The sequence below is a fragment of the Ricinus communis genome, chromosome 10 (genome assembly GCF_019578655.1).
Source record: "Ricinus communis isolate WT05 ecotype wild-type chromosome 10, ASM1957865v1, whole genome shotgun sequence".
Classification (NCBI taxonomy): Eukaryota; Viridiplantae; Streptophyta; class Magnoliopsida; order Malpighiales; family Euphorbiaceae; genus Ricinus; species Ricinus communis.
In genome coordinates this window covers 1,466,760-1,538,665 of record NC_063265.1, presented here as the reverse complement: position 1 = coordinate 1,538,665, position 71,906 = coordinate 1,466,760, and the positions used below count along the sequence as shown (strand labels likewise).

The 71,906-nt window shown below is 30.6% G+C and overlaps 3 protein-coding genes across 3 annotated transcripts; all 3 read left to right on the top strand.

Annotated features, from left to right (window-relative positions):
* The first annotated feature begins 14,047 nt into the window (after positions 1 to 14,047).
* On the top strand, positions 14,048 to 18,172 carry LOC8270527 (14 kDa zinc-binding protein). Its single transcript, XM_002520540.4, has 5 exons — positions 14,048 to 14,203; positions 14,453 to 14,510; positions 15,412 to 15,501; positions 17,444 to 17,561; positions 17,690 to 18,172. Exons 1-5 carry the CDS (start codon positions 14,079 to 14,081, stop codon positions 17,755 to 17,757), a joined length of 459 nt encoding a protein of 152 aa, XP_002520586.2. The 5' UTR covers positions 14,048 to 14,078; the 3' UTR covers positions 17,758 to 18,172.
* Positions 18,173 to 37,625: 19,453 nt separating this feature from the next.
* Positions 37,626 to 43,325, top strand: LOC8270525 (DEAD-box ATP-dependent RNA helicase 53, mitochondrial-like). The gene is made up of 8 exons (XM_048369632.1): positions 37,626 to 38,175; positions 38,255 to 38,382; positions 38,633 to 39,044; positions 39,300 to 39,398; positions 39,554 to 39,778; positions 40,738 to 40,899; positions 41,675 to 42,136; positions 42,947 to 43,325. The coding sequence occupies exons 1-7, from the start codon at positions 37,738 to 37,740 to the stop codon at positions 42,122 to 42,124; spliced, it is 1,914 nt and encodes a 637-aa protein (XP_048225589.1). The 5' UTR covers positions 37,626 to 37,737; the 3' UTR covers positions 42,125 to 42,136; positions 42,947 to 43,325.
* A 7,954-nt stretch (positions 43,326 to 51,279) lies between these two features.
* Positions 51,280 to 71,211, top strand: LOC8270524 (cytochrome P450 97B2, chloroplastic). The gene is made up of 14 exons (XM_002520537.3): positions 51,280 to 51,583; positions 52,028 to 52,205; positions 52,418 to 52,525; positions 53,011 to 53,095; positions 63,645 to 63,883; positions 65,442 to 65,615; positions 67,238 to 67,285; positions 68,314 to 68,373; positions 68,565 to 68,651; positions 68,802 to 68,890; positions 69,352 to 69,443; positions 70,124 to 70,185; positions 70,385 to 70,534; positions 70,639 to 71,211. The coding sequence occupies exons 1-14, from the start codon at positions 51,426 to 51,428 to the stop codon at positions 70,861 to 70,863; spliced, it is 1,755 nt and encodes a 584-aa protein (XP_002520583.2). The 5' UTR covers positions 51,280 to 51,425; the 3' UTR covers positions 70,864 to 71,211.
* The last annotated feature ends 695 nt before the right edge of the window (positions 71,212 to 71,906 follow it).

Below are 71,906 nucleotides of genomic sequence, written 5' to 3'. Positions count from 1 at the left end.
AAATACTTCCATTGCAAACCAATATTGACAATCAATACATTCAATTCAAAATCAAGTAAAAACCTGATAAAGAACCCCGAATGGGTTAATAAGCTTAGCTAATCATGTTCATAATCACAACCAATAAGAATTCAATTATAAAAATGAGTAAAGGTAGAGGAACCCGAATACACCCTTGGATGAGAGTGAATACCCAATTCCTCGTGCCCAATTTTGGATCGATTCTTGTTCCTCTTACTCGGATTGAAACCAATCGACAATCCCTCGCCAATCTTTGATCTTCAAGAGAATCTAAGTGAAACCTTGATCCAAGTCTCCTTTTCTCTTAGTTTCAACTCAAAAACCCTTAGACAAGGAAAAGATGAGTTTTGGACGTTCTAACCCCTACCGCCTTCTTTCCTTTTTCCCTTCTAATACACGTTCAAAGCCGCTCAAACACCCGTGTGCTCGTCAGGCACAGGACAATGTCATTCGTGCCGTTACACTGGGTCGTGCTTCATAATATCTACTTCTTCTTTGATGTCCAACACGGCCGTGTTTGGTCCCGTGTTGGTAACACGGCCTGTGTTTTTGACCGTGTTGAGAACACGGCCATGTTCAGCTTCCTCATGCTCGTACTTAGCTCGTTTCGACAGCTTTGACGTCCAATTATGCTCCAATTCTTTGCTTTTTCATTCTTTGACTTCTTTTGGACCTAATGCACACAAACATACGCATAGGGTGAGTGTTGGTACCAATTCACATCCAAATATCCATAAAATCGATCTTAAAAACCCCATTTAGATGTGTGTATTTTACGCACATCACTTTTCCCCAAAAATTCTTTTATAAAAAATATCCTTTACAAATTCTTCCATAACTCTCAAATATAATTTAATTTATATATATTCATTTGGAGGAAAATTTGAATAACCAAAAATATAATTTATTTCTCAAATAATTTACTTTATTAATTTCTTAAAAATCAAACTAATTGGATATAGAAAATAACTCCTTTATTTGTCTAGCATTAAAATTTCTATTTAAATCATTCTAATTTAAACCAAATAAAAATAAAGTAAAATTTATTTAGATAAAAACTCATTTATTAATTATTACTAATATTATCATTATTAAGGGAAAATCTCGGGTATTACAGCAAATTTATATGTCTTCAAATTAAAAATTAGTGTGATGCATGATACACGTGAAATGCACGGTACACAGTTAGCAAACAATCAAATGAAATTTACACAAGGTTATAATTAGTCCTTCCAAACTTATTCCTTCCGCACACGGTTTATGGTGAATCTCTTTTGGTCTAGGCATTAGTATCAACAAGGGATAGTAAAAATCTATTGAGAAGTAAACAAACAATAATATGACCCTAGACAATATATTGGATAGAACGAGTATCAATCTGTTTTAAGGATCTATCAAGAATAAGATAAAGGATACGCAACTAAGAACTCACAATAATATATTAAAGGAACCATTTATTATCAATGAATAATCAACAAAGTTACAATGTTCAAAATAATAAACCCTCTCAAGAACTTAGAAAGAGAATACTCTCAAACATCAAATTATAATCAAAGTTAAAGTCTTACAAGATGATACTTTAGGGTTTAAAATAACTAAGGAGTATGGCGCTGTATGCAAGGTCAGCCCACTCTAAGCAAAACCTAATAAACTTAATTAAGGCCCAAACTAAACAAGTAATATATAAGGCCCAAAGAATTAAAATTTAAGTTATAAAGGATAATATGGCTGAACTAAATAAAGATAAGGAACTAGTTTTGTTTCGGCCCAAAAGAAGAAAGCAAGTGGTTAAGCTTATTGAAGCCTATTCCAATTAACTTGAAGCAATAAGAAGCAATCTGAATCGTTGGACTTGTTTGAAGATTATTCTTCAACAATATGAGTTGTCACCAAAGTTTCAACAAACAAGGCCATTGCATCCTTAAGCTTCTTGGCTCTTGCTCTTATGATTGGTCCACTTCCATACATAGAGGATCTTGCTTGGATTGGTTTGTAAGAGTAATAGAACTTCCATCATTCCCTCATTCCTCAAGCAAATTCGCCCTCGAATTAGCACCTTAATCTTGTTCATGGCGTGATAGTCAATGCACATCCTCGAAGATCCATCTTTCTCGGGCACCAAAAGAACAGGTACAATACATGGGCTTATACTCTCTCTAATCAAACATTTGGAAAGCAACTCTTCGACTTGTCATTACAATTCCTTAGTTTATCTGGGTTACTTCGATATGCAGGGTGATTAGGTATTTGCATGCTAGGTATGAAATCAATCGATGCTCAGTTCCTCTAATGGGCAAAAATCCATGTGGAATCTCTTATGGAAAAACATCATCAAAATCCTATAAAAGAGTCTTAATGCTTTGAGGTAGATGCTCAAGCTTAGAGTTAGAAAAAGATAACATGGCACCTTTAACAACAAGCATAAGCATGATTTTCTTAGCCAAGTAGGCTTTTCGTACATCATCCTCTTTGGTATAGAAATTGCCTTTGCCTCTTTTTTATTTACTTTTGCATTAGACTCTCATTTTTCTTGCGCCTCACTTTTTAATCACTACTCTAACACTCAAACTCTCCTTTTTTCTCCCTTTTCGCACACCTCTCATTATTTTTCTCACAAATCTCCTTTTGCTCGTGCGCCTTTTCTTTTTCACATGCACTCTCACATCTCTGTAATTGAATTTGGTCTTCATAGACCTGTTTAGGAGTTAAAGTACAAGAGTAATAGGTTTGTTATGAAAAGTAAAAGTATGACGATTAGTAAAACAATAATGAACAACTTTTCTATTAAACTGCCAAGGACGTCCTAACAAGATATAACTAGCTTGCATAGAAATCATGATGTGTTATCCGCATACGGCAAAGTGCATCAACCGTATCAAGTAATACAATGATGAATAAGAGTATCGTTCCACTAGGGACCTAATTATGAGTACTACCTTCAATCATATATTAATTTTTAGCAATTAAAATGTTGTTTGGATGTAATAATCTTGAAAATAAAGATTAAAATAATTGATAAACTTATTAAAGCCTATTTAGGTAGTAAATTCCCCTAATAAGTCAAGTATTTTCATGAAATAAATTACAATTAATTCAAATCAAGAGTTGAGTTGGCATTCCATAAATTTAGGTTCAAACCTTTCTCAAGTGATTAAACCCTCAATTCCTAAGAGGAGGGAGAGGAATCCCTTCTCAAACCCACTCGCTTAGGTCATGCATTAAGATTAAGGAACTATTGAATCAAAGGATCTTGTAGATCTATCTCTAGTATCTCAAATAATCCTAAATCCTTAAGATGTAATCAATTCATAAAAAGTTATCTCTAATCAGTTTATGAAAACAAATCCTAATCAATATGTCGAATTATCAATTGAAATAGAAAATTAAGCAACAAAAAGGACAAAACAACTCATAGAAAATATTAATTACATTAACTTTGAATCAGTCCATACATAACAAATTAGGGTTCATCAAAATCCAAATAGCAAGAAAATTAGTTCCTAAACATCATAATAAAGAAATAAAGATTAGGAAAAGAAGATCTCAAACTATTCATGGAAGAGTAAAGATGAAAATCTTCAATTTTGGATAATAGTTAAGGAATTAATATTCCTTCTTGAGAAATGACCAATCAAAACCCTAAAAATGAAAGGAAAATGAAGTTTCTAAGTGTTTCTCTCTCTAGAAAATGAGAATATGATTTAAAATTTCCTTTAAATAGTGTTTTTTTATGTTTCACATAGGGACCACAATAGGCATCACACGGGCGTGTCACATCCTTAGCTTTTCGTAGCTTGAAAATATATCACTTTCTGTTCTTTATTTTCCAGGCTATTTTAGGGTATTGTCAAAATCGAATTGAGGCTTACGTTCTTCATCAAAGTTGTGTCTCTTAAAGAGTAGTTTATTTTAGAATTTGGATCACCTCAATTAGACCTTTATAATTATAGATAAGGCCTAAACACTCAGAATGATCCAAACAAAAACGGATTACACAAATTATAAGATGGATATTGGGCCATATAGCTTTATAGACCTTGGGATCCATCCAGTATCGTTTAATTGGTAAAAATATTTATTTTAGTGTCTGACATGTGCATCAGAAACTGACGCGCATCAAACGCTGACATGTGCATCAGACGCTGACGCATTTTTTTTTTTGAAAAAATAATTTATGTTCATTAACTTATGTTCATTAAACATGTGTTGAATGTTCATTGTTTAAACATAAAATGCTCATTGTCTGTTAACTTAATTTTGTTAAAAAAATTATATGTACTACAATATAACTATCTATAGTATAACTTTAGCTTGATTTTTTTTTATTTATCAACCGTGTAAGGACAATTTATGTTATGTCTATATCATATAACTTCATTTGAATGAATTAGTAGTATGATATTCATTAATAACAAATATCTATTAATAAACTAATGAATATTATGCCTATAAATTATAAATATTTATATCAATCATAAAAAAAATTCAACATTCATCACAAATACAATAAAAGCTTTTAGAAATAAATAATTTTTATTTGAGAATATTGATGAAGATTATATATACCGAAAATGAATATTGCCGTACTAAATAATAAAAATTTAATATTAATGTTGATGAATAATACATCAAAGAAAATGAACATGAACATCAATCATAATGAATATTTCAATACAAAAAAAATTAATTATTATAGAATATTACATCTAATGGACATTATACATATAGAAAATGAACATTTTAATACATGTAAATGAACAAAAAATATTAATATGTATATGGTCTAATAAAAACTTTTTGACATGTGTTACTATATTCTAACATATATGATTTTTAATTTTGACACATGTACTCATTATTAACACATAGGATTCAAGTTTATATATACTTTTTAATATAATACTAATTTTTATAAATTCTTTTATTATAATTTAAAAAGACTTAAAAAATAATGAAAAAGCAGAGATAAAAGTTCCTGCATTGTAAACTTTATAAGTAGAATGCACCACACATTTTAGAAAGAAAATGCACCACACATTTTAGAAAGAAAATGCACCACACATATGTTATGGACTCGGGTCCATATAGAATCATGGAATGTGGTCCATATTATAACAATTGAGATTTGTATGCAAATTACAATATGGACCTCTGTTCATGTAGCTTTGTGGACCGAGGTGTGCATATGATATCATTTTACTTGTACAAATATTTATATTTTAAGTTTTACACTTGCGTCTAATGTTGATGTGATTTTTTTTAAAAAATAAACGTATATTGAATGTTCATTATTTAAACGTTAAATATTTATTACTTTTTAACTTTATTTTGTTGAAAAGATGTGTATACCATAATATAAATATTTGTAGTATAATTTTAGCTTGATGTTTCTTTTTGTTTACCAACTGTATAAGGATGATTTATGTTATGTCTATATTATATATGTTCATTTGAATGAATTACTGGGTATGATTTCATCAATGACGAATATACATTGACAAATTAATGAATGTTATGCCTATAAATGATGAATGTTTATATCAATCACAAAAAAATTTCAATATGTATTACAAAAACAATAAAAGCTTTCATAAACAATCAATATTTTTATTTGAGAATATTGATGAACATTATATATACAAACAATAAACATTGCAATACTAGATAATGAACAATAATATTAACATTGATGAATAGTACATTAAAATAAATAGACATGATCATTAGCCGTAATGAATATTAACTTCATAGATAATCAATATTTAAATACAAAAAAAATTAATTATTATAGAATATTACATTTAATGAATATTATACATATAGAAAATGAATATTTTAGTACATATAAATGAACAAAATATATGTATCTTGTCTAATAAAGACTTTTTGACACATGTTACTATATTCTAATACACATGATTCTTAATTTTGACACATGTATTTATTATTGACACGTAAAAGTTTAGATTTATGCATAATTTTATAGTTTTTCTATTGTTTTATTTATAATTTTTATATTTTATATTAATAAAATTTTAAAATATAAAAACTAACAAACACATTAAAAATATTTAACTTATTATTATTTTTAAATATTTTAATTAATTATAAAATATTAAATATATATTTAATTTTATATATAAATTTAGTTTATATTATTATTTATAATTAAAAAATTACGTATACCATACAACAAGTAGGTAAACGAGTAGCTTTCATAAATATATAAAATGACATTATTCAAAATATTATTTTTAATATAATATTAATTTTAAATTAATTGATTACAATTTAAAAAAAATAAAAATCTCATGTGTTAAAAATAAATACACACGTCAGAATAAAAATCTTTAAAATAGTTAAAGTGAAATAATTATAACAATTGTATTACACGTAAATAAACGATTAGTTTTTATAAATATATAAAAATTTATTCAATATATATTTTTAATGTAATATTAATTTTATAAATTTTTTATTATAATTTAAAAAAAATTAAAAATGATACTATTTAAAAAAAAAAAGTTGAAGAAGCCAATATTTTTTTGGACATATGAGATGTGATTGTTTTCTTGGCTGAAAATGTGGCACTTTCAATTTTAAATGGGCAACATTACATATTTTACAATGCGTCTGTCTATACGTGTTTATGGACTCCGGTCTATATAGAATCCTGGGTGGGGTCTATATTATAATAATTGAACAGAATGCACAACATCTAATTTCGACCAAAGTTTTTTCATTTTTAGCAACCTAATATGGAGTTAAGTCATTCATAAGAATTATAGCTTAGGAAATCTTTTACAAAGCTGATGAAGGCCACTTTTCAATTATGGACTTGTAAGATCACGAAAAACTGCACTGAAACTAATGCGATCAAATTTGTATAATGCTGAAATTCGCTTATTTCTTTCACACGGGGAGCACTCGGCCGTGTAGGCTTCTCTTGTGGACCCTTCATGCAATCTGCCATTTTTCACAACTCACACAGAAAAGCCATATGCCTATATGGTTTTCCGTATTAGACTGAACTTTGATAAATATGCTTTTCGTTTGCCCGATTCTCATACTTTTCAATTCCATTTAAGTCCTTGACATGTGTTATCCTTAAAGTGCCTAAAAGAACTGAATATCAAATTTGAATAAACAAATCAAACTCAATTGAAGATAAAATTAATATAAAATAAAGTTTAAAAGTAAGTGCCTTTAGCACTTATCAAATTCCCCTACACTTGAGCAATTGCTTGTCCTTAAGCAAATTGAATAGAATCAAAAATAAAGAAATGACAAACTCTCTTTTAAACAAATAGATATCAAATAATATCAAGGCTAATCATTCATATCATCACAATCTAGATTCACTAGCAATAATCGATTCTTAAATAAAATACCAATATCTACGGCAATCTCATAATAGGAAGCCAAGAAAAATAAAACTTGACATCTAAAGTTAGGGGAATGAGCATTCCTTCCAAATAATCCAAAATTTTGAAAAAAATATGGATAAACTTTTTTTTCTTAAGTACAAAATAAATTTTCATGAAGCGCAATTACTTATGTCTCTTTTTTCAAAGATCTACGCATATTCAAGATTGTCATTCTAGCCTTTTCGACGCGAGTGTAGATATTAGTAATGCCAATCCCCAGTTACTCAACTAGAGTCACAAATTGAAATAAATACTTATATTCTCAAGTTTCCTTCAATTTAACATTGCATTTTTTTTACATTCATTTATTTAACATCTCAAAAGAATAACAGAGTACAAAGAGGTATTGAATGTGTCTACTTGAAAAAAATTAAGAGAAATTTAAAAACTTAATGCTCATAAACATAACTAAGTTTCAAGATATAAAAATAATGCGATACTATGAATCAAAAATTCTTAGTATAGATACCATGTTCAATTCACAATTCAATGCTAAATCAACTAAATCGCAATTCGATAAACAACTAACCAAATCCATTATTTTGAATCTATAAATTCGAGAGAAAGAAAATCATAACAAGTAATTAATTAAACTCAATAAACTTATAAGAAATCAATCACAAATAGGCAAAAAACAATAAAAACCATTCTCCCATACTTAATCAATAATTGTCCCCAATGTGTTTGGTATATAACATATAATAAAACAAAAGCAGATAGAGACTTTCCTAAATTGAATGACTTCCCTTTTTTTAGTGCAAAAATCATTCTAGTTCATGAGGCATCTGTTTATCTATCGAATAGCTGAGAACAAAAGTAAAGGTTATAGCATATATAGTAATTCAATAATAAAAAATAATAAAAATAATAAAAATAGAAAAATACAAATATTCTAATTAAGTACAATCATCTAAAAATAAAATAAAAGACATAAAAACAAATCAAAATAAAAGTCCAGCTCAAATGCTAGAACAAAGTGGAGTTTCAGTCCTCCATACTACCATCTCCATCAACTCGAATCAAGGAGCTTAATCATCTCCACCACAAATACATATTCTAAATGAGATGGGAACTTCTTAAGCTCCAAAGTTGGTAGGTTAATAAGAGGCTTCATTCTTTCTTCCATAGGCATCTCAATAACTTCAAATGCCCATTTCTTTATCAATTTCCCAGCTTTTAGATAGGCTAACTACTCAACAACTTTTGATGTTTCTAGTTTTTCCTGTTTCTGCACAAGACATAACTTAAAAGGATCATTAGCAACAATAGATGAAATAAAATTAACAGTTTCTTGCTCTATCATATTATCACTAGAATCCATATCATCGAGTGCAAGTAGGTGTTTCATACCATTAGAAATTTGAAAAGTCAGTTATTCATCTCCTACCCTAAGAATGAGCTTACCATCATGAACATCAATAATGGCTCTAAGCACGCATAGTCACAAAATAAAAGAGTTTACTGTTAAGAGCATATTCGACATCCTCTTATTCTTGTGTGTTATCATTCAAGGCTGGCTCATCATCATTATCATCCTTTTTTCTTATCATATTTCGGTTGTCCATGATTGTTATAATCCTTTAATTAGGACGTTCGGATTACTTGTGACCATATCCTTTGCATTTAAAGCATTGGATCTTTGAACATGAACCACTAGCCTTCCCTTTGCCCTTATCGTCCGTGGTCTTATATTTGTATGTCAGCTTGTTGGCACCAAAACTACTCCCACCTATTTGATTAGTCTAATTAGACTTATTTAGAAATTTAGGAGTAGAGTTACCTTTGGCTGAAGTCCGAAGTTGTTTTTCAACCTTGATTGTGATATGAAGTAGATCTTCCATATCCACATAAGGTTGTAATTTAACTAGATTGGCAATATCTCGATTGAGTCAATTTAGAAACCTTGCCATCATTACCTCCTTACTCTCATCAATGTTGGCCCGGATCATTGCTACCTCCATCTCTTGGTAGTATACATTCATAGACTTAGTACCTTGTATAAGCTTCTAGAGCTTATTGTACAATTCCCTATAGTAGTGTGAAGGAACAAACCGTTTGCGCATGATTTTCTTCATCTCTCCCAAATTTGAGATTGGATCCTCATCGTTGTACCTTCGGGCGGTACCTAATTGATCCCACCACACACTAGCATAATTAGTAAACTCAACAAAAGCAAGTTTTACCTTTTTGCCTTCTGTGAAATTATAGCATTCAAACAAGCATTCAACCTCTTTCTTCCATTCCAAATAGACTTTTGGATCTCTCTTTCCTTGAAAACGAGGAATCCTTAACTTAATGGATCCTAAGTTCCCATCCTTCCTTCTTTGTCCAAAGTTTTGGTTAGAGGCGCCATCGTCCTTTTCATCATCATCAATCTGATTCTTCCTCTTAGGTGGAGGTGGAGGTAGTGTTCGGTTCGGTCACTCATCCCTTTCAAGTCTTAACTTATCCAACTATGCCAAAATCCTTATGAAAGTATCTTGCACAGACTTCTTCCATAGTTTATCATCATCATGTGTGTCCATGATAACTTCTTACAAAAACATTAGAATGAAAATTCACTCCCTTATATGTTTCCTCTCAAGTGTTTAAGAACACATCCTCTAATGCACTCACTATCTCACACCACTCGTCTTTCTCTTAAATTCTTACAAACACTTATTACTTTACTAATCATAACTTGTAAATGAACTTGGTGGCAACTTAGTTTCACCAGTCAAAACCCACTCGTCAAAGTCATAGGTTGGGTCCAAACTCTTAATTTTCAGCATCTTTTACATCTTATCGAGCCTCGCACTCAACCCACTCACAACCTCGTTAGTAGCAAGATGAGTCTCTTTCATAGCTTGGTCTAGCACAAACTCATTAAAATCCCAAAATTTCTTAGGCACTCCCCTTATAGCTGGGTCATCAGCAGTAGTAGCAATAATAACTGCAGTAGCAATGGCAGTTTTAGCATTGATAGTAATTAGATCAACTACAACATGGGGTTAACTATCATGGGGACAATTAGAGCAACTGTACCAGCCAGTGGGGCTTGATTTGCAGCCATTCCAGCTAAAAGTTGTTAGAGCTCTTCTTGAATCACAGCCTTCAAGTCATTAATAACTACGTTCTTGAGGATCTCGACCTCGTACTCTTTAACTCTTTTATTGGCCATTTCAGTCTTAGCTTCAATCTCACTTACGAAAGGTTGACCCCTTGGTCCTTCAATACACTCCAATACGGATTGGATCTACAGTGAAATCGGTACCCTCTCCAGCCTACCGCTCTTTTATCTTTTTTAACCCAAAGAAGAATTTATAAGGCTTCAAAACAAAGAGTTAGAATGATGCATCAAATGCATGATATGCATTATACACATGCAATTTACAAAATTAGAGGTTAACATTATCAAAGAGAATTTACAAGTTATTACACAATCATCCTTCCAACCTTATTACTCCCACATACGATTCGTAATGAGTCTCTCTTTCCTAGAATTTTGGGTTTATGCTTATTATCAACAGGGTATAATAAATACCTACACATATGCCAATAGCTTACAAAGCAATTTAAAATAAACAAAGTAACATTTTCTAATATAAAAATAAAGCTTACATATCTTTGGGCCTAAAGCCTTACATTATATGTTTTGGGCTAAGACACTCTAAGATATGGGCTTAAATTCTTATAAGGGAAAATATCTCAAATAGCAAGCAATTAGGTACCTAGGAGAGATTTCTATTATCATTACCATAGGCTGAGTCTTGGATAAGGATAAAAGACTCCCACAAGTGTACTGATTTAGGACAAACAACTGATTGGCCACATCATGGAGCCGGTCAGTTCCATGTCCAGTCATCGACTTTGCATAGAGCCCATCAGCTTTAGGGGTCTGTCTAGGCCGAATTTACTTAGTTTTTATTTGGCATTTTGAAATGAAAAATACCAGAAAACGACGTCAAATTCTGAAATTAGAGCCAGTCAGAACTATGTAAAGCCAATCGATCAGCTCTACATAGAGTCGACCAGCTCTATGCAGAAAAGCTATTAAAAATTTGAATAATTATCAATAGAACATTCTAGAAGATGTATTTTTATATTATTTTGATATTTTGAAGTGAAAAATATTCGAAAATGATGTCGAATTTCAAAATTAGAGCCAATCAGCTCTACATAGAGCCGACCACCTCTGTAGAAAAACCATTACAATTTTGAATAATAATCAACAAAACATTCTAAAAGATGTATTTTTTTTTATTTTGGCATTTTCATGTGAAAAATACCCAAAAATGATATTGAATTCCAAAATTAGAGCTAATCGAGACTGTGTAAAGCTGATTAGCTTGTGTATGTATGCAAAACTGATTAACTCTCGGTTGGAAATCTTTTAAATTTTTACACTTTGACCCTTGAACTTTTATAATTTACAATTTCACCTCGTAAATTTAATTTTTTCTGTCAATTTAGTCTAAATTGATTTCAAAGAATGATTTTTGGTTTAATTATTTGTAGCCCTAATTGAAATTTGATCATCCTCAATCCCTCGAAACTTGAAAAAAATAATACTTTCATCATCAGATTTTTCTGTAATTCTCTTGATTTCTAAATTTTGAAAACGGGTATTGACAAGATATATAATATATTATTGGCACAAGTTTCATTTAGTTTTTTATCCATACGTGATGCATGTAAATTTTAGTAAATAGATTCATGATATTTATATATTAAAACAAAACAATAAATATTAAATTATTATCCTTACAATAAAAAATATAATGATTATTAATAATTAGAATCATTATGAGATATAATAAAATAATTATTTCAACCACAATTATAAATTTACACTATATCTTTTAATTAAAAAATTAATATTAAATAGTTAATATTAATAATAATAATAATAATAATAATATTATTATTATTATTATTATTATTATTATTATTATTATTATTATTATTATTATATCTTTTCGTTTTATATTGGGTTCAAATACATTTATATTTAGTTATAAGAACTAAAATTCAACATTCAAAATTTAAACTTTCTCAAATTGGATTTTTCTGTTTTGCCATTATTTGGTCTAAACCTATCAATAATATTTGTTTAGAGTTTTATTATGAACTTTTCATCATTATGAATGTCAAGAGCTTATGAGGAGTTATTTATTCTTTCACATAGATTTTAATTTTCTATTTGTTATTGATGCTCCATGGAAAAGCTTTAGGATTTAAATTTAATTACTTCATGTCCAAATAATTAAATAGTTCTAATATAGTAACACCTTATTATCTAATACGTTAACATATTTTTTTATCTTAGAACTACCGGTTCTATGGCTGTAAAGTAATTTATATTTCGCATTATTTTTATTTTTCAATTAATTTCAAATTAGATTTCATATTTATATAGTAAATTATAGTTGATATTAACTATTTAGTTTTCTTTAATTAGTTGGAGAGTTTCACTATGCAAAATGCTTGTAATTCATTAAAAGTAATAGAATTATCTTTTTGAGTCAAAGTACGTGAAAACAATGAAACTATGCAAGAAACACTCTTATTTCCTTTATAATTAATAGTTACTTAAATAATAGTAGTTTTTCATGCATGTAATATTTATTTATTTATTTTTTAATAAAATAAGCTTTTATTTATAATTAATATTAAAATTCTAATAGAGTTGGACTTTTTAAATTAAATTTATATTTATTAAATTGATAATATTATTTATTTTAAATTAAATTAATTAAAAAATAAATAATATTTTTGGTAACTTATTTTTATTTTTCACATATATATATATATATATATATATATATATATTATATAATAATAAAAATTAAAAAAATAATAAAATATAAAAATAGAGTCAATTTGGCCATGACTTTATTGCTCAGATTCAATTTAATCATTTTCTAAATTTATAGATATTTTGGTCTAAATTTTTATATATTTAACTCAAATTAATTCTGTATTTTATAAAAATAAAATAATAAATTATACTCTCTCTAAAAGAGATTGGATACAAGAATTTCTTTTAATTATATATACTAAATTAAATTATTTAAATTAAAATATATATATATATTAATATTTAAATAAAATAAAATAAAAAATAATTATTGCTACTTTTTACTTTTTATTGTTCTTATTTTTTTTTCTAACGAGAGTGGTTTCAATTAGAATAATGGTAGTAATGACAACTTATTATTTAATTATATTAATTTTATTAAAATTATAATATTAATTTTTAAAATTATTATAAATTTTTTATTTTTTTTATTTTTAGGAGAGAGTAACTCTCATGCCATCTTTTTTTCTAAAATAGAGTTAATTTAAGTCAAATATATAAAAAATTAAAGTTAAAAATTTAAAAATTTAAAAAATAACTAAATTAGCCAAATTAAACTTTATTTTTAAAATATATTTAACAACTACATTTTTTTTTTCTAAATTTTTTAAAAAGGTTGACTCTAAATTTATTTTTAAATAAATAAATTAAAAAATCTTTTAAAAGTCTATAAGAAGAAAACAGAGTATAATTTTAAAGTTTGTCTCCTCTAAAGAAGATTTTAAAGTTTGTCTAGCTTCCCATTCTTTTTATATTTGGTATTATAAAAACAATAATTATTAGTTTATGGTATGGATAATAATAGGCCTAATGAGGGGAATATAAAACGCAGAATAGGCGTATTATCCTCTCACATCATCATGGCTTCCGAGAAAGAGGCTGCTCTTGCTGCTATTCCCTCCGATTCTCCTACCATGTAACCCTATCTACCTTTCCTTTTTTCTCATTTTATTGAATGATCTAAATTAATTGTTTATGTGGGAGTAATTTAATCCTTATCATGTTTCAAATGTTGATTCCTACTTAGAGTAAAGTCGATTCTTTATTGTTTCTTATAAGCTGATGCTTACTAATTTGCAGTACGTCTGATGGTATGCTTGTACTGTGCGATTCTATGAATAATTATTTTGCAGACTTGATTTTAATTTTTTGTTTTGGTTTGTAGATTTGACAAAATAATCGACAAGGAAATCCCTTCCACTATTGTTTATGAGGATGATAAGGTGCTTAGCTGCTATTTGCTTTGTTTATTATGTTTCCTTCATTAATTTACTGGTAACCTTTTCTTTTCATTCAAAGGGCACTTCTCTATTTTTACTACCATAGGTTACTGTTTATGGAATACTTTGTTGGGGTTTCTGTATATATATATATATATATATATATATCATTTTGTCTTATTGAAGCCTCATGATGATTTGAATAATAGGAGGCTTTAAAAGCATGAATTTTAATAATTCACCTTATACATATATATATATATATATATATATATATATATATATATGTTCTCATCAAGGAGCCTTCTTGATTAAATTTAGTTGTCTTGGTTTTTGATTTCTTTATCAGTACATATATATTTTTTCTTTTCAGTTGAGTCACCTTTTGGATTAAAGGACCATTTAAATTGTATTCTCATTTATTAGAAATGATTTAGGGCGTATATGATTAGTCTACTTAAATGGGATATAACTGGTTTGTTCGCCTAGCTGTCAGATCTCATAACTTATAAATTAGAACTTGATTACAGAATCCAGATTCTGTCGTAATTTTTAAATTTTTTGAGAACGCATCATACTAAATCTGGTGGCTTCATATGCTCCACTTCTCTTGTGTTTGAAGTATTTGTCAGTAAATATTTACTAACTCAACGCTGTTTATGGTTGTTATTAAATGTCAATAACATGATAAATTTGCTAGCTTATATCTACTTCAAACTAACTCTTTCTGTTCTTTTATTTTCCTTTAAGTATTATTATTATTATATTACTATTATTATTATTATTATTATTATTATTTTTCTACTGTTTTTAGTTTCTTCTGATCATATATGTATATATATATATATCTGATAAGGAGGCTCTGCTGTTTGATTTTAATTATTCTTACTCTTTTTACTTTAAGGTCCTCGCTTTTAGGGATATATCTCCTCAAGCTCCTATACACATTATAATTATTCCCAAAGTCAAGGACGGTTTAACTGGACTATCAAAGGTACCCATAGCTGTTTTAATTTGCTTTTGTTCTTTGAATAGTAGTGGCTATAGTTTTCTGGAAATTGTGCATGAATCAGCTACTCCTTTAGTTAATTATATCACTTTTGGTTACTCTTGATAATTAAGCTGAGAGACTGATTTTATTAATCCTATTACTGGGCCTGCCAAACATTACTGTGATGGTTCATATAAGACCTAGTAAGGTTGCTCAAGGTTCAAGAAGATTCAATAACAATCCCAAACAGGTCTTTTATTGAACTGAAACCAACCTGGTAATATTGGTTAAGTAGCAACTCTGTTAGCTGTTACAACTATTTCAGTATATCATATTTCGATGTTAATGTCTACCAGTAATTCTGTGTCCTAACCACAGCTTCACCTATTGGCATGCTAAAAGAAACTCTCAGTGTATTCACTGATTGTAAAATGTAACGTAAAAATATCACAGCAGAAGCATTCAATCACTTGATCATTCCACACAAAATATGAAGTCAGAACAAATGGAAAGTAGCGAAGGTTTGTTTTGGACAACTCATATTAAAATCAAGTGAAGGTAAAGTTTGTGGGTTAAAATCCGGAAGTCTTGATTTCCCTAGCCCCACAACTTCCTCAATCCGAGGAAGCAACTTATTGAGGGTGATTAGAAAGTTTAATTTGAGTAGAAGTAGGATAAAGTGACCTAAATGATATTCAATTGCTCTTAAACTAAGATGTATAAACATTATTGTGTTCTATATATATGGTTCATGAACAGACAAAAATAAAAAATAATAATACTAATTCCACATCTTGGATAATTAATGGTGTGTGAACCAGATACTAAAAACTGTGATTTCCAAGTAAATAATCTTCTAGCAAATATCATTTCCTGATATGCAATTTATTTCTTAACAAATGGGTATGTTTGAAACAAACAAGGCACTAATAAAGGACCCAAATATTTTCAATAGGCATCTTTCTACCCTATTGGCTAGGCCACATTGATTTCATTGGATGAGTTTCTTGGGAGCGTATTGTTCCAAAAGGTGAGAAATTCAGAAAATTTATATATACTTGCATAACCAGCAAGATTGGTGCCATTTTGTAGTGAAACTGGGTCTTTGATTGCAAGATAGGCCCTTTATTGAGCCCTTGACACACCTCATTGAGCCCCTATATACCCTTTCATTGAGCCCTGAACACTGTAAAAATTCAGTAGAATAAAGCCAAGGTTTATCCACCGTGATTTGAGCAAAGGCTAAATTTTCTCAGACACTGTTAATAATATTGTACATTACTGAACTCAAATAAAGCACCTTAGACTATATAATATGACAGTTTAGCATGAAGCTAATTGTCGACAAATTTTAAGTTACTATCACAGTATGATTGGATTAGGGAACTAGCATTGGATTGGAGAAAGATATGCAGAAACATTTTGCAGTTATGATATCAATGTATTGTAGTTCCAAATAGCTTGAACTAAATCATCAAAATTTTTGGATGCTGCATGCAACACATATCTATGGTGTTTGATTTAACTCATGGAGATTACACAGTGAACAAGCATGTATGTGGTGAATGGAAGCCATAGGTTTCTGGCCAGGACCTCATATATTGTCACTAGACTCTCCATTATTTCCTTTTATCCTAAAAATTTGTATACTATTTAAGCCTTCCATTAGTTCAGAAATTCCCTCCATAACACTTTACGGATAGATGCATGTGAATGCAAGTAGCAACCTTCAAGTTTACATATTACATATATTATTACGTTGGAAGAGCCGTGTCTTTTGCTTATCTGAACCCACTGTTGTTGCTAATCCACTTGAAAACCCTTGTCTTTGTGCTATCTATTTGTAATGAAATTGAGCAATTTGTTGCCCCCTTTTTGACGGTGTGCATGACCTTATCTTTGCGCTATCTGTTTTTAAGTATTTCATATGCATTGTGTTTCTTAGGCTGAGGAGAGGCACGTTGATATTCTTGGTCGCCTACTTTACACTGCCAAGCTTGTTGCTAAGCTGGAAGGACTTGAAAATGGCTTTAGGATTGTGATTAATGATGGACCGAGTGGATGTATGTCTATACTTCGTGCATCAAGTAGAATGACTATTTAATTTAACTCTTAAATTCGAATATGGCGGCTATATTGAGGCAAGCGTCAGTATGTATTAATCCGATTGTTAATTTATTTCTCTTTGCAGGTCAGTCTGTCTACCACATTCATGTCCATCTCCTTGGGGGTCGTCAAATGAACTGGCCCCCTGGTTAAGACGGAGTCATCAATGGATGGACACATCAATGGTTGTAGCTGCTTTTGTTGGCACAGAACTTGTATTTCAGAAAAAATTAACCTGCAGTTACGATCTGGCATGTTATCTAAATAATCTGAGGTTTGCACTGTAAGGGTGAGCCATTTATGAGACCAGGTAGGAAAAGAAAACCTATTTTAAATACCTAATCAAAAGAAAGATATTCTAGGTGACATATAACTTTATTTGTGACGTCTGGGAGTGTTATTATATTGAGGATTGTTAGATTTCATTTCACATTAAGAATGCTTTTGGTAAGAAAATCTGTAACATTAAAAATCAATGGCATGGCAGGTGGCTAACCTCAAAATGAAAACAAAAGCCTTCATAAGGGGCAATATCTAAGCTTATATTCATGGTTCATGGTTCTTATTACTTTCCTTTTTCGAGTGACATGCCTTATATTCATGGTTCTTATTACCTTTTAGTACCTTTCAAGTCCAATATTCACTTTCTGTTTGCGTTCCTCAATTTCTTGATTTTGAAATGCGGATGTGACTTTGTTCTTTCTTTATACTTTTTTTTTTTAATTTATATTTGAGTCATTTCTTTTTCTTAATTATGGAAAAGTGCCTTCTTTAAAAGAAAAATAATAGTTATAAAAAATTGTCCACAATAACATGATAATTCACTAATTTCTTTTTATTTAATAAAAACTATATAGACATAGTAATTTCCTCTGCTTCACGCTTCTTTTTAACTAATAAAAATCACGATAATTTGTTTTAGCTATTCTTTATTATTTATATGATAATAAAAACCATAACACAACATTACTATTCACTAAATTTTAATAAAAACAATATGACATGACCGTTCAATATTTTAATCACATGGTCCAATAAATAATAAAGAATAAAACAATAAAAAAATGTAAGCTCTATAAATATATATAAAAAAAAAAAAGTTAAGATACATTTTTTCAATTAAATGGGTTAGAAATGTGCGTTTTGTTTTTGTTTGAGATACGCGTCTCTTACGTTCTTTATAGATCTAAAGATTAATCAAATTGTAATATCCTGAAGTCTTATATTATTTGACATTAATTTCTTAGAGGATATTTAGTAATTAGTCAGACGAATATTGAAATTGATAAAACCAAATAATTATTTAATATTTAAGACTCGACGGATTAATTATTTACCATAGAATTATTTTAATTATCTAATTATACTTTACTTTAATTTTATTTTATTTTACTTTATATTTTGTTTTATTACCTTAATTTATTTTATTTTTTATTTTGATATATTAGTTATTTGAATTAGTTAATAAGCAATATATATATATATATATATATATATATATTGTGGGTGTGCGACGTGTATGGACATCAACCGTCGTGATTAATTGAATTTCTGACTTTTTTTCAAGAATGACTAAATTTCAAACGCCTTTAACCATAATTTGTTTGGCATTCTACTTAATGTCTATAAAATTACTAAAAATTGTAAATATAAATTACTGGAACACTATTGATTTAGAGTTTCAAAAGTAAAAGAAAAATTTGATTGTATAAAAAATATAAAAAATTTATTTTTTTTGAATTTGTCTGATTTTTATCTGTGATTGTTGGGTATCCCTTGATTCTCCTTCTTTCCTTTATTTCCTGTTTGTTTTATAACTGCAACTTGAATTGAAAAACTATTGATGCAACTCGTACACCGTGAATCTGAATTTCATACATACAAAAAAATCTTAAGCTGAAAATAATTTTACTTTTTCTTTGTCATGGATGAAATCCTCATTAGAATTAAGCATAAAACTTTTAGACATAAAGTTCTCTTGCACCCCTTTGATGAAGAATGGAATGCTATAGAAAAGATTCATTCATATACCCAAAAATATCCTTAACAAAATCAAGATTTGAATCTCTCTTTTATACCTCCAAATTCCGTATCTATTTTTCCATCAATTAGCTTTAAATCTTCATTACTTGACTTTTCAAGCTTTTTATTTTCTTCACACCCATTTAAAACTCTTAGTATTAATTGTACCAATCAAGGTATCACCCCATTTAATTCAAGTTGACCTCTTTCAAAATCTCTAAATTTTAATTTTTTGCACAACTAAGAATCATAAAACCCACATTTCCTCTCCTTTTCTTCTTATTCTATACTTACTATTAACAATCAAACCCATTCTTCTCACGAAATCAACAAAACACAACATCCCTTCCTCTACCATCGGTGTCTACCCCTTCGGCACCAACCAACTACTGCTAACTGTCGAGCAGCCCGACGACCAGCCTGCAATGCTGCTGCCCTTACCTCAGACTGCAACAGCTTTTTTGTCTCCTACAACGCCAACAACAACAACTTCGTAGCCTCTAATAGTGCCAAGAGCAGTAGCAACTTCATCGCCTCCAACAACACCAAGAGTAGCAGCTCAACCATAGACAACACCGATAGTAAGAGCAGCCTCTATATCAACAGTAGTAACAATAATTTTTCCATAGGCACCATCAAATTCTAGCTGCATCACCAGCTCTTTATCCACCCAAATCTCTACCAAAATTTTTTCTTTTTTATTTTTAAAACCCCAACATAAATACACTAAATATGGGCGACGATTTCAGGAGCACACCCAAGTGTCTTTAGCGACTATGACATTACAAGTCTTTTCAACCTAATTGGAAACATGCTAACTAGTCATAGAGACTAGCACGGAGATAGAGTCGCCATCCGGATATTTCTCGAAAATACTTTTACTAATTTGAGTGGCGTACTAGATTCCATAAGGAAGTTTCGCCATATCTAGAAATGGATCTGAAAGTCAACTTCCTTATTTGCATATCTTAATCTTTAATTTTATTATTTAACAAATTATTTTTTATAATATAACAATTTCTATTTACAAATATTCATTACAACATGTGAGGTCCTCTTAATTCTAGCCCATTTTATTGAACCCAATCCAAGTTTGACTTATTAATCTATTTTACTAATTAATTATGTACAACGCTTTACCTAGTTTAGCCCAATTACAAGTTATACTTTGATTCCAGCTTATAAGCCTAACTTGACTACTTTTTATGCAGAGGCTCAATTATGTAATCTTAAATTTAATATGACCCAACTAATTAATATAAAGCATGAAAAAAATCCACTAGATTTATATTGAATTTACATTTAGCCCAATTACCATATGATTAATCTAATAGACTAAAATTTTCATGTTGGATCCAATTTTTAGAGCTATGTGTTCAGTTTTAATGAGACAATCACATCACAGTTATTTGATATATATTAAGCATAAAATAAAAATAAAAGTGCAGAAAATTAAACCTAGCTATTACAACCATTCTTACAACTAAAAAATATAAAAAAAATGACTAAAGTAAGTCAAAATTGCCAAAAATCAATAAAAGAGATGAAAATCTATTATATGGGCAATTTAGGCAAATCTAATATTTTAAGACAAACTCTCAATTTTAATCATGCAGCCCTAGAAATCAAATGAAACATAAAAGAACAAAAAATCTAATGAAAAAAACCTTAAGAAAAATGTAAACCCTAGAAATCAAATTGACTGTAGGCAAATATAATATTTTAAGACAAACTCCCAATTTTAATCATGCAGCCCTAGAAATTTAATTCAGTTGCATAAAATACAAATTTAGAATAATTTTCCTAATCATTTAACTAATCAGATTCAAAACCCAATAAAATCACATTATTATATTCAAAGCCTTATATGTTCCTATTATCATATTCAAAATCCAATAAAATTAACATGTTAAATAGAGAGAAATCATAATCTAATCATGTGAACCATATTATATATCCAAAAATAAACCTAATAATGATTCTAAATTTATAAATCAATATAAAGAAACCGGTAGGGGAAAGGAATGTTGATGATGTGGATTTAGGGGAACCCTTAGGTTTTCACTATAGGTTGCTATTTTGTGAGTCTGAGGAGATATGGAAGCAGTTGAACCGAAGATTGGCTGAGGATCCAGTTCTGCTCGAGATCTAAAAGAATTACTATCGTCCTAAAAAAAAGGTTTTCTAATCTAGAGTTCTTTCTTAGTGACTTCTTCAAAAAAACTCTCTATATTTGAATGTAAGGTTTTCTCTCAAAAGTCTATGTCTACTAAAAGGATGTTGCCTCTGCTTAATGAAATGTAGCTCTCAATTAATGAATGTTACTAACTCTAGACCTGAGCCATATTATTTTATTTATAGGACTAGGATTTGAAAACCCTAAAGATCATAATGATAAACTTTAGCTTTTAATTTTAAAAGAAAATACTTTCTTTTTTCACTCAATAATATCCTATAAAAATTCTTTAAAAATCTCAATAATTGTCACTAAAACTTTTTAAAAACTTATTTATATATTTTTAGGCATTTTAAAGTCAAAATACATGTAAGTCGAATATCAAAAAATAGTCAATCGGCACTCTCTATGCTAAGCCGATTGGCTCTATGTAGAGTCGATTCGGCTGTACGCAGAGCTGATTGGCTTTGTGGGCATAAATTTTATAAGATTTTGATAATTTGGTCCCTAAACTTGTAGAAACGATCATTTTATCCCTCAAAGTTACTTTTTTCTAATAATTAAATGCAAATTGACTCTAATAATTGATTTTGATTTTATTATTCTCAATCCTAACTTGGATTCACTCATCCTCAGCCTCACAAAACTCGAGAAAGGTAGTAACTTTCATCATAAAATTTTCTATAATTCCCTCAATATTTGGATCCGGGAAATGGATGCTGACAGCTAATCTCGGCTTGTTGAGATTTATGCATATGAATTTTAAATAAATCAAGAAAAAGCATAAATATCAAGGATACAACAAAATGATATCTTGATGAGCTATAGAAACCACGCCTCGTAAGCTCGAATGGATTTTGATTTGATGTGGAGTCCATACCTGCTTGAATTTTTTAAGACTTCGCCTATTTTTGAAATTTGAGGACTATGCCTGCTTAAACTTTAAGGACTTCACCTACGTGGTTGAAGGATTATGCCTATGATTTGGGAACCACAACTAATGATTTGGAAACCACCATGCCTATTGATATGGGAACCACTACGCTCACTGATTTGGGATTCATGCCCACTGATTTTATATTTGCAGAGACTGTCCTCTATATACTTACCACTTTGGGATAAAATTATGATACAATTGCCATTTTGAGTCAATTTGGTAAGTTTCCCACTTTCGGGATGTAACTTGATTTAACCGCCTTTTTTAATATATATATATATATATATATATATTCATATTCATACATTATTCACTTTATCTATTTCTTCTTCACTTTTCTCTCAAACCCCTTTTTGTTCTTTCTTTGATTTCTCTCTCATTTCTTAACCAAATTCTGCAAAATCAGTCTTGCAATCTTATTCTTCTTCTAGATTCTCAAGATGCACCCCAATCGCACTAAATTAGGAGTTTTCACCACTGATTTCCTGCTAGAACGAACTTGGGCTTGTCAAAGGGGAGAAAATCCTTCTTTTGGCAAAATTGAACACTCACCGTGCATTTTCGATAGTCGGAGAGGTATTTTTCTTGTATTAAACTTTATTTCCTATAACATATACACTAGATATATGCGTTATTTGTTCAAAAAACATGAAATTTTATGAAAAAGTTAACAAAAATTCGTGCCTTAACCAATAGACTCGATTGGCTTTGTGCACAGCTGACCAACTTTATATAGTACCGATTCGACTCTATGATGAGTCGATCGGCTTTACACGTTTGAAACGACTATGCATAGGGCAAAAACTTTTTTTTGGGTTTCTCTGACATAAAATAATAATAAATAAAAAATGTACTTATTTATTTAGTGTCTTTATGTGTGCGCATTGTGTTTACATACTTGTGTTTGTGCTTTTTCAGAGTGATGTTGTATGGATCAGTTTCATCAGAAATTTCTCTACAACGCCTGTGAGTGCTTCAACGAGCTACCAAACTCTATACAGGCTAGGATCAGCGACACTAGATTCTGCCGATTCATCGCTACACTTTCGTCAATCGCTGAGAGGATTGATCATACTTCAATCTATGCCCTTCTTGAGAAGTGGATGTACACCACCCACACCTTCAACACTCTAGTTGGTAAGCTGACTTTATCCCTATTTTCATTTGCTCATATTACAGGGATAGACTTAACAAGTATGCATGTATCTTTTGATGGTGTGATCCATGATCAGTGCTCCGATGTCCGGGAGCATTATATTACAGACTTACTCGAGTTCTTGCTAGTGTGCAAGAACACTCGGTGCTTAGTGTCAGCATCCATTTTCCGAATTCAGATATTAAGGGAATTATAGAAAACCTAATGATGAAAATTACTGCCTTTCTTGAGTCTCGGAAGGTTGAGGACGAGCTAATCCCAGTTAGGGTTAAGAATAATTGAACTAAAATTGCTTTTCTAGAATCAATTTAGACCCAATTGGCAGAACAAATTAAGTTTGAGGGTGAAACGGTAGTTTTTACAAGTTAAAGGACTAAACTGTAAATTCTTTTAGGAATTTTTACTCCCTAATTGTGTGCAGCCGAATCAGCTCTATGCAATGCTAGTTGGTCCAAAAATCAAATTCTCGCATTATTTTTTAGTATTTTTCACTTTAAAATTATAAAATAAATAAAAATACATCTTCTAGAAGATTTTATTGATAATTATTTAAATTTTAATAGTTTTCATAATATTTTCAACTTTTACCGATAATTATCATTAAACATTTTGATAAATCCAACAACTAAGTTTTTTTGTTGTAGATATTTATCAAACAAATTAAAATGTATATTTATGTCTCTAGGGTTTCCTTAAACCTTTTCCTATAAATAGAAAAGAAACCCTAAGCTTAGTGGTTGGCAATTTTCAGCACAACGACAATAAGTTTTCAGCAATATATACACTTTCAAGAATCAAAACACAAACCTTAAACACTCTGCATTCTTATCCTATTTTTGATTCGACCTCCTCATTACCTGAGATTCGAGAATCTGTAGAATACGGTGACAACTTAAGGATTTCAAAGCATCTACATCAACTTCTTTCCCTTCTCTTTTAATTTTTTTTATTGTTTTTCTCTACTTTTTTTGTTAGAAACATGTTAGGGTTTTGTGGTTTCTTTCTATGATTGTTATTTATTTTAATATTATATGTGTTAGAATTAGATTTCTTGCATGATTTATATATTTTTATGATATGCATGTTTTCTAGGTTTTGAAATGGATAACTTTTATGTTCTTAGGTTTTAAATATGATAATATGATTTTATTGGATTTTGAATATGATTAGTTAATGAATAGGCAAACATAATTGATATATTTCTATGCAATTGAATTAGAATTTAGGGTTATATAATTGAGATTTGGAATTTGCCTTAAAATACCATTTGTTACTATCAAGATTGAATTTCTAGGATTTATATTTTTTCGGTTTTCTATAGTTAATTTTTATTTTTTTATGTTATTTATTGTATTTTATATATTTTAATTGATTTTCTTGTCCTAAGTGCATGTAAAAATTAACTTTTGAGTGTGAAAAATGAAGAAATCTGTGAAAAGACTTACCAAGCCTCCCAGAGCTAATTCAGTTCTGCGTTGAGGTAATTGGCCCTATGCATTTTTTTGGGCCAAAATTTTGAGTATTATGTAGTTTTCAGTGATTTTATGTATTCTATGTCACGACCCCATCTGAGGGCATGTGACCGACACTAGGAAATGAGTAGGTGTAAGGCCACCGAATCCTGTAGTAAGTCTGATACTCACTAACTCAATTAAATCTCATCTCATTTTACTAATGCCACAATTATCTTAACAGTTACATTTACATAATTAATTTGGTCTGCCAAAAGAATTAGGCGAGACCCGAAACTACAGAAAATTTCAACTGGTATGTCTACTATTTCTACTGCGAAGAATCTAAGAATTTATAAATTTACATACCAAATCAAATACATCACCCGATGATGAATGAGTCGGGTTACTAGATAAGAGTCGCGGAAAAACTAACAGTCATGGATCTGGAAAACAATAAAATTGAGACTGTCAGTCTCGAGAGTGAGTTAAAATCATATATCCAAAAATATTTGCATATACTTCGATCATACATTTATTTAATTTGAATAAACATAAGTCATGTACAAATATATGTGTCATGTCATGCTTAAATAAAATAATTTTCACACACAACGGGACGGAGTACTTCAGTAGAACTCTAATCCCAACACAACATCTCGATCAATCTCATTACTAACATCTCGACTAATCTCAACTCTAACATCCCGACTAATCTCATTCCAACAGGACTGGCGCCCAGAGAGTGAAGCTCGACCAGGGTCCTTAACTCCTGTCCGGTCACTTAATATTCACTATCAGTCTTAGCCTTTCGGCTCTCTTATTCCAATAAGACTGCCGCCCAGAGAGTGAAGCTCGACTAGGGACCTTACCTCAAGTCTGGTCACTTAGGTATCCAAATAAGCCGGTGCCCAAAGAGTAATGCTCGACTAGGAACCTTTACTCCAGCAACCACGCTCTACTAAGCCTAGAGAGCGATGCTCGACTAGGGCAAGTCCTAAACTTTCCTTTTAAATTTACTATTTTACCCCTTTTCTATCACTCACGGATTTATACCGGTTCACTCATCAAACCAATATGTTCTACTGTCATCCCATTCCGTATTATCATGCAATAATAAAATCAATGATAAAGGAAAAAATATATAAATGAATAGTAATCAAAAGCATGATACAAATGAATAATTTGAACTTGCAATAAAATAATTACAATAGCAAACAAAAAATATATGCATGACACGTGCATAATCGATATATGACTTTAACTCACAGCTTTGGCGACCTCCTAGCTCTGCTCCGGTGCCTCGGTTGGAGCGAGCCGAACAGACGGATTATCTAATTACGGAAAAACAATTTATCAAAATGCTGAAACAATTGACCATTAACCCTAGGTCTAGATTCCTAGGACTGACTGTCTAAGAATCTTGACTCGGGCAAATTCTACCAAAAATTCGGCAAAACCTCCCCTAAAACAATAACGTTTACCCCCTGTAAAACGGGTCCAGGACCTGCAAGAAAAACACTTCAAATATCCAACAATTTAATACAATGGGAATCGGGTCCCCAAGACCACTAATTTCCCGACTCCGCTACACAGCATAAAAATCACGACTACGGCAGGCAGTCCGACAAACTATTATTTTAACACACAAATATTTTCTAATACACAATACAATTCAATAGACACATAATTAAATCAAAGAATTCCAAAAAATCAACGGGCCAGAGAAAAATTACCGAGACGCTTGATCGCTCGGTCGACTCGCCTCCAGCCGCCGGAGTCCGATTGACAATCTGAACATACCATCGGACTCGAAACGACGCGCTGATGACGATCCCCGCTTCTGATTTTTTGATCCAACCCCCGATCATCCGGAGAGATTTACAAACAATTTCGGCCATTGATTTACAAACGAAGTCTGATCGCCATGAAACTAGTGCCATTGCGAAGCTTGAGCTGAGGAGAGTCGGGATATGTCCTCCGATCAGCCAAAGCTTGCCGGAAAAATCAGAAAACGCCGGCTGCCACCACTTCACCGGAACTCCCTCCTCCGGCCACCAAAGACAACACCGTCACCGCCAAAAGGAAGCTCTCGCCGAGAGGAGTCGATCGCCACTGAATCACGGCCACTGTCAATGGAATCGCGACACTGACCAAGAATGAAGTTTTGGTCGCCTTCCTCCTCAAGATGCCGCCGCCACCGGTGTGCCACAGATTGTCGACGCCAGCTTTCAGATCGCTACCGACAATCGGTCACACCTACCGGACGACGCAAAGACCCATCTTCTTCCTCTTCCCCGGGCTTCTTTCTCTCCCTGATTCTTCTTTTCTTTTCTTCTTCTCCATATCGACATTTAGTCCCTGAAGTTTTCTTTCTTACCTTTTGGTCCCTCAACTTTTTTAATTACTGCAATTTTGTCCTGCAAAAATTCCAATTAACCCCAAACTTTTCTTCAGCCTTTCAATTAAGCCCCTAACTATTTAATTTGGGCCAAATTGAATTATTGAAAATATACAATTACATATATATCCTTACTTTTAAATGTAAAATTACTAAAAAGCTCTTGCCGACATGTTTAATTATAAAAATACCAAACATACAAATTTTCATTAAACCCCCATATAATAATAAAATTATACTTTTAATCCTCATCCCAAAATAAATTTCTAATTTAGTCCTAACACACAATTAAATTAAATAATCAATTTGCTAAATATTTTTCAACTTAAAATTTAATACCACTAGCTAATTAAAATATAAGATTCTTTTATAAAAACACCCTTTATAAATTCTTCCATAATTCTCCAATATATATTTTATTTATATAAATATGCATTTGGAGAAAATTTCGAATAACCAAAAATATAATTTATTTCTCAAAGGATTTACTTAATTAATTTCTTAAAAATCAAACTAATTAGATTTAGAAAATAACTCATTTATTTGTCTAACATTAAAATTTTCATTAATCATTCCAAATTAAACTAAATAAAATAAAGTAAAATTAATTTAAATAAAAACTCATTTATTAATTATTATTAATAAAATTATTATAAAAGAAAATTTTCAGGTATTACATTCTATTTAGTTTTTAGGTGTTTCTTTTAATTTTCTTAGTTGTAGGCGGATTGTAATAGCTAGATTTACTTTTGACACTTTATTTTTTGTCTTATTTTTATTGAATGATAAATATATGTTGTATGATCGCCTAATTAAAACTGGTCATATAGACATTAGGCTTTAAAATTAGACATGACATGAATATTATAGTCCATTAGGTTAATTAATAGTAATTGGGCTTTAATTCTAAAATCAACATAGATCTATTGGCCTCCACAATCTCTTAATTAGATTAATTGGGCAATTTTTAGATTTAAGATCACCTAATTGGGCTTAATCATAAAAAGTAGTCCATTAAATTTAAAGGTTGGAATCCAGAAGAATAATCTATAATTGGACTAGACTAGAAAGGCCTTATACATAATTAATTAGTAAATTAGATTAATAATTTTAAACGTGGGCTGAGTTTAATAAAATTGGCTAGACTTAGGTGGACCTCACAGTCATCAAAGATAACCATCATGCACCTCTGAAATGTGGTTGGTGCATTACACAATCTGAATGGCATTCTTCTATACATAAAGGTTCCATAGAGGCATGTGAATGTGGTCTTTTCCTGGTCCTCAAGGCTATTGGAATCTAAAAATATCCTGACAAACTATCTAGAAAACAGTAGTACTTATGCCTTGATAATCTCTCTAGCATTTGATCAATGAATGGTAATGAAAAATGATCTTTCCTCATGGCATCGTTCAGCTTCCTATAATCGATGCACACCCCCCATCCTGTCACAGTTCTTGTTGGGATTAGCTCGTTATTTTCATTTACCACAATTTTCATGCCTCCCTTATTCAAAACTACTTGTTTTGGGTGTGGGCTGCGGTTTTCGGCACACACCCAAATGTCTTTAGCGACTACGGCACTATAAGGCTTTTCAACCTAATCGGAAACACGTTAACTAGTCACTAAGCCTAGCGCGGAGATAAGAGTCACAACCCGGATAATCATCGAGATACTTTTATTAATGAGTGGCTTTACTCAAATTCCATAAGAAAGCTTAAGCCATAAAGTCTTTATTATTTAACAAAATATTTTCTATAATTACAAGCATTTTATATACAGGTATGTCAAAAAATCACATAATACACCTAAGTCTAGCCCATTTTATTCAAATTCAGACCTCATTTAAAGTTATTAATCATATTTTACTAACTCATTATGCATAAGGCCCACCTGTTCTAGCCCAATTACATGTTATGCCCTTTAGATTCAGCCTTTAAGCCTATTGGACTACTTATTATGAGAAGGTCCATTCATTATGGTTTCAACCCTAAGTTGAAAATCTAACTAAATATGTCAAAGCCCACTAATCTAATTGAATTTTAAGGCTTAGGCCCAGATAAAGTGTATTAACTTATTTAGACTATCAGAATCATATTGGATCAATTTTTTAGCCCTAAGTCTAGGTGGCCCATTTTTAATTAATCAATGTAATTAATATTGGATTAACATGCAATAGACAATGAAATAATAATAAAGGAAATAAAGCAAGAAAGAAACCTTAACTATTACAACCTGCCTACAACTATAATTATAGAACCAAAAAGGCCTAAAACTAAACAGAGGGAAAAAATACATTAAAAACTGCCAAAAAAAGCAAAAATATAAGGTCAGCATGGTTAGTTGATTGGTTGTACATGTAGAGCCGATCCACTGAGTATAGAGCCAATTGGCTCTAAAGTCAGCTGACTAGCTTTGGAGTCTAGATGCACTTCGAATAGTTTTCTTTCGATTCTTCCTCGTTTAACAATCTAAACTTGTGACACTCCAAAGACAATTATCACATGTATAGATGTTTGAACAACATTAGAATGAGACAAAATAGCTAAGAAATTTAACAAAATAAAGTACAGAAGTTAAAAAAATCCTAGATTGCTAGAAACTCTAAAATTCTATAAGCTAGTTGTAAGTTATTAGAACAAAGAAACATATTTTAATTTAGTCTTAGTTACCAAATTATAATAATAGAAACTAATTATTAATCTTATAATCGTGTTTTTAAGTAAATCTAAAACCCTAATCGGCAAAATATCAAATCTAATAAAAAACCATAGTTCTTATTATCAATTCAAAACCCTAATATGTATATTCTAAAATCCTAGTCTAATTATATTAATCAAAGATTAAAACCCTAATCATGTTTCTAAGAAATAACAATGTAAAACTAAATAAAAATACAAAAAAAGAACAAAAGGACCAATTTTTATGATTAATGCAGATGTATGGTGGTAGAAACCCTCAGGTCGTCATCGTGTATATTGATTTGCATGTCTAAGGTGATGAGGAAGCAATTGAATCAAAAATTGGGTAGGAATCCAAAGCTCGATCTGACTTAGGAAAATCTTTTGTCGATTGAAAAAGAGTTTCCAAAAAGTGTTCTTTCTTAAGTGACCAGTTTCTTAAAATCTTCTTTCTTTAGTGGTTTGAGTCTTTGAATTCTGATTATGATCGACAGTACAATTCTTTATGTTCTCTCTTAATTTTCTCTCCTTTCTTTCTTTCTAAGTGTTTTTTCGCTTTGAATATTACTCTCGATAAAAAATTAATTCTTGCCTCCTCCCTGAAACTCTAAACACCTCTTATTATTTATAGAGGTAGGGTTTCAGAGGAAATTCTAGAGAAATAGATAAATCCTAGGAAATTATCAATACATATCCTAATTATTTATTTAAAATCAAAGTAATTATTGATAAAATAGTGGTTATCCTTAGGAAAACCTTCTAGAAACTATATTCAAACGTAAAATCATCCGAGAAAATGACGTCGAGGAGTGAAGAGCCAATTGGTACTAAACAAAGTCGATTAGAACTATATAGAGCCAATTGGCTCTAGAGAAAAAGTTCTGATTTTTGTAATTGTAAAAATTACTATTTTGACCCTCAAACTTAATTTTTCTAACAATTAGGTCCAAATTGATTTCAATATTTGATATTATTTTTTAGCACTTTTACATCCAAATTGATTTTTTGGAAGGTTTTTATTGATAAAAATATAGAATTTTATTTGATTTTATGAGAGATAATCTCTAGAGAAACTTAAGTCTATCGTTTTGCTCCTAGGGTTTCCTAACCTTACATCTATAAATGCATCATAAACTCCTAGGTCTAAGAGAGGAGGAAGTGTTAGCAAGGAATTAATTCATAGCAAACTTAGTAGTTGATACACTTTGAGCAAAACATATAGAGAGATATACGCACTAGAAAAGAACTGACATTAGGAAACCTTAAAAGAACGTCAGAAGCTTTTTCAAAACCTTATCCAACACTGGATCCTCAATTGATCTTCGATTCAACTACATCATCGTCTCCTGAGATGTTAGAGTATGCATAAAGATAAATATTTGTCAGATGATCTGTGTTATACATCACAATTGATGGCATACAATTATACTAAAGGCATTGTTCAACTCTAATGGTACGAGTAGTCGGGTATTCAGGAATAACCCAAACTGTTTGAGATGAAAACCATGAAATGTAAATACAAATGTAAGAGAAATTATTAAGCAAGTTTATAATGATGAGATTCTCATTACATATACTGTTAAACTTTGTTCGTATTCAATGTTTGATCAAGAATTAGATATTGATCGCTGGATATTAATCAAATGCTCAAGACTACCATAATGTGTTCTCACTTACTTATGAAGTAAGCAATTTATCTCACAAGGTTAAGGATTCCGAGATAAGCATATAGGTGCTTCTTACAAGAATAAGTTCATAAAATATGACCCTATTGAGTAGTACATATGGAATTTACCCAAGTGTCTATGGACAATACTCTTGTGATAATCATGTAAAATGTGATCCTTAGACTTGAGATAACAATATATTATCTTATATGAGGATTATTATAATTTGGTGCTATCTTATGTTCTCCTATCCATGGAGTGCTCTAGAGATATTCATTGGGTATACTAAGAGTCATATGAAGATAATAAGTTATCAATAAAGAATTCATTGCCCAAGGTAATATGTTATCGGACCTTATCCTAATGATTCTTGATATGCTTTAATATGAAAATCCTTGACCAAGGTTGTTTGAATAAAGATTATGAAAAATATTTCATAGATCTTATTCAAGATATTATATGTAATCATCAAGAACAAATAGGATTGATTCAATTATAGAGTTGACACTTGCATCCATGCTCTATGAATCAATTGGGATAAAAGTACAATGAAAATATTGAATTATATTGTGAGATTGTTCACTATAAAGGTTGATTAAAGCACTTTAACCCTTTTTCATATTTGAATGGTCATGATGCATTGGTCGATGCCAATCTTGATATATGAAATATGAATTAAGTTAATTAGAAAACTAACATTGAACTAAAAGGGTTTAATTCATAATTGATAATTCATTACCAGTTAGGAACCTTTTGGGTCATAAACAAATAGGCTTAAAATTGAGATCAAAATGAGGCTTAAGCTTGGGCTTAAGCTTATATACATTGGGTCTAAATAAAAGTTAATTAGTTTAATACATATTGAGCAATGATATTCGCCTATAAGGTCCCTATAACAATGCTTATGTATTAATTAACTTAACTTAGTCTAAACAAGCCCAACTTAAGCATAAGTAAGGTCTTGCTTGTTATAGGACTAGGTTAAACCCCATGTATATATATATGGAGTATGATGGACAGCTAGGGGTGTATGTGTGTGATGGAGAATGATGCCATCAACACTTAGTTAATTAGATTAATTAAGCCTCAACCTAGTTTGGAATTAACATTCACTCATCATCATCTCCACTCTCTCAGTTTTGAAGGATTGTTCATAGGAGATTCTAACTTTAAAGCTTGTGCGGATTACCTGCTGCTCATTTGAGTAGCTTTAAAATACATCAATCACCCTTGAAGAATCAAGAATCAACAAAGCAAGAAGCATTCCTTGGAATGGGTGGCACGCACCCTTTGTAAGCGTTCTCCACTTTTGCTTCTTTTGTGTATTATGACTATCTAAATTAATGAGATTCTTGGTAGAAATTAAGAAAAAAATTTAAATTGTTTCCCTTGCGCCTTTTCTTATATTTTAATTTCAATTTCTAATAGAGACTCGTAGATTAATCAACTATGGTGGCAACTTAAGGGTTCCCCAAGCATCGTCATCCATATCATCATCCAAAAACTTGGTTTTTTTATGCTTTTCTAGAAATATGATTAGAATTATTTTATTAATTTATGTGTTTTCATATGATTAGAATAGGTTTTTAGATGATTGCATGTTATGATATTGCTAGGGATTTGAATTTGATAATAAGAACTTCTTGGAAATTAAATATGATAATAGGAACATGTGGGGTTTTGATTTTCTTATTTTCTTTTATTATTAGTAATATGTTTAGGATTTAGATTAGATTTGTGATTTTTTTAATTTGACAGTTAAATTTTTTAGAAATCACATAATTCAAATCTAATATTTAACCGTTTCTTATTTACTACTAGTCTATTTTTTTAGGATTTACATGTTCCATTTAGGTTTTTAACTGATTTTATATTTTTTTATGTACTCTATATGATTTTACACATTCTAAACGATTTCACATTTTCTATACATGAGATTGGCTTTGGGGCATCGAATCAAGAGAGGAAAACCACTTGCTAAAGCCTTAGAGCCGATCAACTCTATACCCATAGTCGATCGGCTTTACTCTCTAAAACCCTAAATTTAGGCTTTTATGGATTTTTGATGTATTTCTTGAGTTATTTATGTATTATACTTAGTTTTAAGCCTTTTATTTTTCTTTTTAGTTGTAGACGAGTTGTAATAGTTAGATTTATTTTTCTGCACTTTATTTTTGCTTATTTTTGTTTACCGTGTGATCACTAAATGTAATATGATTGACTAAAATGGCCTCATAGACTTTAGGCCTTAAAATTGGACCTCACATGAAAACTGTAGCTCATTAGGCTAATTAATGGTAATTGGACTTAAAATCTAAAATCGATGTAGCCATACTTTAGTTAGGACAATTAGACCATATTAGATTTAGGATTACATAATTGGATTTATCATAATATGTAGTTAATTAGACCTTAAAGGTTGGAATTCAAAAGCATAACTGGTAACTAGGTTAGACTAGGCTTTATATATAATTGATTTAGTAAGCTAGATAAACAACTTAAACGTGGGTTGTGCTTAATAAATGGGCTAGACTTAAGAGGATTTTATGTGTTGTATGATATGCTTGTATATAAATTATTGTGTTTATAGAAAATGATTTGTTAAACAATAAAATTAAAGATTAAGATACACAAATAAGGAAGTTGGTTTCCTAATCTATTTTTGGATTTGTGGCGTAAGCTTCCTTATGGAATCTAAGAAACGTCACTTATTAGTAAAAATGTCTCGGTGAATTACCTGGGTGGCAACTCCCATTTCCGCGCTAGTCTCAATGACTAGTTAGCGTGTTTCCGATTAGGTTGAAAAGCCTTGTAGTACCATATTCACTAAAGACACTTGGATGCACGCTCAAAACCGCCACCCATAGTCACTCATTAGTAAAAGTGTCATGGTCACCCAATTGGCGACTTTCATCTTCATGCTAGTCTTTGTGACTAGTTAGCGTGTTCCTAATTAGATTGAAAAGCTTTACATTGTTGTAGTCGCTAAAGACACTTGAGTGTGCGCCGAAACCGCCACCCTCAGTAATATATAATATTAATTTATATAATACTAAAAAGTAATTAATATATATTCTTAAAATAATTTTTATATTATTACACTAATAAAATCTTAAATATTAAAAAATTAAAAAAAGTAAAAAAAATGACATTTAGAAAGATTTAATTTATTATGATCGTTTAAAATAATATAAATAATTATTAAATATTAAAAAATTATTAAATTTTATCTATAAATTTACTTATGTTTTTATATATAATTAAAATAATTATAATGGTCGTATAATACACGGATAAACAATTAGTATATATACGAAAGCATAATTTTTAATTTACTTATTCTTTCTTGTTGTCAATTTTTCTATGAACTTCTTTTTATATTTTAAAGAGTTTAATCTATTATTAAAGGTATTTAGATAAGTAAATTAGATGACTCTTCATAAATGATCATTCTTTAATTTTAATTCATTTTATTACTAAATACCAATAATTATATAAAAAATGGTTAATATAATTCACTATATTTAACTTGAAGTTTTTTCTATTGCCTTAGATGAATAAATTTGTTACCTGAGATGGATAATTTTTTTTTCAATGCTTATAAATTATTTTTTTATGATTTAAATAACATGTTCCTTATATATATATATATATTCTTATTGAAAGTGAAAAGTAAATTTTATTATATTTTTCATTAAGTCAAACAAAAATAGTATAAAATATCATTTTATTAGTATTTTTAACCGAATTTGGTTGTTTTATATATATACTTTTTATTTATATTTTTTATGATACATATATGAGTTTTAAATAGACTGCTCATGGGGGCGGGCTACTCGACTTGATTTTGGACAAGTCCGAGCTTGCCCAGGTCCGAAAATTTTTTGATATCTCTGAGCCTAAGTCTGAGCTTGAAATTTTTTGAAAAGTCCGGCCCGGCCCGACCAATTATTAAATCTGTCCCAAATTGTAGTTACATTTAGATTTAGGGTTTTGTTTTGATTAATATATTATTAATAACAATAAAATTATAAATAAAAATAATAGTTAGCTAAGTGGTATTGGTACTTAATTGTAAATTGAAGGTCATAAGTTCGAGTGCTAAGTATGATATTTCTTTTTTTTACTAACTAAACTAGATATCGAGCTGAGCTTGAATTTTTATATAAATCTCAAGCCCGGCCCGAGAATTACAGGCTTTTTATGGGTTCGGGCCTGGGCACAGGTCTAGTTTTAAACTACTTATTAATTAAATATTCAAATAATATTAACAAATTAAAATATTTTTATTAATAATTATGTATTAGCTATATTTCAAAGATTTTCAATTGCTTTCTCTCTCTTTTTAATATATTTTTAATAATTTTCCTTACATACAATAAAAAACTCACTATAGAATATATATATATATATATATATATATATATATATATATTTGTATTTTGAGAATTTTAATATATTATTAAAGGTATTTAGATAAGTAAATTAAATGACCTTTTATAAACTATTATGTCATAATCATAATTCTAATTGTCTATTTTAATCCATTTTATTGTTAAATACTCCAGTAATAATAAAGAAACTTATATGATTTACTATATATAATTTTAATTTTTTATTCTTTGAAAAAGAAGTCATATATATACATATATATATTGATTTTAAATTTTTTCTTTCTATTCAAAATGAAAAGAAAATTTTATTATATTTTTATCAAGTTAAATAAAATAGTATAAAATATTTTCTTATCGTACTTTTATTTTATATGTGATTTTTCTATTTATATTTCTATAATCGATAAATGTTGTTATATTTTTTATCAAATTAAATTAAATAGTTTGAAATACTTTTTTATTAGTATTTTTATATATTTATTTTAAAATGTAAATTTTAATAATATAATCATTCAATATTTTTGATATTTTATTATACAAATTATACAATTTTAGTTACAGTAATTTTATTTTTATTATTATTAAAATAAAATGACTCATAGGACGGATATTTATCAAATATATGATAAAGTAAAATTATTTATAAATTCTTAGGAATTACTTAGATTGATCTTAACTTTATAATTTTTTAAAATTTTTATTTCATCAACCTGTTAGAAAGTGAAAGAATATTTTTGTTAATTAAGGTGAAAAATAATTTTTATATGTTAAAGTAATATAATTGAATATCTATTATTTCCAGATACTTATAATTAATTAAGAAAAATAAAGTATGTTGTATTAATAATTTCAGCCAAAAAATATTTTGGGTTTAATATATTGTATCAAAAATTTGACCTAGTCACAGTTACCTCATTCTCACATCTCACATCTCACATATCTTCTTATTACCCGCGATAAGACCAGTAATCCAGTAACAGAGATGGGAGACAGTAGAATAAAAATGGTATAATATTGAATTTACCCTTTATTATCCCAAAAATAGACTTCGGGTGTTTGGTAATTTACCCTTATTAATCCGAACAATTTACTGGCCACCCCACTGAATTTGGGCCATAAAATATCTCCAGGCTTCATAAAACCCTCCCTCGGACTGTTACCTCTTATCATTTCTCAAAGTCCTAAAACCCTAAAACCCCAAAACCCTTTCATTCTCTAATAACTTTCATAGAATCCCCAAACACAAAGATGACGAGCATAATACTGAGAAGATCAACTTCTCGATTGCCAAAGGGAGCTCTAGCCTCCTTTGAAATGCTTCTGCACCATCATTTCTCATCAGCGGCGGCGGCGATTGTGACAAGAAATGGAGGGCTTTCTATCGAGAAGAATAAACCGGAAAGCCTCTTTTGTGGTTTTAGTAATATTAGTAATAATAACAGCAACAAATGGAGAGGAATTCATGTGAAATCAGGGCCGTTGGATTTTAAGGCGTCGTTGATGTCACAGGCAGAGTTTGCTGCTGTAGATGATTATGGGTATGAGGAAGAAAAAGGTGGTTTTGGAAAAGGGAATAATGATATTAATAGTGATGAAGAGGGACTTGAGATCGGAAAACTTGGAATTGCTCAAGAAATTGTCTCTGCTTTAGCTCGTAGGGGTATCACCAAACTCTTTCCTATTCAGGTGATCTATCATTTCATTCCCCTTTTTGTTTCCTTTTTTCCGAACTTAAGACTGACCCTTTTTTTTTTATTTTTTATAGAAAGCTGTTTTGGAACCAGCAATGCAAGGAAGGGACTTGTTTGGACGGGCTAGAACAGGAACAGGAAAGACACTTGCTTTTGGAATTCCCATCCTTGACAAAATCATTCAGTTCAATGCTAAGCATGGGTTTGTTTATTGGCTTTAGATTACTATTATTCACTTTTCCAATTTTTTCATTGTCATCTTGTTTGGAATTAATCATATCTGATAAATTTAATTCAGTTCTCGTAAACACATGTCAATCTTTTGATTTCTTTTAAATTGAGCAACTATGAGCTTTCCAAACAAAATGATTGATTAAATAGATTTCAATTGAATATTGCACTTTTAGACTTCCAAGGGTTTAATATAATTGTTTAATATTTGAATCTTATAGAAGAGGGAGGAACCCTTTGGCCCTGGTTATGGCTCCAACAAGAGAACTTGCACGACAAGTTGAGAAGGAGTTTCACGAATCCGCACCCAGCCTCGATACCATATGCCTATATGGGGGTACACCTATTTCTCGCCAAATGAAGGAGCTTGATTATGGCGTTGATGTTGTTGTTGGAACACCTGGCCGTATTATTGATCTGATGAAGCGAGGTTCTTTGAATTTATCAGAAATTCAGTTTGTTGTTCTTGATGAAGCTGATCAGATGCTTGGTGTGGGGTTTGTGGATGATATTGAAACAATCTTCCAGAGATTGCCGAAGAATCGGCACAGCATGCTGTTCTCTGCAACAATGCCAAGTTGGATTAAAAACCTCGTTAGGAATTATTTGAAAGATCCGCTGACTATTGATCTAGTGAGTACTATGATTTATTCTGGCATTACTAGCAAATTCTGATCATATGTTTGTTATCTGATGTCAATCTGAGGTAGTTAAACTAGATCAATGCGAAACCTCTTGGCTATGCAGTTGTCGAAATGGCTTCTGGGCTCTTATTATTGTTGCTTTTTGTGAGATTGTGGCAATGTCCTTGGGAGATATCTTTTATGTGGTTTGTTACAACTTGTTGCTTGATGATCCATAGTATTGTTAACATCAATATGCATGTAGGTTGGAGATTCAGATAAGAAGCTGGCTGATGGGATCACTCTCTATTCAATTTCCTCAGACATGTATGGAAAAGCATCAATACTTGGTCCTCTGATAACAGTATGAATCTAGAACTTCTATTGGTCACGCTTTTGTGAACCTTTTGTTCATATTCTTTTGTTCACAAATTTTAAATCTTAGGATAAATTTATTTTTGTTGTTGCTTTATCCATATAAAAGATACTTCCTCTCAGCATCATATATGTGATTGTTAGGAACATGCAAAAGGAGGAAAGTGCATTGTTTTTACTGAAACAAAACGTGACGCTGATCGATTAGCAAATGCTATGGCAAGAAACTTTCGATGTGAGGCTTTACATGGGGATATTTCGCAGAGTCAAAGAGAGAGAACACTTTCAGGCTTCCGAAGTGGATCCTTCAATATATTAGTTGCCACTGATGTTGCAGCTCGTGGCCTTGATGTACCTAACGTTGATCTGGTAACTATATTCATTTTTTCCTTCTTTTGGTTTTGCAATAAGTCTGATTGTTTCATTAGATAAAACATTACCATACATATGGGAACTGTTTCAGGTAAGGACTTCAGAATTGGATGTGCCTTGTGCCAAGCAATTCTTTTACTAATCATACATAATTGTTGGTTGCATTTGGCATTCTAAAAAAATTGTCTGATCAAGGTCGCTTAGCTGTATTATAGAATTTTGATTGTTGTATCTTTGCATCTAGCATTCTTCATCTCAATAGAAGATGCAGATCAAATATGACATGCATGAGGTTAGGTGCAGCAAAGTCTTGAAGAGAACAAGCATGGAGCACCTTGAGGTCAATTCCATGGGTTCCTTGAAATAGTTGTTAAATGTGGTCTGGCTCGTAAGAAACATTTTGTTCAGTAGGTACAGGTACACCTTAAGTTGTAGCGTAAAGATACTTTATTTTTAGTTTAATTTTGCTAACCGGTTGTCAAACCAGTGTGAGTTGGTTTGTTGTAGTCAAAGTGAATGCTGAAATCTTGGGGTTGGAATTCAATTTAGCTGACTGGGTTTTCAACTCAACATGAGTTGGTTCATTGTAGTAGAAGCAGATGCTAAAATCTTGTGGTTAGAAGGCATGGTGCCTTCTGTTGGATCTACTAAGCATTAGGTATCTTGGACTAGTCACTAACTCTTTAAATGGACACTTGTATAAGACTTTAGACAGAATAGAGTATACCAAAAGTTTATCTTATGCTAGTGAATGATTCCTAAAAGTTTTACTCTCCCATATCAATCAAAGATGGAGCTTTATCATATTTTTGCTATTATTAGCCTTGCTCTCAATGCCTCTACCAAAAGATGTGTGTTGCTTCTTTTGTTCATTTCCGTGCTTGATGTTTGCTTAAGTTTGTTGTCAATCATTTGCCTCTGTCTTACTTGTGGACTTTCTCCTCTTCTTGGCTCAGGTAATACATTATGCTTTGCCCAACTGTTCAGAGACTTTTGTTCATCGATCTGGCCGTACTGGTCGTGCTGGGAAGAAAGGAACTGCAATTCTTGTTTATACACCGGATCAAACTAGGCAAGTGAAGATCTATGAGCGCGAAATCGGCTGCAGATTCACAGAGGTTACTATTAATCTTCTTTCTCCGCTTGCATTCTTTGAATTTGTTTTTCCTTTTTTATTATTTTTAAACCTATTTTAACACTGCTTGATTAAAAGAAACATAATGGATTAGAGGAGTTCCATGTGTTATATGTCTAGTTCATGAAGCATGAATTTTGGGTTCAAGTGCGAGAAATGTCTTGTTGATATTTTCTGGTTCTGGTAATTTATTGAAAATTCGGCCGAGAATTCTGTGGCAAGCCAGGAAAGTTGCAATGTACAAATTGGAACAACACTTGTATAAAAATTTCCTTAAATTTCTTCATGACCAGACCTGCAGAGAGTTGGCACCATTTATTGCTATTATTGACTGTTCCAAAAGAGAATCTTTATATAGAGATGGAGAGGTTCTTAAAACATAATTTATTGGCTACAAGTGAGGATAAAAATTGACAAAAAATCTTGGTGTCTCCGGTTTATTTTGTGTGCCTGACATGTAAAATATTAGCCTATTCTGATGATTGTCAGGTGCCATATTGAGTTTCCAAATGTTTCTCATGCCTTGAGGATTTGGCTTGTGCAACTTTAGGTACATCTGTAATGATAGTGATTGACAATGATACTCATGAATAATACTTTTGTGTATTTTTTATTATTGGATATTATGTTTTTCCATGTAATGTTAAACCCTTATGTTTGTTCCTTGTGTGTTAGATATTTGTACCCATAAATGTGAATATTTATTTATTGTATGTTAGGAGACATGATAGTATTTCTAAAATGTCATAATATTTCAGCTTCCTAGGATCACTGTTGAGGGTGGAGGCATGGACATGATTGACATGGGTAATGGCGGCCGATTCGGAGGATCAAGAGATCGTCGATTTGGTGATACAGGTTTTGGTCGAGCTGGGGGTGGGGATTATGGATCTGGCCGTTTCGGAGGAAATAGGAGTGGTGGATTTGGCCGTTCTGAAAGTCGTGGTCAATTTTCCAGTCAAATGAATGGATCTAATCGCATTGGTTATAACAGAAACCAAGCAGGGAGTACTAGTGGTCCTGGCTTTGGTCATTTTGGCAGTTCAGGTGAATCAGGTAGATCAGATCGTTCAAGCCCTTTTGGAGACTTTGGTTCTGGTCGGTCTGCTGGGTTTGGCAACAGTAATCCAAGCCGAAGTAGTGAGTTATTTAGTGATTCTCGTTCTAGTCGATTTGGGAGCATCGGAGATGGGAGAAAACAGTTCTGACTAAATAAAGTGGTAAGCTTTATTACTCTTTCCTATTTCCTGTCACATATTACTTTTCATTTTTGCTATCATGGACCCCTTATTTTTCCCCAAATTAATATATATTGTATATAGAAGTTATTTCTCCTGCATTAATTGATCGTAGCTGATAAATTTGTGTGTGTACCTTGCTGCACTACATGTACAAACACAAATGCATGTGTTACAAACACAATGGCACGTGTGTTTTTGCAGATAAACAGTGTGTCTTGTGCAGAATGATTTAGGAAGGAAGGATTATTGTTTTTTATCAGATTCTCTTTTTGACACCTTTCCCTTAGATTATCAGTGCTTCAAAATTGTTTCCTAGATTTCTGAAATAAATTGTAGTACTGTGTGAAGCATGACAGTTCACAGATCCATTCATTAGATGTTTTATGGTGAGCTCATTATCTAATGAGCTTTTAATGTATGGGAGATGGGGTGATAAAGTGAATGGAACCCGACTAAGATCATCTCACTCCTCTTCTGATATAGAACTCTGAAGGGGAAACAAACATGTAAACATTAAAAGCTGCCAACTTTTGCATTTGCCTTGACACGATTGTCTGGTTTCTATTAGGAAATGTAAAAATAGCCCACTATGAAAAGATGAATACTCCATATTTATTCTTATTCATTTGAATGGCTGCTCCAGAGCACATGATGCGAGTTGGTTAGTCTTGGTTGCTTTGGGTGTAAACCATGGCCTTATAAACCATTAGGCAGAGTTCTATGAGGCCTATGTGTTGAGAATTATTCATAAAGAGCATGATTTATAACATACATTTGCACTGGTGGCAGTTATAATGGCATTAATTGGCCGGGAGGCAGAAATGGGCACGAGTATGATACAGAATGGTACGCTAGAAGGGCTGCACAGCCGTTGGAGCATTCCACACCCAGAGGAAATTGCTGGTGTTTCTTATCACTTTACAATGCTGAATTTTCTGATATTTTGCTGTTTATATTAGTATTCATTATCTGCTTAAAGAAAAATTATATGTAGCGCTTATGATCATTATATGAGGGGAAAATAAGCTCATTATTTCCAGATCTTGAGATGATGCATGTTCTGAAATGTAATCTATTTAGTTCAGGTGATGTTATGCATATTGATGTAATATGATCCTAAATGTACGACTAACTAGTGCAATATGAAGACCTAAAGTTATGGATAGTACTTGCAAAAGAGCGGATTTCCATTGTATAACATTAAAAGTGACTACCACAACATTTTTAGTTCAAATGACAGGAAATATTTGACTTTGTTCTAGTACTAAAGGCCGTCAAGTGCAAAAATCAAATAATTTATTTCTCTAGAACTATATTATTAATAATTTAAAGAATGTAGTCTGTCATTTGCAAGCAGAGGAATATAATTAATTCAACTTAAAAACTAATAAATTTATTTAACTTACTAAGTTACGCATGTTTATAGTTTAGAAATTTCGTTTAAACTAAATATTTTTATATTTTGATTTTTTTTGTTTTGTTTTTTGACCTAATGTGAGTTTCTAGTCAAAAGTCTCAAGTTTCGATTAGGTTAATTAAATATTTTATTGGTAATTATTATTTATAAATTAATTTTATATTTATATTTGATGTAATAATTATATTAGAAAAAAATGGATATCGTTAGCGTTTAGTGTGAGAGGCAGATTTGATGTTAAATATAATTTTGGATCAATTTAACTCTTAAATTATAAATAAATAAAAAAACAGGTATTATATGGCTTCTAATAAAACAGAATCTTAACACCGTTTCCTTGTACTCCTCTTTTATTTCTCTCTTCTCCATTTTCTTATACTCTTGTCTCTCTCCCCTTTCTTTTTCCCCCTATTTTTGCAGAAAAAAGTAAAGGCTTCTATAACAGCCATAGTTTCACCAAAATTCCAATCAACTTGTTATATTAATCAACAATTCACAAACTCAGTAATCTGAAATAATGCCCAATAACAGATTGTTCTTCCTTTGCTTAATTTTCTTTTTTTTTTTTTTCTTGCAAAAAGCAATGGGCACTCAAATATTATAGAAGTACTGATGAGCTTATGTGTTTAAGTTGGTAAAAAAAACTCATGTGAGTAAATCACCAACTAATGAGATTCTTAAGCCACGTTTGTCATAAAAGTAAGATAAAAAATCATTTCTGAAATATGATTCAGTTTCTTATTTAACAAATTTAATTTAATTTATTTAAAATTTTTAATATTTAAAGAAGTTTTTTAGCACTAGCATAATATTTATTTTAGATATAAACATTAAAATTTAATTATTAACATGTATCAACTCATAAGCAAACTATACATGCTCGACAGTATCTATATATATTAATTTCTGAAAGTTAAAATTTTTTTGAATTTTTACTTTGATATGTATATAATTTTTGACATATAAGATTCAAGGTTATGTGTATTATTGTGATTTTTTTCTATTAATTTATTGATTAATAAATTAAATTCATAATTAAACACTCATTCAAATCTTAAAAAATAACATGTTAATAATAAATTAGTTTTCTAATTAGATAATTATTAGCTAATAGTAAATTAATTTCTTAATTAGATAATTATTAGTTTTCCAAGTACATAATGATTAGTTTTCTAATTAGATAATTATTATTCTAAAAAATATCATACTACTTTTATTTTGATATTACATTAACTAATAAATTAGTTTTCTAATTAAATAATAATTTTAATTATGGAAGATAATATTTTTAATATTATATTTACTAATAAATTAATCTTTAATTATATAATAATTTCTAACTCTAAAAAATAGTAATAACAATTACATTGATAATTTATATAATATTAGAATTAATAAATAAATATTTTAAAAATAAATTTTATATTATTTCACTAATAAAAGCTTAAATTAAAACATTAAAAAATAGTTAGTTTGCTATTATTTTTTAAAGTATTATAAATCAAATATTAAACATTGAAAATTTTATCAATTATATCTGTAAATTTAATTTTATAATCAAAATAATAATAATGGTCATGCAACGCACGGATAAATGACTAGTTAGTAGTTTAATCCGGACAACAATAACATTAACATACAAATTAGCAAATTATTGGGCTTGGGGATTTCAGGTTAACATAAACAATGATTAATTTACGGAACATAAGTAATAACTAATCTAAGAAACATCTTCAAATTGCGGCTGACTCTATCCTATTTATGGATTTCAGATTATTTGGATTTGTGAATTATTGACTAATTCCATTAATTTGATTGAAATTTGGTTGAAAATATGACCTTCATAGAAGCCATAAGTTTTTGTTTATAAATTTTTAAAAGAGAGAAGAAAGAGAAAAAGAATAAAAAAACAAAGAAAAGAATGAAAAAAGAGGAGTATAAACCACGTCACTGTCACCATTTCAATAACGGTGTAAAGACTAAAGAGGGGATATTACATGTTTTTAATAATTTAAGGGCTGAATTGCTTCCAAAATTAGTTTAAAAGCAAATTTGCTCTTCACAGCAAATATTAAGGGTAAAAATGTGTATTTTTCTCTAATTATATTAGTCAATATTTATTTAAATTATTATAATCGATAACATAAACTACATACTTAATGGAGTAAATATATTAAATATTTTTGTTGATATTAATTTGTAAATCAAATATAAAATTCATAATTATCCTAGTATGTATAAAAATAAATATTGTGACAATAGAGCCGACGATTTTAGTTTATAGTTTCGGTTCTAACTAGTTCTAATTGATTTAAAAAAAAATTAATTAAAATGAATTAACTTCTTACAAGTTGTAATCGGAACGTATAATGCTAGTTCCAATTAGGGGGAACCGGGCTCCTAGTTTTGAGCTTGTTTGAGCTTGTTTTGGTCCATTTTAACCGGTTCGGTTTTACTTATCAAATTTATAAAATATTGAGTTAAGTGTTAAAAACTAATATAAATAATATAAGAATCTATAAAATGTAAAAGAGAATAAAAAGATCAGTTTTAAACTCTAAATTTATCGATAATATAAAATATGCATGAATAAATTATTTACTGATTAATTTTCAATAAATATAAAATAAATAAAAAATAAAATTGAAATATAAAAGAAAAATGGAAAATTTTTATAAATAAAAATCATAAAATGATATAAAATACATATTATTAGATTAAAATGAGTTGAGAAAAATGAAAAAAAAAAAAGAAGAAGAAGAAGTAATTAGACTAAAGAAAAAAATACAAATTTTATTAATAAACTCAATTTAGTAAATAAAAAAATAAAAAAAATATATATATATTAAATGGATGATTAAGTTGTAAAGCAAGATTTTATATTATAGCAAGAATTACCATAAAAAATAAATTAAAATAATAAAAAAGTACATGCAAAAATTAAAATTTTAAAAATTGTTATTATTAATATTATAGATTAAATGAGAAGGGAATTATTTTTTTATATATTAGCAATAATTATTTTTTAATAATCCTAAATGACAAGTTATGGTTAAACGTTCTTTTTATTTCAGTTTTAATATATATATATTAATTTGGAGACAAATTTTTTTCTCACATGTTCATTATTTTGATATGAAGGATTTTTTTGTTGATATGTGTACTTATTTTTGACACATGAAATTTAAATTGGTATGTAGATTTATGATTCTTTTATTAATTTATTAATTGATAAGTTACTTTCTAATTAAACTATGATCTAGTACTATAAAATATTATTTTAATTATATTTTAAATATTTTATCAATTAATATGTTAGTTTTCTAATTATATGATAATTTCTAATCCTAGCATATGCTTATTATATATAATTAAAATATTAACTAATAACTTATTTTCATTTTTAAAAAGTAATTCTAATTCTTGAGATATTGAGACTTTTTTAAATTCTTTTATAAACTCATTTCTTTATTATTTATAATTAAAATAAAAACAGCAGTTATGCAACTCATAGTAAATATCCAGTTATGAACATTAGGGTGGTCCAACTAGCCAAATGAATTCATTAACAAATTTTGGAGTACTTTTGGCTTGAGCTAGGGCTAAAAAGATTAAAGAAGCTTTGTCAAGGTTCATCTAAAATATTAGTTCAAAAATAGCTATGGAAAAGAACTTGAAACTCATGATGGTCCAGTCTTGGTTAACTTTGTTTGAGTCATCATAAGTAGGGTTGAGCGTGAATCTCAGTTTTTCTAAACCGAATGAAAATATTTTAACCTTACGATTGGTTCTTATTGATAAATGAACTAGAGTTGTATTGAGTTCGAACCGTAAGTATTTAAGACCGAATCATAGAACAACTTTTTTAGTAATATATATATATAATAAATGTTCCCAACATATATCAAAATTCTTTTATTCATATAATTTTTGTAAAGAGTTATACACATATAATAAATTAATTTATTAAACTAACTCTTAAAATAAAATAAATTAATAAGATAATTTATTTTTTTATCTTTTCTTTTAATAAGATTTAATAGTTAATAATATTATGAATAATAAAATTAAAACTTAATTTCTATTAACTATTAATCCGAATTATCTCTCATTCTTTTTTTTTTCTTTCACAACACACAATAATGCAACTCTTTTCTTTTTCCACAACAAACAACGCCGCTCTCCGTGACAGTTTTCTTTCTTCAAGTGAGCTTTCTATATAGTTGCAACTTTGTTTTTTTTAATCTTTAATAATTATGCAAATGTTTTGATTGTTGGTTTTAGAAGTGAAAATAACCACATAATGTGATTCTCAGTTTATTTTTTGTGCTAATTATTTTGTAACTTCTTATTTCTTTTGCTAGTTCTTCTTCGTTTTTAATTTTTTTTTTTGTGTTATTATTTACCGGACATCATAAGAGTATTTTATTAATCTCGAGGTTAACTAATGAAGGTCATAAAAATATAAGATCAAATGTAATATACACTTTGTTGCAAGTACCAAAATGGCACTGAATAACCAACTTATATTATACCAAAAAAGTTGGTACATATATGGTCCAGTGTCATTTATATTTGGTACAGTTCCAGTCTCTTCCATTATAAAAGAATTGAAGTTTGATACAATACTAGGTTTTTTGGTGATAAACGTACTAAACCAATATCAGCTTAGCCCTAAGTCAAGAGAGGAGCTTGGCTTAAGGAGAGTATTGGGCCATTCTATCCAACACATTTTAATTTGATTTTAGGGTAAAGTTCAAAAGACTACTATATAGTTTCGCACTTTTACACTTGAGGGACAAATGTATTTTTCACATCAAAGAAGTAAAACATATTTTATATTTTTAGTATCCTTTAGGTATTATATATTTTGAACTTTAGCTCCATCATCAACAAATCTAAAGAGGAGCTTAAAAACTTCGTTTGTTGAGATATTGCGTGCAACTGGCTAAAAGAAATATGGAGGACCAATCTATACCTAAGGTTATACTTTATGGGTAAATTCGAGCCTTTTTCCTTTAATTTAATTAAAAGAGGGTTATTAGATGAGTTTGAAGAGGGCTAAAGCTACCAAAAAGGAGGGTTATATCCCTTTTCAATAAAAAGAAGGCAAAACTCCCATCCCACACATCTAAATAAGGGATTTAGCTCAGTCATACAAATAATATCTGCCAACTCATTTATTTAAGGTTCATATTTTAAACGTTAAGGAGGGCTAATTGAGGGCTTTATATATTACTGGAAAATTTTGTTTTTAAAGTAAAATATCCTAAAAAATGCATAAGGGGCATTTATACTATGGACCAAATTTAAGGGGCTGAAATATAGTTCTTTTCTTGTATATTATATCACATCTAATTTATTATAGTATACTTTCTTACAGGTTCAAGTAATGAATACAAAGGCAGCTAAAAGGGCAATTTCCCTCCTGAATTTAGATGCAATGTTCATTTAGCTCATATTTTTATTTCTTAACCAATTTATACACGAGCTTAGTTTTTATGTCACAAGTGATACAGAATCACTGTGCGTGAATCGCTTTTATTCAATTTTATTAGGGTTAAATACTATTTACCTTTCGAGATTTGGTATAATATATAAGTCAGTTTTTACATTTTTTTATTACATTAAAGCCCTCTTCAGTTTTAATAAAACTAACTATTATTTATTTCTATGTTAGTTCAAGGATTAAATTAATAATTTAAAATTATAATTTACTCCTTAAATTTATTATTAAGTATCAAACTCGTTCAAAATAAATTTTATTATCAAATTAGAGTAAAATTTTATTTTTAGCATAGGTTAATTTTAGTGTCTAATTAAAATAATAAATTAATATTTTTTTCTTGCTCTAATTCTTATTTTTAATACAATTTAATTCAAACAAATTTAAATATTTTAAAACTACTTACATATCAATAAAAAATATCATAAATAATTTTGTATGTTAAATAAAACTTTTTATTAACCATTCAAATGAGATTAATACGAATAAATTTTTTTTAATATAGTTTAATTTTAGTATCTAATAAAAATAATAACTTTAACTATTTATTTCATTTAAAAATTTAAAACTAAACTACATAGTAATTTAATAATATTAAATAAAAAATAAGTATTTTTAATATGTCTCAATTTTTAAAAAATTAAATTATGCTAAAAAAATATAAGATATAAACAAGTAAAATAATATTAAATTTATTATTTTAATTAGATACTAAAATTAATTTATATTAAAAATAAAATTTTATTTTAATTTAATAAAAAAATTAATTTTGGACAAGTTTGATATTTGATAATAAGTTCAAAGATCAAAATATAATTTTAAACTAATACAAAAGAGAATAGCAGTTATTTAAACTGAATGAGATTTTAATATAATAAAAAGAATACAAAAATTGAATGATATATTAAACTAAACTTTAATAATTAAATAGTATTAACCTATTTTATTATTAAGAAAAAGATTAAAAAAGGAATAAAACGCCACTTAAAAAGTAGGCCCTCTTAACATACAAAACCAAGAATCTACCTTCATTTTTCACATTTTTTTCTTGAATTTAATAAGTCATGTGATCTATTTATTGTTAAAATATTATATTAATGATATATAATATTAAACTATAAATATCAAAATATCATATGAAATTAAACACTTAAAATTGAAGAAACAAGATAATGTGCTAGATCATTTTAACTATTAATATTTTCTAAATTATTTTTTCTATAAAGAGTTGATTATTACTAAGGAAATATTTACTATTTTAAGACACTCTTAATGAATTATTATAATAAGTCATTACGAATTTACAGTAAATTTACTAAATCTTGGCTCTATATTTTTTTTTGTTTCTTATACAATGTTAATTGAATTGATTTATGTATATGACCATGTATATTCTATTTAAAAACTAATAAACTAAATTTAAATGTAAGAATATGACATTTACGTATCAATATTTTGTTACTTTTAGATTTAAAATTTAATAATATGATTCATAAATTTATGAATATAACAAATTATGTGCAATATTTAAAATGTATATTAAGTGAATAATTTAATTTTTATTTTATGTTTAATAATAAGTCTAGTTATTTATAATTATTCATTTAAATAAAAAATTAATAGTTACGGGATGCTTTAAAAGAAATTAAATTAAAATTTAGAAAAAAGTTATAAAATTAGTAAAATACAGTGATGAAAATGAAATTGAGTTAAATTTGTTAATTATTTAATATATAATAATTTATCATATTATTTGATTATAATAATTAGAATAAAAAATAAAAAATTAAACATAACGAATTCAATTTATTAAGATTTATATGGAACAGATGCACTTGAAAAATTAATGTAAATAAATATATATATATTTTCTATTTAAATATTAAATTATTAATCTGATAATTTACTAGTTAAGCGACAAACTTATATATATGAGTTGACGAACAAGCATAATATACGAAATTTTATTTAGTTTGGAATTGGATTGACTCATATATTAGACAAATCTTATTAAACTACTTAAATGAGTTTTTATCAAATTCAACTCTCAATAATTGACTAGTGACTCAGTTCAGTTAGTGGGTATCCTAGCATTTGACCTTATTAATAAACTATAAAAGGAAATCCTGCCGGTGGACAACTCACTTACTCACTATATATATATATATATATATATATGCGACCTTAGCCGAAGGAAGTGCACAAAAAATAGAAAAAGAATATGATGCAAATGATGAAGTGGCATCCAAAAAAGAAAAGTAAAAAGCAGAAACAAGTGTGTATAAATTTGGTTATCCTTAGTCAGGTGGTGTCGCCGTTCAGTGTGTAAAGCAAAACAAGTGCAGATGTCCTTGGCATATTCATCTACCAGTACTTCTTCTCTCTTGGTACCCGGTAACGGCAGTTCTTTTACTAGAAATGATTTTAGATTCATGGGTATCTCAAAATTCCCATCTCATTATCCTCTTCTCAATTCGAAAGCCAAAGGGTCTCCCGTTATAAGGTACTCTATCTTCATTCTTTTTGAGAAGCTGTTTTGTTATTGTGAAATTGGTGAGGAAGTGAATAAATATGCATGGTTTAGTCAAGTTTATTGTATAACTCTTTATATCACCTCTGTAGTTGAAGTTTGAATTATGGGAGTTAATTATGGATGAGAAACTTGTGCAGTTGATTGAAACCTTACCCTCTGCTTTAGCCCTTCAGGAGAAGTGAAACTTACTCAAAATAAAATGGCAAGAACAGAATTTTAATTCTTGAATGATTCTCCTTCACAATTTAATGTCCATTACTAATTAGGATCTTATGGTCTTGACAGACAACATTGATATTTAAACATTTTTGGCATGTCTTGGGCTATTTGTTCCATTCTATGTTTATGCTTTTAAATCAAAATTTCTATGAATAGATGTGTCTATGATGAAATTATGTTTCATTGTAACATTAGATGCCAACCGAAAATTACTGATGAGCCAAAAACAAGGACCCTTCTAGACAATGCAAGCAACCTGCTTACCAGTTTCTTAAGTGGGGGAAGTTTGGGCTCTATGCCTATAGCAGAAGGTGCTGTATCTGATCTGTTTAATCGTCCACTCTTCTTCTCACTCTACGATTGGTTCTTAGAGGTACTTCTTCAATTTCCCTTTCTAATATCTTAATTGGCAGGTGACTTTACTTAATTTCTATTTACATTTCACTTAAATGCTTTCATTGTCAATGAAGTGAAATCATATTGTTGTCTGTTTATTTCTCTTCAAACATTTTGCTACATGTCTCTGTTATTTGTCCTCGTTGATAATTGTGAATGACTGAGTGTTTATTCTGTTTAATGTGGCAGCATGGATCAGTGTATAAACTTGCTTTTGGACCAAAAGCATTTGTTGTTGTATCAGACCCTATTGTTGCAAGACATATACTTCGAGAAAATGCATTTTCTTATGACAAGGTATTCTTTTGTATTTGTTCACTTAACTACCAGCTCCAGTACCTTGTTGCTTCTCTGTCCTAATTATAAGTTTTCTTCTTGCATAACATAAATGGAAGTAGTAATTGATTTCTCATACATGTGGAAGTCTAATCTGCCATATTTATATAAAACTTGCTGCATGTATGACCAAGAGATCTGGGGGTACTCTTGTCTGTTACCATCTACCTTCTCTTGTTAGGGAGGAAAAAGTAAACTATTTTCAATAACAGATAGTTCATTCTGTTTGATATTTTCTCTCTAAACCAGAAAAGAGAGAGATTTCTTTTTTCCGGTCTTGACAGAGGATAATATTTAATAAAATCATCATTATACCATGAGCTATGTCGTTGAATTAGCTTACCTGTTTAATGATTTTGTGCTTTACCTAAATCCATAATAAATCATGTTCTAACACTTTATTATTCTCATCTCCCTTTTTAACTGAAATTGTCATATTTTCATAGGGAGTCCTTGCTGATATCCTAGAACCAATAATGGGAAAAGGACTTATACCTGCTGATCTAGACACATGGAGGCAAAGGAGAAGAGGTGATCACTTCATATTGTTTGCTTGGACTTTTTCAACTAACTTATGAATAAGATCAAGGTATCTGTACTATTTTCTTGAAAGCACTGAGTAGTCATAAGTCCTGTTGAAACTGTTAGCTTGCTATTTATAATCTACGTTGGAGTTAGATGAACAGATGAGATGTTTCTGGATGTGTTATGGCACAATGATGTTTCAGGATAGATCAGCGTGATTGCTGTTTGGAGTAGTTTAAATTAAACAATTGTGTCTCTTGGAAATTCATTAATTGTTTTTAGACTTCAGAAGTAGTTATTTTATCATAGTAATATTTACCACAATAAAATATGTATATTAGCTTATGTGTTGTAGTAGCAAGAGTATTACGGTTGTGATAGTAGAGTTTGTGATATATAAGTGATTATAATATGTTGCTGATAAATAGTGGACCGGTATGGAATATGCAATATGTTGCACCACCATAAACATTTTGTTTTTGTTATTTTACTTTGTGGTTTTTGCACGAGACATGGAATTCTAGATATTTGAGATGCAAATGTAGTATGAGTGAATTTGAAGTTGGAGCACTATGAAGTTAAGAGATGAATTAGTTTTTTGAATATTAATAGTATCTAATTTAATTTATTCGATTCTCATTAACCATTAGTGTTAAAGACTGGTAAAAGTTTGAGGTGGAAAGGTTAACAATACAACTAGCTTGACTTTTGGACTTGAGGTAAAATATATCGTGTGGAATGAGACCTGTTTTGAAGCTCTGCGGAAGAAGCTAGAGAACAACTATATATTGCACTCTCTTGCAGACCAATTACATATGAAGAAAAATTGTACTGGTCGAGAATGGAGGAAAATTCACACATCAGATTATTCTTGCATGCAAAAGGTTGGAAGATTAGTCTATTAGTACTAATGTTAAAATCAGTAGGAGCAACTCGTATTACTGTTTACCTTCCATCTTTACATAAAAGTTTGGTAGCGAAATTGTTTGTTAGGAAATAGACTTTTAAAGTTGAAGGAGATTAACATTTTTATTGGTATATATCTGTTATAAATTTTAGTTTTGGTAGTACATTAAATGGAGTTATTTAGTCTGGAGAAGACTATTTCAAATCTTTCACCAACCGTAGACTCTATACTATCATAAAATTGGACATACTAATTATCAATGTCATAGGATGGAGACTGATTTAGAAGAATATTGGGAAGCAACAAATGATTTAAGGATTAATTTAAAAAATTTTAATGGATTCTAGAATTTCTTTTCTATTTTCTTGTGTTTTCAGTTAGAGATTGGCTTAATTTATGTGGAGTATGTGATGAAGGATCAATGCATAAACCAATGATTTTAAATAGGATTCTATTAGGATGTTAATGTAGAAACTAGATGCATGGTGGTAACAACGGTGATGTGAGGCATCTGCCACAACTTGGGAAAACATTAATTTTGCAAACAGAGATTGGATAATGTGGTATGGGTACTTTCAATAAGGAAGGTTTATGAAGCTTAGTAGGAGTGCATAGCAATAATGAAGAGAGAAGATTGCAAGACTATTTATGTAAGTACAAGTAAAGAAAGAATATCTATTGATGCTCGTAATGAAGATAAGGTATACACGAGTATGTGGTTGAATAAAAGAAGGTGCCCTTTGAAGAGAAGGGAAACATTTGTTGTGTATCCTGATGATGAGGTATCAAATCAAAGTTAAGTACAAGTAAAAAAAGAATATGTGTGGATGCTTGCAATGAAGATAAGCTGTACACGAGTATGTGGTTTAATTAAAGGTGGCGTTTGAAGAGAAGGGAAAAATTTGTTGTGTATCCTGACGATGAGGTTTCTAATCTGATTTGATTTAGCATGATACTCAATATCCTTGTTAAACTTTGGTATACAGAACTTTTACCATGGAAGTTGCCTGAAACAATATATTTTTTCCTAAATCAGATGTTAATGTCCTTTTGTTGAAAAAAAAAATTAATGTCCTGCCTTGTAGCCTGAAACATTTGTTAGCAAAATAGTTGGAAGTGAGATAACATTAGTTAAGACCATGAAATGTTACAGAAATAGGTTTTAGGCCAAACAATTTCATGATACACATTGTATCCAATTTACGTCTATATGCTTGGATAAACAGGCTTGTACAAAAAGTGTAAAGGTAGTTTTGTCATTTTGCATATTTCCAACTTGCAAATTCCACAGTTGTGTTTTATGTATTGATGGGATGTCTATAAATTATGTTTATAACAAATTTTAGGAATTTTTTTAATTTATCAATTTAATTAGTAATATAATTAAAAGTAGCAACCGGAAGAATTCTTGTTAATTTCCTATTAAAGTGAAAACTTGTTTTAACCCTCTCTGTTTCCACACCCTATCCCACCACACCTCACACCTCTCCCTCCCCTGCATCAATCTAATCATTAAAGAGCTTAAATAGGCATGATTTCCCATTTAAAAGATTTTTTTAGCCTTAGTACTTATTATAATTATGTAGCTGATATTTAAAGTCATATCAACTAACCTTGATGTCCCTAGAAAGCAAGTACTTGCAAGTATGCTTTAGGTATGATGTTATCTCATTGATGTATTAAAAGGGCTTCCGATGAATGTTAGATAACTCCTAGAGGGAAGGTGTTACGGTCCTGCATTTGGGATCGAGTTATGGGTTTATGATTCACCAGAGGATCGAAAGCGGGTGAAGATTATTTGCTGGAGTGTCTACCTTTATGGCCTATATTGAGTTACAGTTAAGGGCTTGCTAGAGAGAACCCTATAATCTCTGAACTTTAGGAGTCCACAACCTTGAAGAAATTTCTGCTCCTTTATTCCATAAGAAAATAACATTTAAATAGTACAAGAGACGGTAGGCTAGCCCTCAAGCCTTGAACCCTACTGGCCATAATTAAAGAAAGATAAATAAGGAAGATTCTTAGAATCAGCTATAATAATTGAATAGATCCACCAGCCAAAGATAAGGAAAGATAGTTTAGGAAATTTCCCTTCTCTTCCCTTGTGAGAATCTCTTGTAAACCAAGATTGGTTTTTGGGATATAGGGGCTGTATTTCCAGTTATAACAGAAGGTGTGACCAAACCTCGGGGATACAAAAACATGTAAAATAATCAATATTTTTCAAGTGAATAACTGAAAGGATTTGATAATTAGAAGAGGTTGTCATGCGTGCGCTAAGAAGGCACCTGAGATGTATAATTTATAACCAGAAATAATAAAGAAAACACATTGATGTATAGTGGCTGTCCGTGCTTTAATAAGCTTATGAAAATCTGTTTTGGAAGCATGTGAATCTCTATATCTTCGTCATCATTCTTTGGATCAGTGTAGACTGGTCTGGGATGTTGCTTTGGTAATCAACATTCTGGAGTGTTTTTGGAATATCAGATGTTGAAAATCTGGGTTGAGTTTGAGATGGAATTGGTTCTTTGTAAGGAGCATAGATAACAGAAGGAATTTTGGATACCCTTCCAATATCTATGGTCGAGGTTGAAGAACCATCATCAGAAAATCTAGAGGAAGTTGACTTTCTGTTGAATGTGATCTTTACCATTTTCCTCATCAGAATCAGAATCACTATTCTGTTTGAGGATCAGGCTTTGAAGCAAAACAGAATCATTTTGTTGTTTTTCTTTCAACTCTTTGAGTTCTGTTTTGATGGTTTTAATCTCCTTCTGGAGTTCCTGAACAGTAGGAAGAGATAGTATTCAGGAAAAATACTATCAATTTTGCATTCAGAACAAAGCCCAAATCAAATTTTTTGATTGGTTTCAAATTTACTGCAAAGAAAATGGTATCCTTTATCCCTTTAAGGATAAGTCCATTAGTCCTGTCACATTACAGGTAAGGTTGCTAAGGAGCTTGGCATTTTTGTCTTTGAGCAGAGAAGGGTCTCCTATGAAATGAAGGGTAGTAAGACCCGAAGCGAGAGTCAGTGGTCCGTGCTTGTCTAGAAAGTTATTTTGGTTTAGGTTAAAATGAATTTAGAACCTTTTTTCTATAGATCTTCTTCTTTCTCTGAGTTTTGATTTGAAGAACGATGCTCTTTAAAACATTTTTATCGTTTAAAGAAATCGTGATATTTGGAAAACAATTGAAAGAAATAGGTCCTTTATAGAGGCTCGACTCAACAGTACCTAACAGGGAATCACCCCAATCAGACGGGTGAAGGATTCTTTGGATTGTGCATGTTGAATATGCAGGGTCTTTCAATTTGAAATTCTTCCTCACTGTTTGAGAACTCTGATTCAGATGAATCAACTAGAAGAGCAGAAATCTTTTGCAAAACTTCTTCTTCTATTTGAAGCTCAAGAAGTCTTTTGGAAAACTTACAATACTTCGAAGTATGGCCTTTCTTACCGTTACAAAACGGCATTTACAGTCCCATTCGGTCAATATGAGTGGAATGTCATGCCTTTTAGATTAAAAAATGCCCCTTCTGAATTTCAGAAAATCATGAATGACATGTTTAATCCATTTTCAAAGTTCTGCATTGTCTACATAGATGATGTTTTAATCTTTTCAAATTCCATTGAACAGCATTTTAAACACCTAGAATAAAGATTTGTCATGACCTTAAGCTTCAAAGACAGCTCAAATGGGAGATGAAAAAGACTAGGCAGGAACTAGGTAGTTTCTGTAACCAGTTTGAGTACAACCCAATAGAGCCCGTGTCTAGTTGCAAAGGGAAATGCAAAGTTGATTCATGAAGATTTCTATTCAAAGAAAAACCATCTTAAGAAACTTTGGTTTTTTAAGAATTTTTTAAAAGAAAAAGATAGTATTCAGGAAAAATACTATCAATTTTGCATTCAAAACAAAGCCCAAATCAAATTTTTTGATTGGTTTCAAAAAACCCAGTTTTTAAGCCTTATCAGCTTACAAAGCCGAGCCAAGACCATTTCCAAAAGCAAACTGAGTTTGCCAAAGCAGTCAGAGAACAGCTGAGTAGATTAGCAACCTCTGAGTCGTCCAAAAATCTAGTGCCAGATACTCCCCAAAGTATCTAACATATACTCAAGTCCATGATCATCCTTGGTCAGCAAGTTGGCCATCAATATGGACAACAAGCTGATTTAGATGGACTTGGATCAATAAACTTTCTGGGCCAAATTCAAGGCAGCATTAATATTTTGGCTGAGTATTAATGTTGATCTCCAACAAAATACTTATTAGTACTGTTATGCAAGTAAGTGCTTGCCAAGGATGGTAATCCTATTCTAAATAGGTTTCCTAGATTAGAAGAGCTTATAATTAGAAAGTTTTTATAAGAGTCAATTATAAAGGTTTCGTAGATTAGAAGAACTTATAATTAGGAAGTTTTCATAAGACTAAATTATAGCTCTCCTAGTTCTATGTAATTTTCCAACTTCTATTAATAAACTAATCCTATTTAAGGACGTAAGAAATAAAAAGAAGACAAGCAGAATTTTACCAAACTTAAGAGATGAACAACTCTCTCTTTCAACGAGTTCTAAGGTTTCAAGCTGCCTTGTAACGAGCCTGAGTGATTCAAACAAAATAGGTCGAACAAGGAATAAGAACAAAGGAAAAGCCTTGCAGGATTTTCCGATCAATCGCCCCGTGATATGATCCTTATCTCACAGTCATAACAATTTGATTTCAGAGCCAAACATGATGAGTGGTTTTAGTCAGAATAATGACGTTCAGTCCCTCCTCCAACAAGAACGAGCAGCGAATGAGGCTAGGATTACGGAGGTGGAGACATGGCTGGCCATCCAACTACAACAGTTATCTCTTCAATTACAAGAAATGTTTGCTGCGTTATCCCATAACACTCGAAGAGATTTTGCTAGAACTGCTAGCAGCAGCAATATACTTAGGCAACCACAAACCCAACAAGCTCCTTAACTGCCTAGGGAAGGAGCACCACCAAGTGGGGTGGTTCCCGGATATACTGAACTGGATTTTCAAACTTTTAATGGCTCAGAGACTCACTGATTTGGCTGCACACTGAAAGTTCTTCTCCAATCAACACACAATTGAGGCGGATCAGGTGGGATTGGCAGCGTTCCATATTGTTGTAGTATATAGAGATAAGAGAAAGATTTTGTGTATTGATCAACAAAACATACAGATATTTATACAAAATTGCAAGGTATAAACTAGGAAACACTATAATCTAATCCCTAAAAATCAGTTCTATAATCAAGCTCTAATTATTTCTAACCTAATCAACATTACAACTGTAACACTCCCTCTCAAGCTGGAGCATAGATATTGATCATGCCTAGCTTGTTATAAAGATATTCTATCCGAGTCCCATTAAGAGCCTTTGTGAAGATATCTCCAAGTGGTTCTCTAGTTCTCACATAACCTGTAGAAATCAAACCTAACTGAATCTTTTCACGAACGAAATGACAATCAATTTCAATATGTTTAGTTTGTTCATGAAAAATGGGATCCGAAGCAATATGAAGGGCAACTAGATTATCACACCACAATTTGACTGAAACTAAAGTTTTGAGTCCTATTTCAGTAACGAGTTGATATATCCACATAATTTCATATGCAGACTTCGCCATAGCACGATATTCTAATTCTGCACTTGAACGAGAAACAACATTTTGTTTCTTGCTTTTCCATAAAACTAGGTTAGCACCCACAAAAACGCAAAAGCCAGTGATAGACCTTCGATCTTCTTTAGATCCTGCCCAATCAACATTTGAAAAATACTCAATCCTGATGCGACCATGTTTGCCTTACAATATACCTCGCCCTGGTGCACCTTTCAAATAACACGAAATTTGTTTCATTGCTCTCCAATGATCAACCGCGGGAGAAGACATATAATGACTTACCATACTAACTGAATATAGTGCTCTTCTAAATGGGTCATTGATTCTAGTGCCACAGATCATATGACAGATAATTTTAAACTATTCTCCTTCTTTCAATCAAATAATTTCAGTTGCCCTGTCACTTTAGCTGACGGATCCACATCACTTGTTCTTGGTTCTAGCACAGTTATTCCCAGACTGTACTTTCTTTGCACATTGTTTTAAGTCTATCTGATCTATTGTTCAACTTAATTTTTGTTAGTGAACTCACTCGAAGCCTTAACTGTTGTGTTTCATTTTTTCTGATTAGTCTTTTTTAAGATCTTTTGACGAAGAGGATTATTGGTAAAGGGCATGAATCTGGAGGTCTTTACATCCTTGACAGTACTATTCCAAACCAGTAGTTTGTTATGGAGCTATTACTCCTTTTAAGGTACATTATTAGTTGGGCCATCCTTCTCTACCTCTGTTAAAGAAACTCTCTCAGAATTTTCTAGCTTACCTTCTTTGGATTGTGAGTCTTGTCAGTTTGCTAAACATCATCGTTTTAGTCTCAGTCCTAGAGTTAATAAACGGCTTCCTTTGAGTTAGTACATTCAGAAATTTAAGGTCCTTGTCCTGTTGTATCAAAAACCAGATTCAGATACTTTGTTATCTTTATTGATGATTATTCTCGAATGACATGGTTATTTCTGATCAAAAATCGTTTTGAATTGTTTTTTCATTTTTCTGCTTTTTGTGCTGAAGTTAATACTTAATTTAACCTGTCTGTTCAAATCTTGAGGAGTGACAACACAAAGGAATATCTCTCTGAATCTTGCCAAAAATATATGCTGCAAAATAGGATACTTCATCAAACTTCCTGTGTTGACACACCATCTCAAAATGGGGTGGCTGAAAGAAAGAATAGACACATTCTTGAAACTGCTAGAGCCCTACTATTCCAAATGAAAGTCCCTAAAACCTTTTGGGTAGATGCGGTATCCACAACATATTTCTTAATTAACCGCATGCCTTTCACTATCCTTTCTTGTGAGATTCCTTTCTGCATGCTTTTTTCCAGTAAATCATTATTTGCAGTTGAGTCTAGAATTTTTGGTTGTCCATGTTTTGTCCGTGATGTACGTCCTCAGATTACCAAACTCAACCCAAAATCCTCAAAATGTATCTTCCTTGGTTATTCTCGTGTTTAAAAAGGATTTAGGTGTTTTTGCCCGAGTCTTAACAGGTACTTGGTGCCAGCTGATGTCACTTTCCAAGAAGAAACACCATTTCTTCAAACCTTTGAGTCTATTTTTCACAAGGGGATGATTTGCTTATCTATACGGTTACATCTTATGATCCTCCTCGAATCTGTCCTCCTATCACACAGGTTACACTCACCGTGTTCCACATCCTGAGTCCTCTCTTGTTTCTCTAGATTTATGTCCACCACTGGCATCTTTGTCATCGGATCCCATCTCCAATCCTAGTCTCATTCATGATCTTGATCTTCATATTGCTCTTCGCAAAGGTACTTATCCTATTTCTTTTTGTGTGTCTTATAATTACTTACCATCATCATTCTGTTTTTTTATTGCTTCACTTGATTTTGTTTTCATCCCTAAGATTGGTCAAAAGGCTTTAATCCATCCTGGTTGGCATACTGCTATGGTGGAAGAGTTGATTGCTTAGATACTAATGGTACTTGGAACTTGGTAGACCCACCTACAAGTAAAAAGGTTATTGGTTGTAAGTGGGTTTTCATGGTGAAAGTTAATCTTAAGGGGTCTGTTGCTCAGCTGAAAGCCCGTCTTGTTGCTAAGGGTTATATGTCTAGACATATGGTGTAGATTATTTTGATATCGTTTCTCCTGTTGCCAAACTTACTTCTATTAGACTATTTAGTTCTATGGCAACTATTCATGATTGACCCTTTCACTAGTTGCATATTAAGAATGCATTCCTACATGGTGACCTTTAAAAGGAAGTTTACATGGAGCAGCCACCTGGGTTTATTGCTCGGGAGAAGTTTAGGAAGGTATGTCGGCTTCATAAATCCTTGTATAGCCTGAAACAAAGTCCCCGGGCTTGGTTTGAGAGATTCAATCAAGCAGTTGAGAGCTTTGGTACGTTGAAATGTAAGTTTGATCATTCTGTCTTTTATAAACAGTCTGTTAAGGGCATCATATTATTGGTGGTTTATGTAGATGACCTTGTCATTACTAGAAGTGATGTTACAGGAATTTCTTCTCTTAAGTCTTTCCTTCATACTCAGTTTCATACCAAAAATTTGGGTTTATTAAAATACCTCTTAGGTATTGAGGTGGCAAGTCAGAAAGGAATCCTGCTATGCCAGAGGAAGTATGTACTAGATCTATTATCTGAAATAGAAAAATTGGGGCTAAGCCATGCAACACTCGAATGGCTCCTAAAATACAACTTTCAAAAGTGGGCAAGTTGTTTGAAGATCTAGAGTGATATAGACGAGCAGTTGGAAAATTAAATTATCTTATCTTGACTCATCTTGATATCGCATATTCAGTTAGTGTGGTAAATCAGTATACCTCTTCTCTCATAGTTGATCACTGGAGAGCAGTGGAACAAATTTTGTGCTATTTGAAGGGTGCACCAGTGCGAGGCATATTATATGGCAAACATAGCCATACCAAGATTGAGTGTTTTTCAGATGCTGATTGAGTAGGACCTAAAGAAGATTGAAGGTCTACCACTGGCTTTTATGTTTTTGTGGGTGGTAACTAGTTTCATGAAAAAGCAAGAAGCAGAATGTTGTTTCTCGTTCAGGTACGAATCAGAATATCGTTCTATGGCGAAATTTGCCTGTGAAATTATGTGGATATATCAACTCATGACGGAAGTAGAACTCAAAACTTCAGTTTTAGTCAAATTGTAGTGTGATAATCAAGCTGCCCTTCATCTTGCTTTAAATTATGTTTTTCATAAACGAACTAAACGTATTGAAATTGATTGTCATTTCTTTTGTAAAAAGATTCAATTAGATTTGATCTCTACAGTTTATGTGAGAAATGGAGAACAACTTAGAGATATCTTCACGAAGGTTTTTAATGGGATTCGGGTAGAATATCTTTGTAACAAGCTGGCATGATCAATATCTACGCTCCAGCTTGAGGGGGAGTATTACAGTTGTAATGTTGATTAGGAAAGAAATAATTAGAGCTTGATTATAGGGGCTGATTTGTAAAGATTATAGAGCTTGATTATAAGGCTGATTTGTAGGGATTAAATTACAGTATTTCCTAGTTTATATCTTGTAATTTTGTATAAATACCTGTACATTTTATTAATCAACACATACAAAATCCTTCTCTTAGCTCTGAATACTACAACATCCAAAATCAAATGATTGATGTAGTATATTACTAATGCTATAGGTCATCTTATACTGCAACATCAAATGTTCCTTTCCTTTATTCAACAAGGAATTTAAAACTTTCATGCAATCCCAAGTTAGGAACCTCATGGGCAGCCCCTAGAACACATTTTTCTAATTAAAACTTCATGTAAAAATTGAACCCAAGATTACACAAATGCCATGTGCACCTTTCATCTTTCCCTACCTGTGATATTTTATTGCCAATGTGCTTTCTGTGTGAAAATGGAGTGTGATGAAATGGAAGTTTGATCCAATTAAGTTTCCTACAATGCTGATAATTTGTTCAGTTGGCGTATATGTAAAGAAGAAATTATAACTGTTACTTGCTGGATTTTCTTTTGGATTGTGCAGTAATTGCTCCTGCGTTTCATGCCTCATATTTGGAAGCTATGGTCAAGTTATTTAGTGATTGTTCAGAAAGATCAATATTGAAATTTGAAGAACTTCTAGAAGGGGAAGATTCTCATGGCAGGGACACGATTGAGTTAGATCTCGAAGCAGAATTTTCAAGTTTGGCACTGGATATTATTGGCCTAGGGGTGTTCAACTATGACTTTGGTTCTGTTAGAAAAGAATCCCCTGTGATTAAGGTTTGATAAGAGTTCTGCCAAGATATAACATTCATTTTTCTACATTCCAAACTACTATATTTCCTTCTTTCCCTCTTATTTTGTTTTCTACTATGTATTTTTTGTTGCAAAATATCATTCCTAGAAGCAAATTTCATAATTGTCACTAAAATGCCACTAAACTGCAAAAACACTTGCAATATTCTATTAATAAGATCACTATTGCTAAGTGGTCGTAGTTAGTCGGATTTTTGACATGAAAACTGAATATGTTTCTCTAATATCATCCTCTGATGAAATGTAGCCATCCAACTTACTGAGTCAACAGATAAAAGATTTGGTTAATCTCTCTAATTATTTTACAACAGTGAACTTACTAAACAAAATCAAGTTGAATGATTTTTTTAATACAATTGAAAGTTTAGTGACTGTTGAATCAGCAACAAGTTCAGTAAACATTGGTGAACTTAAGCCTATTCCTGGTTATTATTTCAAAAGTAGAGTTGATCTTTGTTTTAATCTTTTTGTATGTATTTTTCCCTGATCATATCGGTAGGTCATTGGGTCAATGTTGCTGTGTCCTTGCAGAGAACTTTTTCGTACTAATGCTTTATTAGTGACGCATCAATTATCTTATCTCAAATTTTGGTTATTAAGGAGATAAAATATTGTTATGTTTTAGTTTATGAATTGAAATCAAGATGGGACTTATGAAGATATATTAATTTCTCTATAACTTTTTAACAGTTTCTTTTGGCTTTACATCATGATGCATACTAAAATTTGATAAATTGACGATTTATTGCAACTTATGTATTCAAAAGTGTCAGATTGAATTCTTGCAGCAGAGAGCATGTGTCAGGACACTTTTGTTTTGTATTGGAAAAATTATCATGCTTTAATGATGCAACAAGTCTTAAGACTCTAGTATCAAGCCATTTCAAATGTCATCATAACTGATAAGTTTATTTCTCTCTCATTTAATGGTGGGAAAGGTGAAATATTAATTGCAAGTGAAATGTAAATTGCAATCTTATTTCGTTTTATTGTTTTTGGATATTATTTCATTGAGCAATTATGGTCAATCCATTCACTTAATTTTGATAATCCCAAATTTCTGTGAGATAAACATGTAGAAATGCCCCACAACTTTCGTGATTTGTGTCTTAGCTCCTTTTCTCAATTTCATTTTCTTGCCTATGCAAATAAATGTTTGGAGTTACATGATTCATACAGACTACAAAATTCTATGTCAATTTTGGTACTTCACCAGCAGATCAAATTCGAGCGAATACTCCATTTTTACTAGATTGGGGTTTTACTAGAAAACCACTTATGAACATAGTAGGAGTACCATTAAGCAGACAGTCCCAGCATATAGCGCAATGCGTATTCAGACAAGACTGCTAATCTTTTACTCTTTGAAATATTTCTAATTAAGTATTGACTACAAAATCGTTACAAATCACTACAGTTTGACTTGATTTCTCACATTACAATACCATGATTCCCCATTTGATGACATCAAGATCAAATGCTGAAATTTTAAATTGTTGATTCTTCTGAAAATTATCTACAGGCAGTATACGGTACACTTTTTGAAGCTGAGCACAGATCTACTTTCTATGTCCCATATTGGAAAATTCCTTTGGCAAGGTGGATAGTCCCCAGACAGCGGAAGTTCCAAAATGACCTAAAAATTATCAATGATTGTCTGGATGGGCTAATCAGAAATGCAAAGGAGACTAGACAGGTGAGAAAAATACTTAACCCTATATGTTTAGAGCAGGTTACTTATATCTTTAATCACATAATTAGTCTAGCAAACATTAATCCTCCGAAGATTGTTGTTCTAAACACTCAATTTTCTTAAACCTTCTGATATGTTGTTATCCTGTCTTACTATTCTTTCAATGCAAGTGATAAGTTCTTAAACATATTTGCTAATTTTTCATCACCAGTAAATTTCTGTCCTTTTTAAATAATCATAAGGGGAAAACTATTTAGTATTTTTTAATAGATGTTGGTACTTTTATATTAACTGTTCTGGCAGTTATATTTTGGTTTAGAAGCCTAATACTTGTTTTTAGCAACAGCTACTGTAAATTTGGTTAGATTAATCATTAATTTGTTTGTCTCACATCATAACTTCATTCAATACTTGGTCAAAATATTTGATATTGTAAGTATTGGACGATGAGCGTGACTTATGATCGTGATGATCAACGAATTCATTCTGAATGAAACATGGTAAAGACGATTGATTGCATGCTGAAAAAGGTGCGCAATATTTTTACTCTTTTGAATTGCAATGCTTAACATATAGATCTTGGTGTCGCTTTTAGATTGGCCTTTACCTTTTTGTCCTGCTACTGTTCTGGTTATTACTGTCGTCACCATTCAATACATAGTCACTCTTTGGGAAGGGCTTGATCATTCTTTTAATCACTGTAATTAAGTTGTATATTCAAATTTTAGCTTTTTTCTTATTGTAATTAAATTTTTTATTTACTAAATTTTTTGAAATGAATATTCGTGTACTAGTTTTTCAAAATTTAAAAGTCGTGAAAAAATTGCAAAAAAAGTAAAGTTTGTGATTTTTTTTTTTTTTTGCAATTTAAGCAAAGGTAAGATTTTTGATGTGGCATCTACGTCGAATAGCTCAGCCAATTCAGGTGTCACATCAACAAGATTATGCCGGATTTTTCAATCGGTGCTTTGAATTGCAAAAAATTGTAAAGTTCATGTTGAAATTGCCAAAATTAAAAAGTCATGTTAAATTCGCAAAAAGTACTAAAAGTCATGATCATTTTTGCAATTAGTGCAAAAAAAGGGATTCAATAAAATAAAACTGAAACATTCAAGGGCTTAAAAATGCATTTTTCCTTTTATATTCAATGAAATGCAATTGACATATGAGGAACTTCTGGAAAATAAAGTGTAATGAAAACTATTCCAGTTTGTTTGATCTACTCAAAATCAAGGCCAGCCTAATAAATTAATATCATGTAAACACAACTTTTTAGTAGGTATTGCACTGATGCCAAATCTACAGAAACAAATTGATGTTTGAAAAGATAAGGCTGGCAGAAAAATCTAGAGAGAAGGCTTCACCAAAAGATGAAAGAAAAGAGTTTCTGAAAATGTTTTAACAGGTAGGAAAAAGAAAAGTCAGGGAAAAAAAAAGGGAGGGGAGTAAAAAAAAAAAAAAATTGAATGAATTATTCCACATGAATAATATGCATATAAGTGTTTTATGTGTGATAATTGTGGATCTCATAATTTATTCTTGAATTAGATGCTTGTGCCAGCAAAACAATTTACCTGCATGAGGGCCTAAGTTTAGATCTTGATTTTGGTTAAATTCTTTGACAGGAAACAGATGTTGAGAAGCTGCAGCAGAGAGACTATTCAAATCTCAGGGTGGGTACATTTTTCTGGAAAATTATGAGTATAATAAACCTGAACATGATGACGTGGCACTTCTTAAAATATATAAGAGGCGTGATGGGGCCAATTCTAATGCCCAAACTTTGGTTTGGCACATGTCCAGTGATGAAAAGCTCAATCAGGAACTTGCATAGGCCTTAGTAGGTCATTTCAAATCTATATTTCTATGTTTGGTCACCTTAATAAGTTTCAGAAAATTAATTTTAGAAAATTAGAGATACTTATGTAAAACTTAGAAGGTAAAGGCTAGGTTTTGGTTTTAATCTTTGACTTTAATCCATATTTGAGCTCAAAATTCTTCTTCCAGAATTTAATTAGGTCTGGCAGTTCAGATCCTCTAGGTTAAACTTGAATATTTTCGAGATTGGAGTGTTTATTTTGAAATGTATAGAAGGTTGGACTTATAGAAGGATGACCTTTTCAAGGTTTACGGATTATTTGAAATTAAAACATCTTCTTTGGAATTTGATATTCATTCTTTGATAAGCTTTTATCCTCTGCATAGATACAATCTCCATCATGAATGTTATTCTGCAGCACAACACGTTTTAATCTCAACATTGGCTTTAGGTACATGGATCCATTTTGTCCAGTATTTATCTCATACTAATGTAGTTGTTAATGGAACTTAATTAATAAATACAACTGTCTCATTTCCCCTGGTAGGGATACCCCTCTCATACGACTATTTAAAAGAAAGAATTTCTAGGTGGGCTTTGTTAAAGGGTATGAAGCTTAAGAGTCGTCGGATTTTTCATCTACTTTGCACTGAGACCAGATTTGAATTCCTTCAACTAATTATGGATTTCAGCTACCGAATTTCATCCTTTCCACTTCAAATTCCTTGATGAACATAGAAACTCTGAATAGTCAGCATTACTTCCTATTTCTAGCTTCCAAATGAGCCTAACAAGCACCACCCCCAAGCTTATATCAGGATGGTTATAACAGTAACGCATTATATTTATTTAATTCTGGCAATATTACTGTGGCTACTGCAGGACGCAAGTCTTTTGCGGTTTCTTGTTGATATGCGAGGAGCTGATGTTGATGACCGTCAGGTAATATCTGCCATTCGGCGACTTCAATGACTAGTGAAATAATTCTGCTTTTATTATTTTTCTCTCTTTTCTTTCCACAAACCTGACTTGGTGGAATGCATCAGGACTCATGATCAAAACCTCATTTGTATCATTTCTCGGATTAGTACTGCTTTGCCTGGTAATTATTCTTTTTCTTCTTTTCTTAACAGCTAAGAGATGACCTGATGACAATGCTTATTGCTGGCCATGAAACAACAGCTGCTGTTCTTACTTGGGCTGTTTTCCTTCTTGCACAGGTATGATTCTTTATAACCTAATTGGAGTCTGATCTTGTCAATAGCATTGTTAAAGTAATGTTAAGTTCGGAATTGCCTTTTGATCCGTAAGTTCTCTCTTCCAATGAGTTGGTATTCATCTGATGTGTATTAATTTCAAAAAAATTGCAGAATCCCCCAAAATTGAGAAAAGCTCAAGCAGAGATTGATGTAGTGCTGGGTCGAGGGAGGCCAACTTTTGAATTGATTAAGAAATTAGAGTGGGTCATTCAAATCCTTTACCTATATAGTCTTGCTTTTATTTGCTGGTGACTGTGTTATGAAATAACTCGGAACATTCTCCTTGCAACAGTATTTTTTTTTATGTTGAAATAAGTTAAATTACACAAATATGCACATTTCTACTATGAGAAACTCAAAATCAACAGAAAGCAGAGATCTCAATATGGATTTTTTCTGTCCAAGGTTCTAACTATTAACTGAAGCCATGTGTGCTCTTTGCTGTTCCTAGCAATATTCTGACTGATGGCGGTATAGTTTTATTTTTTTTCCCATTTGGAATCTATCTTTCAAAGAGAATTTGCTGAGCTCTTTCTGCACTTGGGTTTAATTAGAAAGCCTTATATGTCCCACTGGAGGTGATAGGGCATAATTACTTTGTTGAATTAGACTTGCTTGTGCTATCAGTAGCTGAAATATGGTTATGCCAAAATGTTTTCAGGTACATAAGACTTGTTGTCGTAGAGGCTCTTCGTTTGTATCCTCAGCCTCCATTGCTAATTAGGCGTGCCCTCAAGACAGATGTATTACCAGGTATTTCTCAATGATAAGGAAAAATATTGGTTATACTATATTAACTTCTGATAAGAAATTTCATTTGTTTTACACGTGATCTTCAGAATTTGGTTTTAGCTGTTATAGTTATATATGCACTTGCATAGGTATTGCATCTGTGGATGTAAAATATCATTGTGGAAAATTATTTAAAGCCGCCTTGGAGTTGGACACTGTCGATTTTTTCAAGATTAAGCACTTTAGACCTTATCACCTTGATATTTGGTCAAGGTATAGCACTTAAATCCATCTGTTAGGTTTCATTAGTGCGAATTGAACTGTTGAGTTGTAAGAAAAGTGTCCTTTTTGTCTCAAGTTACTGAATTGGCCTTGTTTTTTGTTTCTAATATTAAGAGAGAGGATAAAAATGAGGAGGGGAGAAAAAAAGGCCAGAAATCCAGTTGCAAAAGAGAGATAGAAATGAGTATAGAACTAAAGTTTAAAGAGAACCTTCTGCAGTTGGGGAATATCAGAGTGCAGCTATTGTTGACAAGGTCACAGAATTGCTTTTGGCTTTATGAATATCTTTTGGGAAGTTAAATGGTGTGGCCAATTTATTTCATTGTATTTTATGAAACGACTTGTGCACCTTCTGTTTTTTGAAGACTGGTGACCTTATCTTCCAAATTTCTTATAAGCAAAGTACTTGAATTTTGCAGGAGGATATAAGGGGGACAACAATGGTTATGCAATTCCTGAAGGAACTGATATCTTTATTTCTGTGAGTGGAAGCTTTTTATTGTTTACATCTTCTTGCATATCATGCTTGGGCAAGGTGGAAGGAAAGAAAGGAAAGGGAGAGGGAGGGGAGGAAAGTAACTTAAGATTGTATGTCTAGAATTCCATTTGAGGGAACATTTGATAGAATCTAAGCTAGTAATTCATTCTATTCCATTAACATCATTCTTGCGTTTATTCAGGTATATAATCTACATAGATCCCCATATTTTTGGAATTCCCCGAATGAGTTTGAACCAGAAAGATTTTTAGTGCAAAGAAAGAGTGATGAAATTGAAGGATGGGCTGGTTTTGACCCATCTCGGAGTCCAGGAGCATTATATCCAAATGAGGTCTGATACCACCACCGTTTATTTCTAATTTCCAAGCATAATTAATCGTCTTTCCTGTATGTAGTATTGTTATTAAACACCAAGCTTTTGGTTGTAATTGTCAGATTATATCAGATTTTGCATTCTTACCCTTTGGTGGTGGACCAAGAAAATGTGTTGGAGACCAATTTGCCCTTATGGAATCAACAGTAGCCTTGGCTATGTTGTTACAGAAGTTCGATGTGGAGCTGAAAGGCTCACCAGAATCTGTGGAACTGGTCACAGGGGCAACCATCCATACCAAGAACGGACTCTGGTGTAAATTGAAGAAGAGATCTAATGTCCATTGACATCTCTGTAGACATCAATATGGCCTCTTCTTCTGCTAAGGGGTGAAGCTATCATCTCGGAGGCTCTAAGATTAACCTGATAAATCAGTATAGGTTGGGAAACCAGACATTGGGGTACAATTTTATGTGATAACCCTGCACGGTAAACAAGCAGTTCTATGGGTCAATTTGGCACACCTTATGAAAATAGGTTTCGCATTAAAAGTTTGGAGTAATCTAATATATCTATATTAAAACTCAAACAACGAGAATGATTGAACCAAGCTTGCCAGATAGAAGAATGACAACATAATATTTGACACTTTTTTATAAATATTAATTTACAAAAAAGAATTCTTTTTCTTTTAATCTATAATTGTGATAGTAATAATTTTTTAAATTTAAATTTTCATATGTATTTTTTTGTTGTTATTTTAATTAATTAATTAATTTAGTTTATTTTTATATAATATTTCTTGCTATATATTAGATTAGATATATTTATTTTTTTATTTTATTTTTTTATTACTAATTTGAGTTGATTAATGAATTTTATGTTTTCTTATCTATAGTTTAATTACATATTTTTAAATTTTTTTCTTTTACTTATTTTAATCTAATACTTTTAATTTTTGCTTTTACTAATTTATGAGACCTAAAATTGTTTTGACATATAAAATTTTTGTTTTGACATGTACTTATTTTTAATACATGAGATTCATGTTTGTGTAATTTTATAGTAATTTTATTAATTTATTGATTAATAAATTACATTCCTAATTAGACATTGATTCTAATAACAAATTAGTTTTCTAATTAGATAATGATTATTCTAAAAAATAGCATATTAATAATATTTTAATATTATATTAATTAATAAATTAGTTTTCTAATTATATAATGATTCTAAATAGAAAATAATATTTTAATATTATATTAATTAATAAATTAGTTTTCTAATTATATAATGATTCTAAATAGAAAATAATATTTAAATATTATATTCACTAATAAATTAATTTCTTAAGTATATAATAATAATGGAATGCATAGCTAAATGACTA

Coding starts and splice junctions, on each gene's coding strand:
- LOC8270527 (XM_002520540.4), top strand. CDS start 14,079: ATGGATAATAATAGGCCTAATGAGGGGAATATAAAACGCAGAATAGGC. Junction 14,511..15,411: donor TTGTTTATGAGGATGATAAG/GTGCTTAGCTGC, acceptor TTTTACTTTAAG/GTCCTCGCTTTTAGGGATAT. Junction 15,502..17,443: donor GTTTAACTGGACTATCAAAG/GTACCCATAGCT, acceptor TGTGTTTCTTAG/GCTGAGGAGAGGCACGTTGA.
- LOC8270524 (XM_002520537.3), top strand. CDS start 51,426: ATGTCCTTGGCATATTCATCTACCAGTACTTCTTCTCTCTTGGTACCC. Junction 67,286..68,313: donor GAGACTATTCAAATCTCAGG/GTGGGTACATTT, acceptor TGGCTACTGCAG/GACGCAAGTCTTTTGCGGTT. Junction 70,186..70,384: donor GAACTGATATCTTTATTTCT/GTGAGTGGAAGC, acceptor GCGTTTATTCAG/GTATATAATCTACATAGATC.
- LOC8270525 (XM_048369632.1), top strand. CDS start 37,738: ATGACGAGCATAATACTGAGAAGATCAACTTCTCGATTGCCAAAGGGA. Junction 38,176..38,254: donor CCAAACTCTTTCCTATTCAG/GTGATCTATCAT, acceptor TATTTTTTATAG/AAAGCTGTTTTGGAACCAGC. Junction 40,900..41,674: donor TCGGCTGCAGATTCACAGAG/GTTACTATTAAT, acceptor ATAATATTTCAG/CTTCCTAGGATCACTGTTGA.